The sequence below is a fragment of the Meleagris gallopavo genome, chromosome 2 (assembly GCF_000146605.3).
Source record: "Meleagris gallopavo isolate NT-WF06-2002-E0010 breed Aviagen turkey brand Nicholas breeding stock chromosome 2, Turkey_5.1, whole genome shotgun sequence".
Classification (NCBI taxonomy): Eukaryota; Metazoa; Chordata; class Aves; order Galliformes; family Phasianidae; genus Meleagris; species Meleagris gallopavo.
Window position 1 is genome coordinate 93,347,571 of NC_015012.2, and position 51,954 is coordinate 93,399,524.

Genomic DNA, 51,954 nt, shown 5'->3' on the forward strand with positions numbered 1-51,954 from the left:
CGGCGGCGTTCCAGGCCCGGTGTCGGGGTTGGGGCCCGGCCTGAGCGCGGAGCTGCCCGGCACGCCCGTGGGGCTGTAGAAGCGCTTCCTTTCCTTCTGCTTCTGCGGGTTTCCCTCTTCTCTCCTCCCCCCTCAGATTTCCCCGGGCACGGCTCTCCGTGCGTTGCGCAGGCTTCTTCCACGTGTTTTGCGCTGTTCTGGAGATTTCGTTCTTTCATCTCCAGGCCTCTATTTCCCTTCCTATTTCTGATGGGTGGACTATTGGGGCACTGACTTAGTTACCAGCTTCCCGTTATACTGAAGTTCACGTGCTGGTGCTTGCCAGCTTGCACGTTGTTGTCTGGGACGAGCTAACAGCGAACACTGCCGCTACCCGTTGTCTGCATCAACTCACCTCAGGGACATGCCTTTTCTGTAGCTAATCCTGAAAGCTATGCAGTAGCCTGGCTGGGAGTTATCTGCTGTACTTGAGCCTGTGAAACTATTTGTTTTCTCCTTTCAGGGAGGTTTTGATGAGCGCTGTGCACAGTGTTCAGAAGTAAACTGGGGTCTTACTGATGGAGGCAGATTTTATTGCAGAACTTGTCACAATGTTATTGAGGTAAAAATAGGCCTATAGACTGCTTTATTTTGATAATGTCCTGGTTTTAGGTTATAAAAATGCTATGTGGTGTGACCTGGGTGCCCTAACACCACTGCCTGGATATTGCTGTGCTGCAGCACGGCACCGCTGTGACACACTGACATGTGACAGCTGTATGTCCAGGACAGTAATAATCTATTTTTGCTAATTTTGAATAAAATATTTGTCTGTTTTAAGAGAACAGAACAAGTAATTCCATTACGTTTTATGATGGGGGCGATTGATGCAAATTAGGTCTGGCATTTTCCTTGCTAAGATGTGTTATTATTTTGCAGAGAACTCGAGAAGTTGTAAGCACCGATGTTATTCCTAATGCAAGAATCCAGACAATCTCCAAAGGCTCTAGAAGTCAGAAAAAAACTGGTACGTACATAAAACTCTCTATTCTGCGTAAGAGTGGATGCACTGATTTGCTGAGCACATTGTATTCAACTGTGGCTGAAAGCAGATAGCTAAAAAGGACCAAGAACAGGAATGTAATGCATCTCCACACAATGCCAGAGCCTTGAGCAGCCTCAGTGAGTTCCAGAGGCACAGGTGGCTTCCATGAAGTTGGTGGATGTTGTGCTTGGTTAGGCTTGGTGTTTCTGCCACTTGGATTTATGCAGGCTGCTGCTCACTGAAGATGGTGCATGGTGTTCATTCAGATGTGGTGATCCCTCTGTTCCTTCCTTGTGATGAATGTCACAAAAGAGCAATGTGTGTGTGTAAGTGAAATGTGGCAATGGTCCCACTCTGAAAATGTGCGTCCAGCTTGTCCTATGGGGCAAGCTACGCAGAGATTTAAGGGGATGGGATTTTGTGCAATTAAAGTAGCTAGTCTGAGATAGCTTGGTGATACATATTTTATCCCAAGTCACTCTGCATTAATTTCATGATTCAAAAGAGCAGTGGTCATTATATATGGTGATATGCTTTGCATGTTATAGTAGAGTTGCTGCTGGAGCTGTGTATGTGTACTGATGGCTGGAGAGTTGTTTTGCTATTGTGGCCACTTTCAAAAAGCAAAAATGCATTACAGTGCTACATGAAGCACAGGGCTATCTTCATCTCTGAGGAGCTGACCTATCTTCACTGTACTGCAGTGGCAGGAGATGACTACATTCCTTTGAAAAGAACAATTGTGGGAAGTTGAAGGGAGGAGTGAAGAAAGGCCTTAACACCTCCACCTGCCTTTCTCCTGCATTGCTTCAAAAGTCAGTGCTGGGACTTTGTGCCTTTTACTTCTCACGTTGAGCTTGTTATTAGCAATCCCCCATGCTTCTTAGCTTCATACAGTCCCCTCTGCAAGTGCAGTTGCACGAGGCTATGACAGTTTATTTTCATACATGTGCAGGATTAAGCTGTATCTGTGGTTAACAGGTAAAGCCAGCATCCTTAATGCACAGGAGTAACTTGGGGCAGATAACTTCCAATCACACCTTGCATCTCATCATCTTAGAAGGAAAAATAATAACAGCTATGAGTGAATGCAGAGAGAGTTGGGAGCTACAGACACATTTTTTTAGACCAAGAGCATGTGGAAAGGATTTATAAATATGGAGAGGTATGGTGGAAAATAAATAAAATGGAGTCTGAGGAAACAGTGAATAGATTGGAGCAGGCCTTAGGAAATTCATCTTATGCTGAGGTATGATAAGAGCTCTGAATGTCTGAGAAACTTTCAGTTAAACCTGTATGATTCCATGAGAGACAGTGGTGAAGAACACGGTGATTTATATATATATATTTTAATATCTGCCTGATGAAGTACTGCAGTGTAATGTGTTCCAGTTTTTCATGCTCAAGATAGGGAAGAAAAGACATCTCATTTTTTCAACAACAGGTCCTACTTTAAAACCGGTCACTAGGCAACTCTCTCCTCATTTACAAATGCCGTGTTAGAAATGATAGTGAAATATATTAGTATTTGGAAATGTGGTTAGAACATCACTTCTTCAGTAATATTTCTTCTTTCTTAAGCCTGTAAGTGGAAGTTAATGGAATATTCAATGTAATGGTCTTTGTTCTCGTATCTGAAGTTATTTCATAGAGATATGTCTCTGTCCTGGTACAAGATAACAGAATATTAAGTGAAAATACCTTGCTTAAGGTTTAAAAAACACTCTCTTTTTAATAGATGAAGGCTGGGAGTGGTATGTTTGTGAAGGCTTTCAGCTGGTACTAAAGCAACAAGCTGAAGCTTTGGAAGCATTAGGAGTGTGTCCACAAATGAAGGTATGTAGAAATCGGTTTGAATCCTACAAACTGTGAGTTGTGCACACTGTGAGTGTGCAGCAGGGGTGTTATTTAATGATACTATAATTTTTTGGGTCAATCAAATCCCTCTCTTAAAAAAAAATATATATATTGAGCGCACCTGAACAAACTTAATTTTCCTCATAGTTATAAAACATGAATTAAAAACTGAAAGTATTGAAATCAGAGCTAGAATATTATGTAGGTTCCTGAGTTAGCAATTACATTCTGTTTTCTCAGAAATGAATGGTTTTCTAAACCTTGTACTAATTGCTGTCCATTTGTATTTACCAGGATGAAATTCTATGCAACTTTTGGAGGCGTTACCTTCAGAAGAGCCAACAGGCATATTGCAACAGACCAGCTGGTGAAACTATCAAGGCATTATCAGTAAGTGAAAAGCTCAGATCCTATGAGATGTTAGTTATCTTTTTTAAAGAGTAACAACAAAAAACTTTCTTTAAGCTGCCTACCTAACTCACATTAATCTCACTCCAATGAGAATATCTTCTAAATGGAATACCACATGCCCAGTCTCCTGAAGTTACTTATTTCATTAAACTTTGCTTCTATAAATTACCTCCTCTCTGGTCATTGTAGGTGATTGAGATGTAACAGAATCACAAAGAAAATTTTTTTTCAAGGTTTCTTTACGTGCTGGTGATTCATAGAGCAGGTAAATATGTGAACAGCTTGGGTTTCAACTTAGTGTACTAGATCTTCTATCTGTTATGCTCTATTTGGTTTTATTCAGATTAAAAGAGTAACTAACAGTAGATAATACTGTGTCTTATTTACAAAAAACAGGTATGTGATAGCAGTACAGATATGGACAGTGAACCAGAGCAACCTAGCCTGCTTCATTTTTTATCTGTCTCTGAAAGTGATGGGGATCTACAGACAGATTGCAGCTATGCCTCATCAGTTGGCAAGGTCTCAGGTAGGAGCAATGAAGTGAGGTATCTGGAAAACATTCTTGTACACGACTTGGGTGTATTTGTGTAGAATTATTTGGAAGGACTTTTTGATACGTAGCTGGAAAGTGTAGAGTTTTCAATCCTATTTGCCACAGAGGTATTTTATATTCTATCTGTAGCAGAAAACTTCTTTTTTTTTTCCCTCTAAAGTTGAACATGTCCTGGAAATGCAGAGAGAAGTTATATCTTATAGCCATTTGCCCCATGCATCCTGTTTGAAATGAGGAAAGAAAAAGCTATTTTATCTGCAAAGCTACATGTTCCTAACAAGTCCTAACTTCTATTTTAAAAACAAGAGTTGATTCTCTCGTTTCCTTTTTGTTCTTCACGTTGTGGTTTTTTTTTCTGTCCTATATGTATTTTTCTATTTTTTTTCTTAACAGTGTTTTTGGTACTTCTGTTTCTCTTGTCCTGCATTATGTTTACTATCCTTATAGCCTTTTTCATGCAAAATCTTGTATCATTCCTTCAGCTTCTCCTTTCTGTTCAGAAATGAGCTTGAAAACATTGACAGAATTCTAAACATTTTAATTAAAACATTACAGAAAATTGGAATCTTTGGTGTTAGTGGGCAAGTATAATTTCAGGCAGTGCTGTGATGTCTGACAATGGAAATACAACTCAAAGCATATTTGAACGTTTTTGCTTGCACTTCGAGTTTCTGATTGTTCTTATATGCTTGATTCTTTGTCTTTTCCTTCTTTGTCAGTTTCAGTGTTTGCTATTCCATGTTATGAGGTCCTCTTTATGTTCTACTTCTGTTCTTCTATGATATTGTCTGTCTATCATCCAAATAATATAATCTTGTCCTTCTGTATTTTTCTCTTTATTTCATACAATCCAGAAATGAAAACAGAATGAGAAACTTGAGCTACAGCAGTTAGAAATATTAAGAAACTTCAAAACTCTTGAACAGGATTAGAGAGGGGAAAACGGGGCAAGATTAGCGACACAAACTTTTGAGAACATAATGCAAGCACTTTTCATTCTAATATACTAAAATGTTAAGATTTGCAGGTAAAAAGTCTCTGTATGGTCATACACAGCAGATTCAGGGTGTTTTACAAATAAGTCTTAAGCAGGAAAGAACACAGTGAAAAAATTCTAGTGAAAATACTTAGTTGAATTCTTTCCTTTCAGATGTCTAAAGGAACTCCTTTCTTTTTTAGGAGTTGTGCCTCCTATATGTTTAAAAGTCAGCATTAAGATAGGACATAATTTAATGTGTTCTCCTTGGTCTGTTGTTTTGGAGAACAGATTAAGTAGTCATACCTATTTCACTAAAAGCCTTTGAAGTAGATAAGAGCTCAGTGACAGTAAAAGCATATTCTGGAGCAGTCAAAGAAGCACAGCAATTATTTACTATATTGAAATTTGATACAAGTAATACTAGATGTGCTCTAGTAAGACCATAAATTGTGGTGAAGATTGATTCATTTCCTCTTAGTGCCATTTCTACTGAGTTATTGCTACAGACTGGAAACCTCAACGCTCTCCTAAAAGGCTGCTCCAACATGCAATTGTTGTGGGGTTTTTTTTGTTTTATTATTTTTTGGTTATTTTTTGTATAGGGATAATAGCAAATTCCACTGAGTATAGTGCTGAGATATTACCAGGGAAGCCTATTAAACTCTTAAATTATTAGATGTGTGTAATTGTATGTTGTCATGTCTTGCGTAAGCTACAAGAAATAAAAGGAAATTGTGCTATCATTAAAGCCACAAATATAATGAGGATTATTCTAAATTGAGTTGAATGTGAAATTAATAATGAAGCTGCAGTCGTGAAGCTGCCTAAGCACATGTATCCATGCAAAAGGTGAAACTGTTGATTGAAAAGATTAACTGAAGGCTGCTGCCTTTATTCTCCAGCACACCTATACGCAACAGTCATCTTAGGATCCTCTCATCTAGTCTGTCCCCTGCGTGCTGTCCCTCTTTTGAGGAGCCAGTAGGTGGCATCAAAGACTAATTCTGACTCAGAAACACAATACCTGCGGTTCTGCCTTCCAGTGTGACAGTGGGTGCCAGACCTCTGCCTGCTGCCACCTCACAAACCTGGCTTTCACCTACCAACTTAACCACGGGGCTGCCCAGCTCCCTGCTCAGGCTGCTCGCTGTGACCCAGCAGCTCCCAGCTGTGCATCAGACTTCACACTTTCTGCCCAGGCTGGGAAACTGTGGGATAGTCACTACAGAGTCAGAGTTGATGTTTTGTGTTGGTGTGCTTTAGAAACGAAACATTTTCGTTTATCCTGGCATATTCATGATGTAGGGAAGAAGAGCTTTTCAGGTTTTGTTCCTCCTTCCCTGATCTCCCAGGTTTCACTGCTGAAAAGGTTCCTAACTCAAAGTCAATCCCATAAATTAAGTTTCTCATTGCTCTTCTCTCTGTTTAGTGATTCATCTCAGTAAGAATATAGGAAGGTTTGGTTGTTTTGTGGTTCGTTTTGGTTTTCTTTAACCTTCTTTACCATTTGATACTTCTGTGTTCTCAAGTTTTTTGTTTTTTTTTTTAATTGAATTTAAATTAAAAAAACCCAACAACCTACTTTATGGCAGATGGATACACACCTTAACTTCAGTAAAGTCTTTGCAGTGTAGATTGTGTTCTTGTTAAAGCTGTGACAATGCAGAAGCTTAAAACTGTGTTCTAATCCCCATCTCCAAGGTGTTGGTTTAAGCACATAGAATTTTTCCTCATTTCTCCACTGCTCCCTTATCTGTCAAATGGAAAATAGTATTTCCAGCTCATGACTGTGGTTAAACTCAGACTTCTGAAAAGCTGTAAGTGTCAATCCCACCAAAAGGTCCAGAGACGAAAAGGTTCTGTTTTTATGGGTTTCTGAATGAGGTCTCTTTTCATGTGATCCAGTATTTCAACTGAGATGGCTGTTTAGGGGACAGGTTGTTGTCTCATATAATGGCAAATGAATAAATTAGAATGAAGCTGTTTAGCAGTAAAAGTACCTTGACTATCAGACAACTGCAGAGTAATGATTTGGAAATGTTATTAGTTGCTGAACAATAGTACCTGTATGTTCCTTTGTCTTGTTTTCTGTACCCTATGGATTGTGTGTATGTTGTATCAATTACTTTTTTTCTCTTCTGTTTTTAACATATACCAAAGAAAGCACCTCTGTATGCTCTGGGTCAGTAGATGGTAGCTTGTACGTAAGGAAGAACCGAAAGGAGAAATTGAGGATGTCAATGCCAATGACCCTTTCGTTTTGTTACATGGCATTACTGTGGCTGAAAGAACCAATGACGTTATCTGAGCTCTTAAGGTATGAATGGTCTCTGCTGAGATGGTTGTTGCTTTTATAACTAATATTTTTTTTTAATGGGACCTTTACTGTTACCTTGTTACTAATTTGTTCAGTGAGGAGTCCCTTATGTTTGGTATCCATAACTATGCTCCGACAGAAGAATTTGTGCAGCTGTTTCATGAGAACATTCTCTTCCGTTGTTTGCTCTGAAGCTCAAAGACCTGCCAAGAAGGTTTAGGAGCTAAAGAAGCTTTTAGTCCTTCTCCTTTGAAATTTCTTTAGATTCACTGGAGTGGTAGGCATGGTCGCATTTTTGCTATTTTTGCTGTTGTCAGCATGCCAAAACTAAATGAGTAAATGTTCCCTGGGACTTGCGTCAGTGTCATCATGCAAACAATGCCAGCAGTATACAGAGATCTGGAAGGTAACTAAGTAGCTTCACGTAAAGGAGTGGGGCTCGGAAATTAATATAGTGAGTTCTTCTTTGTCTTTATATCTTTGTATCTGTAATCATCAGAGTTCAGAATAAAGAGCTTTTAATACTGTAGATATAAAACAACATAATGCTATAGTTTGATGCTAAATATGGGGATTGTCAAGCTATTACTGACAATGTAGTTTTCTCCCCCCTAGGATGTGGGTAGGAATATATTCCTTGTTTTCTTAAAGGATTAAGCTGTCAATTTTTTTCTGTTGGTAGCAATAAATATTTTAAATCAGACCAAAGCAGCTTACATTCAGAAATTCTTAGCGCTGCTCTGTAAGACCTTTTGTATGCTGATTATTTTTTTTTTTTTTAACCGTTGTTGAAATAGTATCCATTTCTGGAAATATGGGGAAAATGTCTTTTTCTTTTTGCCAAAATGATCAAGAAACTGTAGGCGGGCAGATCAAATTGCACTTGGACAGAAAAAGGAAAAAGTGATTCAAGATTCAGTTGATAAGATGGGCTTCAGTTGTTGAATTTTATTTATTTTTTTTCAAGTATATAACCTGTGGACTAAAAGGCAAGGCAATACTTGTGATGGATATAACTAGTATTGCTGCTGAAGGTTTAATGCAAGGTGAGTTTATCCCAGTGCCTGATATGCCTCTCTGGATGCCAAAGCCCTGCGCTTTGCTAGCTTTGTACAAGCTTTCTGAGAGCGATGAAAAGTACTTTTGTGGCAAGAGAGGTTTGTAGGTCTTGAACTATAGCAATTAATACTGGGTACACTAAACTGATTAAACTGATGTTTAATCCTTTGATTTAAGTTCAGGAGATGGCTGTTGCCTTCATCAATCACAATCACACAAACTGTTGCATGTTTGCATAACTGGATATGCTGTTGTATAAAAGATGCTTTTAAAATGTTCAGCAACATGCACGCCATTCAGAATTCAGAGTAAGTACCCTGCAGTACAGAAGTAAATACTGAGTAGGTTAATAAACAGCAGAAATCAAAACCAACCTTCAGTAAGAAGGCAAAAACAAAAAGCTATGAATGTCAATTTAAGTCAGAATTGAATGCAGTAGTTTAGATGGACTGTGTTGATTCCATATTAATGGTGTATTGTTGTGTTTGAGCCTTCAAAATCTGGAGACTGCAGAAAAGATCCAAGAAAATTCAGAACCTGGAGAGCATCCTTTGTCTTTGTAAAAAAATAAAAATAAATAAATAAAAATCAGGTACCAAATACAGCAGAGAAAAGCATAATCAGAAACTAATAACTGGAAACTGAATTCAGATGATTTGAAAGAATGTATCATTTAATTAGGGACATCGTATGGGTTTAATAGACTCTATATAAGGCCATGAATCTAGTGGGGGATCAGAATGATTCGGTGACTTTAAATGCACTGAACATAAGAAGTGAATTAAATGCAAAAAGTGATGTTTAAAAGAATGCTGTTTGTATTGCAAAGTTTTCAATAGTTGTAGGAGACTGTAATTACATTATCATGTTTCCCTCCCTACCCTTAAAGTCTTTGCCTTTCACAGGCTTGATGAAGAAGGGGAGAGAATTCTAAACTGCATGAACTATCATCAAACTCTTGTTTTCTGACGGCTGAATATTTAAGCTCAAAATTCAGACAACGCTAACATTTTTGCATGTGCTGAGATACAGATCAAAATAGCAACAGAGCAGAGATGAAAACATGAAATATTCAGCATTACCTTTAAAGTCTCTGTAAGCAAATTGTGTTATTTAAACCATCTGAATTACAGTTGTGCTGCCTTGTTTTTTGTCCTCAGTTTGGTTTTCTCCCTGCCTGCAGTCAGCTGACTCCCGCTCCTCCCTTGTGACACATGCTTAGGCACCACACTGCGGCAACCTGCCAAGTTTTAAAGGATTTACTACACCAAAAATACACTCCTCCTTGCTACTTGACACACTTAGCAGAAAAACACTACAATTACCTCCTCTGGAAGGGACATTTTTGGTTTAAAAATAACATTTTAACAACCTTCTGCTCTAGTCCGCATAATAGTAAATCCTTTTCCACTGTGAGTAATCTCACAACGCTCTCTCTACATGCAGTGTATTCTTTAACTAATTAATAAAATGGGGATTTTGTGGAGGGAGAAGAAAATCAAGGTGCTAGGCTTCGAGAGGCTGAGAACTATTGCTTCTCAAATGAGGTTATACCTGGCTACTCCGGCAAGACTGAACTTGTAATCAGTTTGTGGCATTGCTGTGTGGCTTTAACAGATGCATCGTTTCCTTGTAGTATGCAGGATTTTCTTTGCACTTAGCCCTGACTAATGTATGCTGCTGTAATTAAAAGCACATGTGCTGTGCGCTGTATGGGCCATTCAGGCACTTCACTGATACAACTTTGTGTTTTGATCACCCATCTGTTAAATGACAGGGCTGGAAGAACAGCAGGCAGTTAAACTACTCTCAATTCCGTTTCAAATCCAGGCTTTTACAATAAGTGTTAAAATCCTGAATCATTGGCATGTTGCATTCACAGCAGAGTATTTATGCTGTTTCAGGGATTTTTGAAAAATAGAAACAGCTTTCCACCTGAGAGAAGAGCATGTTTTTTGCACAGAGACAGTAATTTCAGGCTAGGATAGGTGTCGTCATTGTTTTTTCAGCAGTTGCAGTGCTTTGACGTGGTAAAGCCAAGTTAGTGAGAACTTTTAAGAGTAAAAAACCAAAAACACACAACCACCACTTTTGTAGGCGTTGTTTGTCTCTTGTATTGCCTCATCATAGATACTGCTTGTTTTCTCTTGTGCTGGGTGCTAGCATTCACCCAGCTGTTGATACATTAGCTGAAAGCAGATCAGAAAACTAATTTTGCAGAAGAAAGTTTCAGTGGGCGTTTTAGTGCCGTGTAATTTGCTTCAACACGATCCCTTTCCACGTTGTGCTGGCAATAGTGTCAGCAGTCTGGAAATCTGTCTAAGTCAAACCCTAGAAAACAAAAGACTGTTTTCAGTCTAGTCCTCAGTAGAAGTGACACAAGTGCTTTTGTCAGCAGGGAGGAGGCAGGAGTGTGATGCAGAGGGCAGCAGGGAGGGTGGGATTTCCCATTTGGGAGGCAGCAAGCTGTTACGGGTGGCTTAGCTGAAATCGAGGCCACACCACACCCTGTGCCTTGATTGTTTGTCCTCCAGCTGGTGCTGTGCTTGCTCAGGAGTTGCTGCTCTCAGTTTCTTGGAGCCACCTCTCAGATCTGGCAGCTAATTTTGTGAGTGCTCCTTACCAGGTGTCGGTGCTTGCAGTCAGCTGAGCCGCTTGTGTGCTTCCCTCCTCCTGGCACTGCAAAGCCAGTTGTGGCACTTGTGGGAGCTGCCTGTTAGTCTCTGATTGTTAGATGACAGCCTTCTTTCCTTCTGATAGTAGGGTCACAGGGACGTTTTTGCTGCTCCTGTGAGTTAAATTTGTGGAAGATAATGGTAAGCTCCAGGAGCACACAGCTGGAACAGGAGGAGGGAAGTACAACTAGTCATGGTTTTGGTTGTTTCAGTCCATTTTGTCAAACCATTCCTCAGGCTGAAGTTGTTCGGTTTATTGCAGTTTGACTGCACAGAGCCACAGAGCTGCCGGGCAGCTGCCCAGCACATGAGGCATGGTGGCAAGCACACAGCGGGTGCTGGGTCTGGGTGGTAACCTCAGCAAGCACGTGGGGCAGCACACATTGCCAGTTGTAGTAACTGGCTCTTAACACAGAATTTTAATCAGTTTCCCTACATGTACTTTGTAATATCCAGCAAGGAGTGATGAAGATGCTGTAGTGGAAAAGAAAAGGTGGGTTTGTGCCCTGCCGTGCGTGAGGGGAGAGGTGAGCGCTCTGTCAGGGAGGACATTGTTCTGCCTTGGTCTTGTTTTGTTCTCCAGACACAATGTGAGTGGCAGTGACAGATGGCTGTGCGCTATGAGGAACTTGGTCAGCTGCTGGGAGGGGACTCTGGTGATCAGGGTGTGCAGGTCCTGTCCTCTGCTGGGAGCAGATGCAGAGCCTGGCTTTACCAATACTGTAGGAGTTTGTAGACCTTGCCAGTCTGTGTAGCAAGATCAGAGGGATGTTGTGCAGAAAGAAGGCACAGCTGGTGCAGGGTAGAAAATTGTTTTCAGATCTGATACCATTTAAAGAACGGTCTGGTCTGTTTGAAGCGTTAACTTAGTCTGATCTAAATTATTACTCAAATTCTGAAGAAAAGTAATCCAGGAAGGCAGTTCTGAGCCCTATGAAGGGTTGTCAGTAGGCTTTAATCTGGAACGAGAGCAGTGCCCGTTCTGTCATGAAGCTCCAGGCTTGAGCAGTGCTTGCTTTGCCTGTTGTGAGCATCAGTATTGGATAAGCACAGGGTTTGGAGGTGCTGGTGTCTTGTTATTTGTTGCTGAATCCCACAATAAGGATCTGGGGGAAAAAAAAAATCCAAAATACTACTGTAAACTACATGTCAGTTTTTAGTGAAAAATGCATTATTTGGGTGCAAATGCGAAATAAATGAATTTGGATTTTATTAGCATGCAAAATAATTTCTCACTGAAATTATATTTTTTTTCTTAATCAGATTACAGAATGTAATTATCAGAGTTGTGGTTCTGGGTGTGTGTCCATAATTCTCTGACTCCCCCCCCCCACTGTTGCCTCACTCACAGCAGAAAGTGTTTCATCTTCATTTTGTAAAATTTACCTACAGCATTAACGTTTTGAAAGAAAGACAAGAAAGAAAGAAAGCAGTTTCAAAAACACAGGAGCTGAAGAATGTGCAGAACAAACTGTATGTGAGGCTGCTGATTGTAAGCTTGCTGTGGTGACATCACCATTTGTCAGTCATAGCTGAGCTTGAATTTAAAGGCCTGTTAAAGGATGGAGCTGATGTTCATCCTGTGGAGCATTTAGGGGTGTGGAATTCAGATAGTATTGCTTAGGCAGTATAATACAGACGTTGTTTTGAACCAGAAATTGATACATGGATTAACTGTAGGACAAACATGCTTTTGTTGTGCTAACTGCTATTTGTGTTCGCTTTTTTACGCAGGTTTGTTGTTGAAGGTCATATTCCATATTTCAATGCTTATCAGCACTTTCCAGAGAAGATGAAGTTATACGGCCTTGATCTTAGGATCTTTTGTGTTGAGGTATTTTTTTTTTTTTTCTTTAAATAATAGATTAAAAACAAACAACCAGTTAATTTATCTTGTGGTATTTTAATTTTTGAATAATGTACTAATAAATTGATTAAGTCTATTCTTACATTGTAGAGTTCAGGTTTCACATTCTTGGAGTCTGTGCAGAATGCAGTGCAATCAGAGACCCTCTGCGCTTTAATTGTTAACCAGTCTAATTAGGCTAATTACCTAAGTTAAAACAAATTCAGTAAATATTTGTTGGGAATACCTTTTTTCTCAACTTCTGTTGGAAAGTTCAGAAATAGGATTTGGTTTCATGTCTGAGGGCTACGTGGTATTTGTGTAAAACTACCAAAAAACCTTCGTCTTCATCCTTTGCGTTTGTGCCTCTCAAAGTGGTTACATAGAACTTGAGTTTTGGCCCCAACTAAATCAAAAACAAACAAAAATCCCAGTTGAAGTTTTTGCGTGAGCTGTAGCATAGGAGTTGTACCACACCTCAGAATGGGAGGTCTGGTTTGCAGAAAGGAGATCCCAGTTGCCCAGGGAGGATCCCAGACATTTTTGACTACGTGATTGGGCTGAAAATTGCAGAAGAAAACATCAAGGTGTTTCCTAGATCTTATGTTTCAGAACCGATCTTACTGCTCATTACAACACAGAGATTACCAATCGTTTATCCACCTGTATCCAGTTTTGACATCTGAGTTTTGAGATATTCAGGAGACCAGGTGTCTTGGAGCAGGAAGTCAGATTGTGCAGTATTCTATCCTCAAAGCACGGCCTATGTTCTTTTCTCCTTGGTATTCTGTATATGATATTCTGTAGACAGTTATCCTCAAAATCTTCTCTGATAGTGACAGGACAAGAGAGAATGGCTTTAAACTAACAAGAGGGAGATTTAGGTTAGATGTTAGGAGGAAGTAATCTACTCAGGGCAGTGAGGCCCTGGCACAGCTGCCCAGAGAGCTGTGGGTGCCCCATCCCTGCAGCTGCTCAAGGCCGGCTTGGGTGGGTCCTGGGCAGCCTGAGCTGGTGGGGGGCAGCCAGCCCATGGCAGGGGTTGGGTGGGTGGGCTGTGAGGTCCCTTCCAACCCAACCATTCTCTGATTCTGTGGAAAAACGTTTTATCAAATTATGGTCATTAAAGCATCTTACATGCCTTGTTATTCATGTCATTATTTGTTGCATTTCAAGTCTGGTGAATGCAAACTGAGAATATTTTCAAAAACATAGCTGTTTCACAAGGTTATTCAATAGTTGTTTGGGGTTTTTTTGTTATTTTCTTAACCATTTTTTTAGTAAATTTAATTGTGTCCTGTGCTGGCTGACTGCAACCCAAATTTTAATCAAGTAGTAGTTACATGGTTGCTTAAGATACAAAATCATAATAAGCTGCCATCTTATCAGTTAAACATAGATGAATTATAACTCAGTAAGAGTCACCATAGGTATAAGTGCTCTCAGTGGCTTAAAAACCTGTTTTCAGTAACAATTTTCCAGGTATCCAGCATACACTAAATTTGTGGAAGGTTGAAGTTATTAGAGCTTTAAAAAAATAAATGCAGTAGTTACTACAAGGTGAGTTGCATCTGCTTTCTATCTACATAGTTGTGTGTGTATGTCCAACATTTTTTACTCTCATTGTCATTCAGTTGTTGGAACTGAATGCATGGAACATAGCTTGTCTTAGCATTTCCAGTCAGTGAGTTCAGTGCTGCGTGTAATACAGGGATGGAGTCTATATCACTGATGGTATTTCGTTGTCTTGCTTGCAATTTAGGAGTTGGAGGTGGTGAAAAAACATTATATCTGGGAAGAGAGGCTGAGGGGGCAGAGGTTTTTTATCCCTGAGCAGGGGCTTCATTGCAGTAAAATGAGTAAGTGCTCAATAGAAAGGAGTGCAGATGGAATCAGACTCCTTTTGCTGAACATCAGAAACAATGGGCAAGACTCAGTGGGCACGTTTTGGAAAAACAGGAGCTTTAATTTAAACATAAGATTTTCTAATTTATTTATATATATATATTTTTTTTAACATAGTGTAAGGGTGACTGAACACTGGAACAGGCTGCCCAAAACTACTGTGAAGCCTCCATCTTTGGAAATGCTCAAAGCCTGAGTGAGTGGACACGGTCCTGAGCAACCTACTGTAGTTGGCCCTGCTTTGAGCAGGGGATGGGCTCAGTGATCTCCAGGGATTCCTTTTGATCTCCAGTGTGCTGTGATCTTAATGGTGTAGCATGCCTTGTATTCTCTGTCACATCTTCAGTGTAGGTGGCAAATAAATTATGCAGGATTTAGTAATGGAACAGATAATAAGAAGGGTGTTTTCTGTATTTTTGCATTCAGCACAGGGTGAGCTTTGCTTAAAACCATCCACAAAGGTTTCTGTTTCTGGACACCTGTCTGGACACAAATGTGTCAGGCCATAACAGGAGATAAGCACTATCTCACAAGTATTTTATGAAGGATAAAAGTTCTTTATTCATGAGCTTTGTGTAAAATGGGAAATGAGTTAGTTATCTTCCATACGTATTCATTTTTGCCATTGCTCTCCTTTTTAAGCCTTCATTTCATTACACATCCACTGTGCTTATCCCTTCCTCTATTAAAATCATGTGTGTTAAAAGTTAGCATTTGAGAAGTGGGTTTTATCTAAAAGTATGTTCATGGGGCAAACAGCAGCAGTAGCAGGATGCTCCTGCTTAGTTCTTAATTCGGAATTTCTAACTTCCCAAGACAGCAGAAGAAAAGGAAATGTTCATCTTCTGCTGTGGGGGGGGAAAAAAAAGCTTTTTGCTAAAGCAGACTCATAGCAGTCTCCACAATATTTGGGTTTTTTCTTTCTTGGTGACTTTTTTTATGGAGGAGATCAAGGTTTCTTCTTCCTATTTGCAATTCAGTTAACTATAGTTAATCGCTCATAATCTGAAGGCATTTGCCAGTAGTTAACGCATCTTTGATGAACAGTCATCTCTTTTAGGTGGAAATCATTTTTGTTTCCTTATTGCAGAGGTTATTTACCTTTAAAAGCCTACTAGTGTTGGACTTAAAACTAGCTTGTGTATCAGTAGTAGTATATATAAAGCTCTGTGGCTAATTTGATTTCTAGCTTTTTTTTTTTTTTTGTATAGCATTTGTCCTCTGGTGAAGCACCTACACCTAATTCTTTTTTTTTTTTTAATTCCTTCTTGATTGCAGGTTGATATTTCATTATTATTTTATGTGCCTGGGAATAATTTTTGGTTTGATTCTCAAGTTATTGACACACACGCAAACTTACATGTCTATAGGTAAGCAGATGATTCCCATGCCTCTTGTGCAACTTGATTTACCGAAGTATTGAAGATAACAGACACGTCAGTTTGGAGTGTGTGCTGTGTGGAACAGGATAGGTGTAGCCTCATAAATAGCTTTCAGATCCGGTTGTTCTGAAGAGCTCCTGGAATGGCCTTCATTTTAGACGCACGAGTATCCAGGCTTGGCGAGGAGCCAGATGTGTGTGTGACTTTGGTGAAGTTACCTTCGTTCAATCTCACCTATGGCATTCAAATAGCTCTTTTCTTCCTAAACCTGTTAATAGGTTTTTTTTCTAAGGGATGAAGGACTAGGAGAGAATGGATGGTCAGTGAACATTGGTCCTGGTGGACGACAGGTTGGCCATGAGCCAGCAGTGTGCCCTTGTGGCCAAGAAGGCCAATGGCATTCTGGAGTGCATTAAAAAGAGTATGGCCAGCAGGTCGAGGGAGATGATCCTCCCCCTCTACTCTGCCCTGGTAAGGCCTCATCTGGAGTACTGTGTCCAGTTCTGGGCTCCCCAGTACAAAAAAGACAGGGATCTCTTGGAAAGAGTCCAGAGGAGGGCCACAAAGATGGTGAAGGGCCTGGAGCATCTCCCCTATGAAGAAAGGCTAAGTGAACTGGGTCTGTTTAGCCTTGAGAAAAGATGACTGAGGGGGGACCTGATCCAGGTTTATAAATATCTGAGGTGTGGTGGCCATAGTGGTGAGGCCAGTCTCTTTTCAGTGGTACGTGGAGACAGGACGAGGGGAAACGGACATAAGCTGCAGCATAGGAAGTTTCGCACGAATGTGCGTAAGAACTTCTTCACGGTGAGGGTGACGGAGCACTGGAACAGGCTGCCCAGGGAGGTTGTGGAGTCTCCTTCTCTGGAGATATTCAAGTCTCGCCTGGACGCCTACCTGTGCGACCTGGTGTAGGGAACCTGCTTTGGCAGGGGGGTTGGTCTCGATGATCTCTGGAGGTCCCTTCCAACCCCTACAATTCTGTGATACTGTGGTCAGTCCTGTTCAGAGAGGACCACTGAACACTTCACTTTACAGAATAGTATTGATATGCTTTGTGGCCTAGGACTCTTCAAATCAGTTTATTTTCTGGTTTGTTTTAATTTTGATCTTAAATGTCTTCACCTACTTTCATCCTTTATTTCTTCATCATTGCTTCCTGATACTGAGTTGCCGTGATTTGCTCTGCCTTCACCAGATTTTTCCCTATACATTTAAACTTTTTCCCTTATTATGTATTTCATTCCTGTAAGTGTTTTTATGGTGTCTTCTCCTTCATTTTTTCCATTCTTATTTTTCAGCCTCGCTGAAAGGCCTTTTGTTATCTCTTTCTTCTCCCTGACACTGTCTTTCTTTCACACTTAATAGCTCATCATTCAGCATTAAAATGATATCTGTTGTCTGTATCAGTAATTGTGGGCAGTTCTCCATTGTGTTCAGTTTAATAAAAATTTTCATTTGTATTTATGATCTGATGTTGGGTTTGATAGGAAAAAGAGGAGCTTGAAAAGCAGTGCATATATTTGGTGCCCTAAGAAAAGGTGTAATTCATCTGAGTCTTCCTTTCCCTCAAGTAAGGAGTGCTAGGTGTTGGAATAGGCATCACAGTGTAATTCTCAAGTAGGATGGAAGACTCCTCAGCTCTTCTCAAAATGTTCTTCTTCAGTGCTGAGTTTTATTCTGTGATTCTATGATTTTTTGAGTTGGAGGAGTATATATCTTGCACGCATGCATGCGTACATCTTCTCTAGCTTTCATTATTATGTTTCTTTCTGCTTTTGATTGTGAAAGGCTTGCTGCAAGCATTGGCAGATGAACTTCTCTACAGTGAAACTCTTCGAGTCTTTGCTCTCTTCTTTTATAGCAGTCTATAGACTGTATTTTCTTCCTGTTCTTATGATTTTATTTACTTTTATTTTTATTTTTCTTAATTCTTAGCAGTACTTTTGTATCTATGTGTATCCATTGTATTAAAGGCAGTTGTGTTTTACTTCTTTGTTCTGCATGCCTTTTTTTTTTTTCCAGTGGAGCAGCTGTTTTTGTGTTTGAGGTGTGGATTTCTGCTGCCTTTTTATTTATTTGCTCCCCTTATATCAGCTAGCTTTCATAAATAAGGAGAATGCTCTTTTCAGAGAAGCAGCACCTGTAGATCTCCTTGTTGGAGCTGAAGCTTCCGCTGGCTCTCTCCTCTTATGACCTTATGAAAGTTGTTTGACTGACAGGGTATTTTTAGCTCCCATTTTTCCCATTGTCATTGTACTATTTTCTTCAGAATCCATGCCAGGCTAATCATTGTAGAGTTCCTGCATCTCCCCGTTTACATTTTTTAATATTAATTTTGTGTGTCCTTTGATCTTCAGAATTTCTTAAGATATTTTAAAAAAACAACATTTGTGTTTCAGAGAACTCCTGAGCTCCTCAGTTATTTCCTTGAAGCTTCTTGTGTGTAAATTTCCTAGGCCTATCCTTTGTGAAATACTTCATTTTATCAGATACTGCTTTACTTTTTTACAGGCATAAATTTTCTCTGCCTTCCGTATTATTTTAACAAGATGGATTCTTGTTCTTCTTCCAGATACAGAACGAACTTTATTCTTATTCCTATTTATTTCATGGCTTGCCTATTTACCTTGAAATTAAAGGTTCTTTTGGTGATGGTGGATTTTTTTTTTTGGTCTACTTTCTTTGCTGTGTACGGCTGAGTTGCCTTCACCTTTGATTTCATTGCAGAGTATCTACAATGCTGTTTCTTGCCTCTTTTATCCAGGAGATTGTTGTTGAGTTGTGCGCCTCCTGTTGTGTTCTCCCATTATCTCAAAAAAACAAGAGCTGTCAGGCAATACTAGTGACCAACCGATACTGTGTTTGGAGAGGCCTAACGTGCATCCTTTTAAGTCAGGAGCTGGGGATTTTTGTATATTTTACTGTCATAACTGAGAACAAGGTTTAAATTTGGAATTTGTATTCTTGTGCTGTTCAATGTTGGACGCCTTTGCTTCCAGGTTTGCAATGATTCTATAATGATAATCTCTTGTCTTACAGTGTAGCTACGTGTTGCTGAATTTTACCATGATGGCAGATGTCAAACCTCAGATTTTGCCCTTATTTCTAATTATTGTGATTATAGGCAAAATTATAATGGGAATACAGTTGTTAATACTTGTAACCTATAGACATTTTTTGCCTTGTGACCGTCTAATAATTTAGCTGCTCAGTAAGAGCTGTTTTGAATAAAATAGGGTTGCTCCACACATGCATATTTGAATCAACTCAGCATTGTTCAAGCATAGTAAAATCAGTTTTGTTTTGTAAATTTAGCTGATGAGTTTAAGAAGTTTAATACACCTCCTGGTTTTGATTTCCCTGTGAATATTGGGGGCAGAAGAACTGACGTTTAGCCTGGAGGAAATTATAAATGGGAGGATTTCTCATGGGTTAAGAAAAGAAATTTGCTAAAAACTTTGATGTTACCTACTGTATACAACAAAAACTAGAATTTGGCTGTAGTCTTGAGGCTTCAAGGTTAATGGCTCAATCTTAGAACTAATTTAACATTCATTCCTCATTAATTTCTAATAATCTTTGTCAAAGTGTAAAGGAGTTAGTGTAATTTATGCTAATAGGATTGATTGAATAAAGAAGGTATGCTATGACCAGAGGTAGAATCAGTATCGTAGGTTTCTTGAAAACTAGTTCTTCGCATTTATGGTACTGAATGGAGAATGTTCATCACTTAGATGTCTAACTTAGTCTATTGCCCAGCTTATTCATGCTGGAAACAGCTGTTTGCATTGTCTTGTAATGTACTTTGAGCTCCTTCTGTTTTCTTTCTCGAAGTTGGGAGCATATCACACATTGGTGAAATATTTTCCTGTGTTTGAAGTGCCTAAACCTAGACAGGATAGCATCTGCCTTTGGAAACTTTGGAAAGCAGGTACCTCTCTCACTTACATTCTTATTAGATATCTTAAATGTTTCTTGATGTACATCACATGGGACATAGGAGAGAAACTGTTGCTAGAGCATTCATGCTTCTCTCTTTGCAGACACTCAGCCCATCTCCTCAAGGGCTGGACAAGCTTGTGGAGCTGGTGCGCTGATTTTGCTCATGTAGGTCGTTCTTCCCACGTGTGCTGAGAACAAAGGTCTAGTTATTTTTCATTGTTCTTTTAAATACAGTAAAAAGAAATGGGTTTCTTCTCACATAGCAAAGTAGCTGGGCAGTATTGTCACACGGGAGATGAGGTCTGTACTCAAACCCCAAGAGCACGGAGAATGATGGGTTGTCCGTGGGACAACCCATCTTAGTGGGAACGGCTGCAGAGCACAGTGCTGCACCTGCCGTGCTTGGAGCCAAGGGGTTGATGTTCTGAGTGAACTGTAATGGTGGTGTAACCTCATACACAGTCAAGCTGACCACTGAAGAGCCTTAGAAATCTCATGGTGATCATTTTTAATATCATTAAAAACTATGGGTATTTATCCAGCCTTTCGGGCTAATTCCTCCACGCTCATTTTGTTCCTTGATTTGTACCCTAAGCTGGATGTAGCATAACTGAGCAAATTATATTTCATACTTTGGGATTGTTTGATATCAAAGATGCTATTTCTGGATCTATAATTTCATCATCTTAAAAGCAGATGGATTAACATTTGCTTCATTACAGAGTTTGTATATGTTAATAGAAGTTTATAAACTTGATAGTGTTTCTTAAGTGCTTGTGTTTCTTTAGTTGTGGGTGTAGATTGAGTCTCCTAATTATAGTACTCTTCTAGAAGGGGTAGATGAAGTGAATCAGTGTTTTAGGGCTTTATGATTTTTGTCCCAACGTCTAAGGAGGAGTGAAATTCCTCTGTCTACTTCTGTATTCTGAGTATTTTATGAAGTCACTCAACTGAAATTCTTGCTGAGGAAACCACAGGGGTTGGAAGGGGCCTCTGGAGATCTAATCCAACCCCCTGCTAAAGCAGATATCCTGCAGTAGGTTACACAGAAAAGCATCCAGACAAGTTTTTACTATCTCCAGAGAATGAGACTCCACAATTTCTCTGGGCAGCCTGTTCTGGTGCTTCGCTACCCTTATCATCCTCAGGCATCTCTCCCATTCCCCAAGACCTTTCAAAGGTGATAGAAAGCTTCTTGGCAGCTCCCTCAGTACTTTTGGGTTCATGCCATTGGGACCCATGGATATGTGTGTCTCAGATTTGCCTAGATGATCTCTGATCGGATCCTCCTTGATGAAGGAGAAATCTTCCTTTCCACAGACTAGCTCTTATCTCCAGGGTCTGGGATTCCTCAAGGGCAGTCCTAACAGCAAAGACAGAAGCAGAGAAGGCATTCAGTAACTGTGCCTTCTCAGTGTCCTCTGTTAACAAGACACCCACCTCATTCAGCAGCAGACCAACAATTTTCATAGTCTTCCTTTTGCTATTGACATACTTAAAGAAGCCTTCCTTATTGTCCTTGACCTTCCCAGTCAGATTTATTTCCAAGTGGGCCTTAGCCTTGCTCACTGCATCCCTGCATGCCTTGACAACCTTCCTATGTTCCTTCCAAGAGACCAGACCGCTTTTCTGCTGTCCATGGACTTTCTTCTTCCATATGAATTTTTCCATGAGCTGCTAGCTCATTCATGTGGATCTCCTCCCACCCTTACCTGATTTCTTACTCTTAGGAATGCACCGATCTTGAGCTTGGAGGAAGTGATGCTTGGATGTCAGCCAACTCTCTTGGGCCCCATTACCTTCCAATGCTCAAACCCATGGGATGCCTCCAAGTATGTCCTTGAAGTCATGGTTGGCTCTCCTGAAGTCTTGGTTGGCAGTGCTATGTATTGCCTTGTTTCTTCCACATAAGATCACAGAATCACAGAATGACCAGGGTTGGAAGGGACCTCAAGGATCATCAAGCTCCAACTCCCTGCCACATGCAGGGCCACCAACCTCCATATTTAATACTAGACCAGGCTGCCCAGGGCCCCACGCAACCTGGCCTTGAACACCTCCAGGGACAGGCATCCACAACCTCTCTGGGCAGCCTGTTCCAGCACCTCACCACTCTCTCTGTAAAGAACTTTCCCCTAACATCCAATCTAAATCTTCCCTCCCTCAACTGAAAACCATTTCCCCTTGTCCTGCAGTTATCTACCCTTTCAAAGTGTTGACTCCCCTCTTGTTTATAGGCTCTCTTTAGATACTGAAAGGCTGCAATGAGGTCACCCTGCAACCTTCTATTCTCCAGGCTGAACAAGCCCAGCTCCCTCAGCCTGTCCTTATAGGGAAGGTGCTCCAATCCCCTGATCATCTTTGTGGCCCTCCTCTGGACCCTCTCCAACAGCTCCCTGTCTTTTTTGTACTGGGGGCTCCAGACCTGGACGCAGTACTCCAGATGGGACCTCACAAGAGCAGAGAGGGACGATCGCCTCCCTGTCCCTGCTGGCCCCCATTCTTCTGCTGGAGCCCAGGATACTGTTTGCTTTCTGAGCTGCAGGAGCACACTGCTGGCTCATGTTAAGCTTTTCATTCATCAGGACCCCCAGTCCTTCTCCACAGGGCTGCTCTCAAGGACCGCTCCTTTCAGTCTGTATGGATGCCTGGGATTCCTCCGGCCCAAGTGCAAAACCTTGCACTTTGCTGTGTTGAACCTCATCAGGTTCACCCAGGCCCACCTTTCTAGCTTGTCAAGGTCCCTCTGAATGGCATCCCTTCTTTCCCCCGTGTCAACTGCACCACTCAGCTTGGTATCATCAATAAACTTGCTGAGGGTGCACTCGATTCCATCATCGATGTCATTGATAAAGATCCTGAATTCCACTGTCTCATAGTCACTGCATCCAAGGATACCCTCAGCCTTCACATACCCAACCAGACCTTTCCTGTTTTTAAGAAGGTCCAGCAGCACTTCTTTCCACCACCTGTATCAGAAGGTTACCTTCCATGCACTGCAGGAAACTCCAGGACCATGTATGCCTGATAATGTTGCTATTCTGGTAAATATCAAGCTGATTGAAGTCCCCCATGAGAACGAGACCCTGCGATTGTGAGCCTACTTTCTTCTGTCTGTAGTCGGCCTACCATTTGGTGACTGATTTGGCATTGCTAATTTGATAGGTGATAAAATGCATTTTCTAAATTGACATTGACATCTAAATTGCCATTTGGAAGTTTATTGATTAAAATGAATATGTTGATAAATTAAGCCATTGTCTACTCTGAAGATGGTTTTTAAAATAAAATGGTCTGCTGACCATTTTTGGAGAGTTAGCCTTGTAGAAAAAGTGAATGGTGTTATGGAGACAAGTAACCTCTTCTGTGTTACAAACAGCTTTGAATGAGTTGGGAAAAAAAAACACGCTACCACCTTAACCAGATTTCTCATGCAAGAAAACTACTCCTTTCTGCATCTACTGAAATGCATAATCTCTCAGCTTGATTGTTATGGGAATATAGAGAAAGCAAATACAGTTTGAAACTTCTGAGGTTTTCATCCTATCCAGCAGTTGACTGATGTTATTTTGAGACAAGTGGGAGAGAAGAGTAGGAAACAAAGACATTGTGTGGGAAGGAGAAAAACTTTACAAGCTTTGTTTTTTTGTATGGCATCATTATAGTGGGTAAAGATTACAGTGGGCAAGCATTGCATTTAATTTTTACTGTTCTTTAAGAAAAGACTCTGATTCATTGACCACAAGCTTCAATTAAATAGAAATATATTTTTTCACTGATATCTGCTTTGTGTCCAGGTACACCCATGAGGTGTATCCGAATCAGCGGAAATGCACATTAAGTCTGTCTAGTAGGAAGTGATTATTTTTTTTTCAAGTAGAAATGTTTTAATGTTCTCTGAAAGCTGATATGATCAATGTTATGTTCATGTACCAACCTTAATTTAAATATCTGCATGATCTTAATTATACGGGTTTCTACAATTCCTTGATGATGTTTTCAAACATGCAGCTGTTTGAGTTCAGCTATATTAGAATTATTTTCTAGTAATTCCTGACTTCTAATAAGGAATAGGGAATGAAACATAGTTAATGTATAAATCCATCTTACTCCTTAAGCTATGAAATTCTGGTTGGATTGGTTTTTTTTTGTTTTGTTTTGTTTTTGCTGCTGTTGGTTTTGGGGTGAACTAGAAGATTTGTGGAGTGACAAGAATGATCAAAAGCAGATGCAGGTTTCCTAGGCAAGAAACAATTAAGTGTGTCTACTTACCTTTCAGGTTAAAGAAGAGATGACTGGGAGGAAGTTATGGTGATAGTTTATTTTGATCAAATGGCAGCCATTCTGAATCTCTCCCAGTATCGCTTCTTGGGAAGCGTCAGACAAAATTTGCTAGTCTGTTGGTTCAGAATCAAACAGCAGAGAATTTTTCTTTGTGTATCTTGTGGGTAATTGTTGGAACTTGTTGCTATCAGACATTCTGGATGCTAGTAGGGTCAGAGAATGACTGGACAAAGCCCACAGAAGAAAAGGCATGCAGAACTAGTAAGTGTTGGCTCAGCCACAGACCATGTGAAGCTGGACAAAAATTTGGGAAAGTGTCCTTGTGGCTTATTTGGCTCTTAAATTCCTTCCCACTCATCTCTCTTGCTCGCTGCTGGACACAAGGCTAAGTAGATCTTCTTGAATAGATGTGGTACAGCCACTTTTTGTTGCTGTTCTGGAATTAAAGTTAGGGTTTCAATTTGTGGGTTTTGTGCTCTGGAGAAACTTTTTTGAGATGGTAAAACTTTGTGAGATAACTAATAAAAACCAGCTACTTTTCTTCCCAACGCTAGGAGGAGGAAAGAAAAATGGCACAAACTCTGGCCTAAAAATGTGGCAAGAGGAGATAAGTGAAAAGCCAAGTGAGGGTAAATAGTGGGTCTTGTAGGGGACAGTTGTTTTTACATGTTACTGGTAATACTTCTAAACAACCTTCTGTTCTTTTCTTTTTGGCTTTTAAGTTAGGCATAGATCTTAGATTTGTGAACAGATTACACTAATACAGTCTTATTTTCATGTCTTTCAATTGTGACTAAGATTATAAAGTTAAGTGTGCAGATTTTAGGAATTACTGAAGGAATTTGCAAAGTGTGCTAGGGTGTAGCTATTAATCATTTAATCTCTTACTGTTTCTACAACAAGGTAGTGTTGCAGTTTAACACACAGAAAGTACTGAGCTGCTCGTCTATCTTTTCCTTTTCTTCATCTAACGTGGGAGTTTAAGCCTGCTTTAGCAGATGCTAGCTAAAGCCAGCACAGCTGCAGAACATTTGCTTCTTTTTGTCCTTGGGTGCCCATCAGGTGCTGTGGTGGCTGTTCTGCTCATACTGGGGGTGATGGGGCACTGCTGCTCCCTTGCTGCTGGGACATCAGGACGGAGAGACTTGCCCAAGGCAACACTGTGCGTCTGGGGTACTGCCATGAATAACCCTCAAGATTTCCTAAACCTAGTGGAGTTGTCACCTTGTTTAATAAGTTTTTCTTTCACACTGCCTATTCAAAAGGATTTTGTACCACTTCATAATCTGATCCTGGCTAATACCCATGTCTTCAAGTCATCAAACATCTCTGAGGAAACCACTGCCCTTGGGATTGTTTCGCAGCTGGATTTTGGTGCACTGTGTGTTTATATTTTAGTTTGAGTCTGAGTCAAACTAAGGAATTGCTAATGAAATCGATGAATTAACTCATGAATGCAGGTCAGTACGTTCGTTCTGTTTTCTTCCAGAGCGTTCAGTCCATAATGACAGCAGCTTTCTGCTTCCCTGGGATGTGCACCCCCTAGGCTGGTTTGTAGCTGAGCTACAAACTATTTACTAAGGTCCTTTTGCAAAATCCCATTTTGTCTGATGTGGAAGGATCCCCATTCTCCCAGTTGAAATTTGAATGAGCCCTCTGATTTTTGTTTCTAATGGCAGCTCTTTAAGGAATTCAAATTGACACGGAAGCCAGTCATTCTTGTTTATTTTTAAAAATCTTCTAAGAGGTGGAGAATTCCAGCCATACAAATTCTGCTAATCAGCCGTGCTGCTTTTACTTTCCAAAGCAAGCAGCAATTCCTGCTTTGGTCTGCAGCGTTTTTGCCATACTCTGTAATTTTTATTTGGGGGAGTTCCTTTTCTCTGTTATTTGTTTTCTTTCTTTCTTTCTTTGTAATTTTGTATTCTTGTTCACTTTTAGCAGGTGCATGTACTACTCGTTCACAATAAAAAGAATAGTGCAGAATGAAAGGAATCAAGGGTGAGGCTTTTATTAAAAAAAAAAAAAAAACTGAGGAGGAAGTTCACTGCTGAAAGGGTTATTGTAATCAAGTTTATCACGGGAGCTTGCTGTTGTGTAACAGAAACTCTAGCTTGTCCATACCTGCCTTCAAGCATTACTTAATGAAGACAGAAAACAAACCTACCAAAATATTTATGAAATTCAATAAAATCTGTTCCCGAACTCCTGTAGCTCAATATGTTTATGACAGTTCAGTTCCTTGCTGGATTGCTCTCTCCATTTATAGAAAAACCACATTTTTTAGAAAAGTATTTGTTGCTCAGACTTAACTTGAGCATGAGCAGAGCAACGTTCATGCACGTCTCCCTGTTGGTTTAATAATATTGAAACTCATTTATTCAAAAACCACTTTAGCCAGGAACTGCCTAATGAGCAAGGCAAAAGTAGGATATTAAAAAGCCTGCAATAGAGCCAAACAACTTTTTTTTTCCAGTACAGGTACACTGTTGGGGGTTAGACCAGATGATCTCCAGCCCCTATGATTGTGTGGTTTTGTGATCTGTGCTGAATGCTCACTTAGCTCTTTCTCTTGCATGTAGGTTGCTGGCTCATCATCCACGTACCATTCCTTGATTAAAAACTGCCTGCGTCAATCCCATGCAGTCAAATATCCTAGCACGCCTAGAATTAATTCTCTCAATGTGTAAACATTGTTTATTGAGCCCTCTTCTAAAATGAATCTTTTCTCTACAACAATCCTCAGTACCAACTTCAAGCGTATGCTGTGTCTGTCTTTTCTAGCAGAACTCTTACATGCAGTATATTTTTCAGCAGTTGTATGAATAGAGCTGTAGCAGTTTCACCTGTCTTTGTTCTTCCTGTCATTTGGTTCCCTTTTAATAATTCCAGGCACACCCTTTGCTGTTACATCAGCATCTGTATATGATTCATGGATATCAGTGTTTGAAGAACTGCATCTGCTCCTTTCATCCACACTGAAATGGTGGTACCGGGTCATCTCAGTGCCCATTGAACCTGGTCCTCTGCTTCTGATGATGACCTAGGGAGGGATGGAAGAGCAGGGAGCGGTGGTTCTCCCCAGAATCCTTTCACATGCACCAGCAATTTGAGACTGAGACAGTTTTGTACAGCAGTGGTAATGGTACCCATTCTCTACATGGCCTTTGTCTCTGGTATATACCCTGTACTCCAGCAAAGAAATTGTTCACACAGAATTTAGCTTCGCTCTGCACGGAGTCTAACTGCAACCTACCTTAGTTTGGCCATCTCACTTAGGTGGGAAAAGAATGTTATCTATTTCTGAAGGTTTTATTAGTGGTAAAACATTAAAGTGCACTTTGTCTGTGATGGTTCTTGCAATAATTTCATGCCGCTGCAGGTGGGGTGATGATGAGGCAGATAGGTGTTATGCAGAGGGGGAAAAAAAAGAGATGAAAAATATCTATCAGTAAGATTTGTTGGTATGTATTTGAATGGAGTAGCCAGATTAGTAGAAGTGCACAAAAATAGTGGATTGGTGAGGGCAGGACCCCTGCATGGAGAAATAAACTTCACTCATCTTAGGAGTTTGGGCTTTCCAATCACGTTAGGTATCACATAACAATTAGGTCACAAGGTCAGTCAGCATTAAATACTAGTTTGGGTGTACATTTCACAGCTGATTTGTTTATTGCCTTTATTGGCAGTTCTTTGTGCAGCATGGTGGGCTGTATCCCATCCAAGGAGGGCAGGACAGCTTTCTGCTGCAGAGAACAGATGTTGCTCAGCTGAAATAGCTGAGTAGCAGAAGCAAAGCACAATGTACCAGGCTCTGCAGAGCACTTGCTTGACTGCTGTGATAGCTCATTTTACCTTAGCTAGTTCTAAAGCTAGCTAGGGTTCCTGGCAATGTATGTCTCAACGCAGGCTTCATTCAGAGGTGTTTACACACTTAGAGTACCCACTTGGAGTACCCATTTGTGGTACTCTGATGGGCTTTATTAACTTCAGACTAAATATCTTCTGATTTATGGACATGCCTTGCTTTAATGAACCAGCTTCTGGGTTCTATTGCATACACTCTTCTCCAAGCTTCATAACTGGCTGTTTTCCAGATCTTCAGGTTAAACTCCTTTCTTAGTCCATTTCTTGAGAAATTTGACAACGTTTTTCAAATTCAGGCTAGGCTGATTTGGTCTTCTGGAAAGTGATGAGGTTTGCTGGTATTCAGATAGTTCTAAGCATATCTAGACTCCAAATTTCAAAGATCTCCAACAACCTATAAAAAGCCAATAATAAAAAAGGGAAGTAGATTCCAGAATTAAATGGCTGTTAAAGGAATCTCATAGAAGGATGTCTGCTACTGAATGCAAGCAGAACAGGAGAAGGTAGAGCCTTAGAAAACATGCAGGTATAGGAAGAAAACAATCTTCGGGAAATTTGTGATTAAATGAATGATAAAGGGAACTGTACTAGGGAAAAGTACTGGAAAGGAGTACGATAGGGAAAAAGAAAAGAGAAAAGATTTAAAACAACTCTTCAATTCTTTTCAGAAAGATAGAACATAATCACAATAATATAAACAGAAGTGTGAATATGTAAGTAATTACTCCTGGTTTCTTGTCGTGATACAGGAGGTGAAAACTGTCTATACAGTCATCTAAGAAGAGAGTCAGTTAGACCACATTTGAAACAAGAAGCTGTGAAGCCTGCAAGTGAATCTAGAAAGCCAGCCAATTGTATACTGTTTTCTACTTGTTGATCAGCAACATTCTGATACTGTCCAAACAAGTAGGAGAGGCTGCAATCTTGGCTCACCCAAAACAATTACCTGCTGCTGTGATCTGATTATCATGTTAATAGTTTGGCTCACCTGCTTCTGAAAACCAGGTGGTTCTTTTCTAACACAGGTGAAAAATTTCATGTAATTTCGAACGATAAAGGCAACTAATTTAAATAGTGTAATGAGTATATGTTATAATGAAAATCTTATACTAGATGCATCTTTACCAACTAAACATTATATATTCTTTTTCCTATGCAAAGCTGGAGTTGGGGAGAGAGAAAAAAGAAAAGCATTAAGTAGTAGTAATCTTCCACGCTGCTTTCTGTAGAAGACCTGAAGTTAGCTTGTTTGTCATATGTGAGAATGAGGCACAAAAGATTTCCAAGACAAAGCTGTTAAGAAAAGTTCTCAGTAACCTCTGTACCCATTCTGGACGAGTTATGGGCTCTGTCAGCATTGTTGATCAGTCTTGAAGAAATTCCAGCTTGCGAAACACCTGAAAGGGCTATCAGATGGCATGACTTTAAAAGGGTTTTCTGTCAGTCTTCCTGAAATTATTAAGTGCCCTCAAGGGTTTGTAACTGAGTTTTATATGTGGAGTGTTTCCCAGGTTCTCGAAACAAAGTGAGAGCTCAGTAACTCCATGTGCTGATGGACTGGGGAGTTGTCCTAATATTTAACACAGAAACACAACTGCAAATAAGTAATGCAAAATCTTTTAATTTGTGATTGGATAAGTGAAAGTTGTACTTGGATAATGTGTTGTGTGTGGTCTAATCCCCTCTTGTCCAAGGACTCCTACCCTGGGGTTTAATCATGAGGTGCTGGAGGCTTTGCTTTCATTGGAAGGAAGCCCCAGCTCTGAAACTTGCTTTTCTAGTTGATTTGTTGTTTTGGGTAGTCTTTTTTTTTTTTTTTTTTTGCAACTTGCTTATCACTTCATTTGTTTGTTTTGCTGGAAGAGATGCATAGCTAGGTAGAAAGTGATAAAATTTATCAATTTGGAGGTATTCAGAAGCTACCTGGATGTAGGCCTGGGCGACCTGCTCTAGGTTGGACCCAGTTGGTCCGTGATTGAACCAGGTGACTTCCATGGATCCCTTTGAGCCTCAGCCATGGTGTGGGTCTCTGACTTTGAAGGCTGCTGCTTTGCTGTATTTTGCTTTTTTCTAGTATCGTTCTGGCATTTACTGTGCTTGTTGTGTGGAATTTGGGTGTTCTGTTTGTTTTAACCCTCCCAGTTAGTATAAGATTTTGCAGCATAAGAGATTTTCTGTATGAAATCAGACCTCCTTCAGAATTAGGCAGGTGTACGTGGTGACAGATAAGAATTTCCAGGGCTAGAAATGCTCTCTGGTCTCTTCAGTCCTCAACCTTCAAGCCTTCCAGCTCCTTGCTGTGATGTGTCTTGCTGAGATGTCATCTGTTAGGTTCAGCTTACACCTACAGCCCAAAGCTCAGGCGATGGCTGTGTATTCCTGGAAGCACAGGGTTCCATTCATCTTACCTTGTTGTAACTCAGCTCTGCATTGTAGAGGCACGAGTTGTGCAGTCGATGTGGAGTTCGAGAGTTAAGCCTTGGGAAGCAGTAATTGATTTGGTTGGTCTCTGTGGTGGATTAGTGTGTCCTTTTAGAGCCACGTGTCCCAGTTGTGTTCACATCTGTTTATGAACGTAAATTGACTAATAACTGTGTCTGTTTGTTTATACCCTTTTAAAATGAGTCCAATGATAGCTCTTGGTGTTCCTGGGACCTAGAACCTAGGGCTGCCTCCTTAGCCTGATGTGGTGAGAAAAGCTCATATAAAAAGTGATAGGACCCTCAAATTAAAAGCTATGCACCTTAAAGCAGCTCTTGGTTAAATTAGGCTTCAGATAACTTCACTGGTGATAGTTTATTGTTTGAGAATGGGAATGCTTCAAATGACTGAATTCTCGGTGTCTTTATTGTCATCTTTGCTGTGCTATTAAGAAGCTACTAATTCAGCTGCTGTTCATCCAACACATTTCCTTTGTATCTAACTAGGAACATTACTTATGCGATGCTTTTATTTGAATCATCTGGGACTTTCATTTTTTTCCCAAATACACTGGAGAAAAGTGAAATCTGATTCAGGTTTTGTTTTGGTATTCAGTTAACGGCTGCTCTCTTAAGAGGAAGGGAAGCACGGTGAGCCTGAGCTTTTGCAGAGGTCCGGCAATGCGTGTTTTTCTTGTTTCTCAAGATAGTCATGTAGAAGCCTAAGCCACTTTTTAACACCGTTTAGAAAATCTAATGAACAACTTCCTAACTGTTACAAGAAGTTGGCATGTGTAATAGTGACAGTAGGGTTATTTGTTTACTTAAGCATTTATTAATGCTATTAAGCTAGTCTTAACTGTAGTCTGGGGGGAGTGCACTTTAAAAAAAAAAAAGCGGTAACACTCCAAAACTATAAAATGTGAACATTGGCTACATAGCTTATATTAAAAGAAAGGAAACCAAATGATTGGATGAAAAGACATTACTTCAGTCTCACTGTTGTCATAAACATGATTGCTCTGTTCTCAGTTTGGTCTATAAAAACCAGAACCCTGAATTCATTATTGATCAAGGAAGTTCTGAATCTGTGCACAAAGTGTAAACCTCTGCTAAATTCCAATTAAAGAAAAGTTCTTAGGTTGCTCTGAAAGTAATGCCTCCTACTTATTTCTGTGGAAATTGCAGTGGAGCATAGTAACACAAAGTAACTGCTCAGCTACAAAACACTATCTTTCAACAGTCACCACATTAGCTATTTAATTCCATTTAATCATAAGAAATATTTTTTTTTTCTGCAGTGCAGGTAGTGAACCACTGGAACAGCAGGTTGACCATGCAGTTGTAGGTAGTTGTCATCTTTGGAGATGCTCAGAATCCAACTGGACACAGTCCTGGCCAACCTGCTGTAGCTGACCTGAGCAGGGCGCTGGGATCAGATGGTCTCCCTCCCAGCCTCACCCATTCTGATTCTGTTATCTCTTACCTCTTGAGATATTTCACCTTCTATTTAATTACTGTTTTTAAATGCAGTTTCAGTCTTGGAGCATCTGGAAATGTACTGATCCCTTCACTAAGAGGGCAGTGGCTTGGCAGCATGTCTGAACAGCAGTGTTTTATTGGCATTATATGCACTTTATGGGCTTTAAAAGTAGCCAGTGTTTCTCTTTGCAGTACTGCAGCCTGGCTCCATTCTCGCACGTGTGTTCAGTCATGCAGAGTGCTGAAAGAATGCAGTGTTTCTGTAATAAAATAGCAAATTCATTATTAAAATTAATAACAAATACACCAACACAAATACATAACACGCTCTTAACTCTGTTTTGCAGTCGTGGCCTGTATATGAAGAAGTCTACAACAAAATGGTTGAACTTGCAGCATTTTTAGACCTGCCTCGTTTTCCAGATATAACAGACAACTGCTTTCTGCATCCAGATGTATTGTGCATGAAGTACTTGATGGAAGCTAATTTACCTGGTAAATATTTTCCCTAACCTGAACCAATAATGTTTTTCTTCGGTTTATTAAACCCCAGCAAAAAGACTTAAATTACTACTCTTAAAAGTGCCTCCTCTTTTCCTTTTATTTTATACATGCTTAAGCTTGAATTGAAAGCTAATTTCTATAGGAAGTGCCTCCATCAAACATCCAAGCAGGTACTTGAAGGCCCAGATATGCAGTGCTCTGTGGTGCTGACTCTCTGAGGCTGTTGAGTGGATGCTTTGTTTCACATCTTTCAGTAGTGATGTGAACTGAGACTTCCTAGTGGAAGTCACCTGGTTTAGTAACTCTAGGTCAGGGGTTCATGAAGTTCAGCACTGAACGGAAGCATAATATGCAATACTGAACATGTGTTCTATGATACTGTGTATCGGCAATAATTTTAGCACTAAGGAGTGATGCTGTGTGAGAAAACAGCTTGTTTCGCTTGGTTGTTGGTCTGGTTTAGATTTGACAGAACGTACTGCATAAATATGAAGAATTTTTCTTTATTCTAAAATGAAGTCTTGAATATTGACCTACCAAAGAAAGACTGATGACTGCCAGTCTGTGAGCAGTGTGCAGAACTGCCCTGCTGCTGTCACATGCTGCTGTCTCTGGAGATGACTTCTGCAGACAAATAGCCTGTAAATTGAGATTTTTTTCCTAAAAAACATTCTAACAATTAATAGTTTGGGGGTTTCATTTTATTATTTAGCAATTTGTTACACTAAATAAAGCAACTTGGCTTTTCCATCTGCTGACAGCTAGTGAAGAGAAGACAATCACCCCATCAGATGTAGGACTGAAACGCTGGAGTAGGAGCACTATTTTCGTTGCTTTACACCAGTGCTGCAGTAGAGCCTATAGAAAAGCATTTATTTTTCACATTCTGAAGTGCCAATAGAATCAAAGAGAGGCTAAAAATTTCGCATTTCCAGGTAAATTACAGAGAAATAAGGTTCTGAATACGCTTTGGAAGTTAGTAGAAGAGAAGAATCTATTGTCCTTTACTCTTTCCTTGCTTAATAAACTTTTTGTCATATAGAAGTATCTTTTTTTTTTGGTTGTTACTTTCTGTGTGTGAATGGTTTGTATTTTTCTTTTGTAAATGGAAAAAAAGATGATTGTTGTCGTTTCAACTCCTAAAATGAATTGGCGTTGCTTCTCAGGACAGTGAATAACAATGGAAGTGTAGGCTAAATGACCGAAAGTACAAGAAAGTGTATCAGCAGCTGTCACAAGAAGGTTTGTTTTGGAAGTGCTTTTATACTTTTCAGATTTTATTTAACTTCCACTGTTATGTATGAGAGGATTAAATACTGGTTTGTAGAGAGCTCTTTGTAAGCAGCGAGAGAATACAGAGTAGAGATGGATTAAGATTGTACTTAGTCATACGTTGCTAACCTTTGTGGAATCCGATGGTGATGTAATCACCACCTGTATTTCTTGCTGAACAGGAACAGTGAGAAATTTGGGGGATTTGTATCTGTGAAAAATAAGCGTGGAGTAATACAGGGCTGTACGGATAGCGTGCTGCTGCTTTTGGAGCCGCAGCTGTGTAGTTTGGTACAAACCATGGCAGCAGGTGCAATTAGCTCTTACAGGTCAGCTCCAGGTTGAACCTTAGCAGGGAACGTCTGCTTTGTGCCCAGTGCTGCAGTGCCCGGCGTGCTGGGCTCCGTGCCCAGACAGCTTCTTTAAGCAGCCCTGGTTCTCTTAGTGCTGCTATGGCCTGGCTCCGATCCCACATTTGTTTTAAGCTGACAGACAGAAAAAAAAGGGGATTGACAGATTTTTGGCTTTGGGTTTGTTGGCTTTTTTAAAAATCAGTGTTTAACTGTTATTAGGTGTATAGATTTAAGATTTACTTTCCCGGAGCAAAGTTCAGGATGACATAATGCCGTCTTTTGAATAACATTAAGACAATACTAAAAAACTTTATTCTTTTTTTCTATGAATGTATGTCAGTCGTTTTTATTATAACTACAGCAAAGATCACCTACCATCTATGAAAACATCTAGAAATGCTTTTCAGCCTGAGAAAAATGGCTAATTGTTCCAAAAGACAGGAGCGGTGTTTTCCTCTAATGACCACTGTTTTGCACTGCAGAAGTATTTTTAGCTTCTTTCAACTACTCCTTTTATACTCTGCTTTGTATTGACTAGATGAGTTGCACAACTGGACTTATCGTGTGGTCAAAAAGACTTCTATGGGAGAAGCGGATTTCCTGACTCTCACGCCTGGAAATAAATCAGCAAGGAAAGTGAAATACGATGTCCTTGCAGCAGCAGTTATTGTGGTGGTTCTAAAGTTACTGTTTTTATTAGATGATCACTACGAGTGGTAAGTATGTAGGCAGCTCTCTAACAAAGCCCAAACTTTTGTGTAGTGTAAATGACTCTTTGATGACCCTTTCTTCAGTAATGTTGAAATTGTAGTATTTTGTTCAGTAGCATAAAACGTGAACTTGAGGGCATTTTAGACTTCGAATGTTACTTATTTTTACAAATCAGCAGTTTGAAATTGAAACCTGGAAGGAGAATTAGGGTGTATTTTTATCAGCCCCATTTGAAATTCATGTGAAAATTGCAGCATTTGGGTCTACAAAAGGGTCTGAGTTTTCTTTCCTCCTTCCTTTCTTCCAGGTTGCTCTCAGACTTCTCCTCAGAAAGAAAGAAAAATAACAAAGAAGGTGAAGGTACAAAAATACTGTAGTAGAAGCAGCCTTATGATTTTCTAAACCAAATAACTTTGTAATCAGGCTTAGAAAGTCTTAATCCTACTGACTGTTAAAGAGTGATTTTGTCATTTATTCTTTTCAGGCAGTTCTTTAAAGACAATGGGATTTTATTCACATAAAATTTTTTTGGCTTACTTGCTTAATTCTGATAGTGATACCTAAGAATAATACAAGGATAGGGAAGTTTGTACATACTTTACTGGATATGTTTCTGCTTTTCTCTGCTCTCCTCTCCTTTTTGTGCATGTTAGGTGAAGGTGAATGGTTACCTCGTAAAGTGGGAATGCACTTTGATCGTAAATAGCAGATACTTATTAGGGGCATCCAACCACATTTATGATAAAATCCAAACTTGTTTAGTCTTGTTAAATAAAATGTCTTAGTGTGTAACATATTTGAGATGTAATCTATTTTCTTCTTCCAAATAATCCTGAGAGAGTGTGGAAAAGCTAGCAGCAATTAAGATAGAAAAGATAATGGTGTGAACGTAGTTCTTTGAGGGCAGAAAGACTAAATCAAAGATTAGAAATCCTCAGGAAGATCCTCTATGACCTTATCCAGATCACAGCTGAAGACAAGATCAAAGATGTGTTGCAGTGATTTATGTTTTAAGCTTCACATCCTTTTTTTGGTTCATTTTTACCCTTCTGTTACATTTATGTCAATAAAAAAATGACCATTAGTCATACATGAATGCATCATCACCTCTGTATCTAGAGACAGTCCCCACTGTCAACTAAAACCTGTAATTCTCATTTTAAGTGGATATTCCACCTTACTTCAGATCTTATTATTTCACTTTTGTTTCCCTTGAAAACTTCAGGCAGCAGTGACCCGAGTAGAAGTTGCACAACTGCTTGCAAGCTGAGGCTCAAAGCCATTAATGTCTTAATAGGGTTTCTCTCTTATTAACAAGTCTCGTTGCCTTTAGGAATTAACAGCTCACTCTTTGCCCACTTTTTTTCCTTTGAAATCTGCTGGTGCAAAACAATTCATGTGCTGTGTTCTGTTGTCCCCGTTCTTCAGCTGTTGGAGTGGCAGCAGGCAGCTGATGTGAGTGTTCTGTTTGGGCGCTGATCAGTGCCAGAGCTCAGCGCTGCCCCTGGCACTTTTCCAAGCTTAGTGTGCTCAGAGAAATAATGGCGTTTGTAAAGAACCAGTGTATGCTAACTGTACTTTCAATACAGCTATCCTCTCTCCAGTCTTTTTTTATTTTCTCCACTATGCAAAATAGTTCAGCTCCTACAGTTTTTCAAGACAGCCTGGAAGCTGTGCAGTAGGTAGTTGTAGCTTCCTTGTGTGTGTGTGTGTGTGTGTGTGTGTGTGAATATATGTTCTGCAGACTGCACACATACACAGTGCTGTTTATGGTCAAATAAAATGTGATTGAGGCATGTGTGTATGTGTGAGTGCATCGCAGAGCTGTGCGTTTGCCAGTTGACTCAGCCATGTGAATGCAGGACTAGCAGTACCAGCCAGGTGAACAGTTAGTGTCGTGTCCCTGACAGCAGGCTTCCTTGTGACAGATGTTGAATAATTTGTATTAAGGTAAATATAAAAATTCTTTTCTTCCCATGGACCAGCCTCCCAGCACCCTCTGTGTAGGGAGTTCAAAACAGAATTTTATCCATACCATTGCATTTTAATAACTACTGAAGGATCTTTCTTTCCTTTGTTTGTCCATTTGAGGCCACCTATAGTTCTAGTTTGTAAGGCCTCTCGTGGCAGGATAACTTGAATAGCAAAAGCATAGAAAACGTACAGAACTTTGCTTATAAGAACAATATATTCACCATCAGAACAGTTTGCCAGCTAGCTCTTTAGAAATGAGCATGATGCAAGCATCCGTGCAGTGCAGCTGGGGTGATGGGGAAATGCAAAGCCTGGTTAATTCACGATGCAGATAATACACCCACGGATAATAAAAGTTGGTTATTTAAATGTACCCTGTGCCATAGTTCTGTTTGCAGTTCTTAGACTTATTGTACCCTGTTGATCTACTTCAATCCTACACCTCTTTGGAGTATCAATGGTAAACACACTGCTGGAAGGCCTCATGCCATTTTTGCATGCACTGGTATGTATTTGTTCGCATATCAATGAGTGAGAATCCTGTGCTCAAAATATGTGGGACACTGATACGCAGTGAATACAATTGTCTGAATAATCCTTCTTGCCTTGCATCATCTCATGGGCAGCAGGATGGATGGTGGGGGATTGACAGTTTCACCTCCTACATCTGAGCTTCAGAACCTGTTTAAAACTAAGCTTCTACAGTTTCATTAATTCCTTGAAGTCAGATTTCAAACAGAGGAAGGCCAGTTAGTGTTGTGGAGATTTAGTTCAGGTAGTAGTTACACTTAACTTTCAGAAAGGAAGGAGAAGGACTGACTTGTCAAAAGCTAGGAAACATTCTGAGCAGAGGCGTTTCTTCCCACCTGTTATGCTGTTCCTTTCCTGCATTTCTGCTTTTCATTTTCATTTCTACAGAAATGTTGGATTAAGAATGTTTTCTGTAAGCAGATGGAATTTAAGATTTGCCTGCAGGTGGGAGATGCAGAGTCCAACTGCATGATGACCACATTCTGTGTATCACATTTCTTTCACTGCTTCACAACCTAAAACTAAAACATGAATGTTTTATTCAGGTGGTCCATATTTCGAGTTCAAAAAGTGGTACAAGGTTATAAAATGTACCTTGGATGTGGAGCAAAAAAAACTGGATGAAGAAAAAGCCAAGTAAGAGATTTTTAAGTACTTGATAATAATAATATTAAGGTAGATGATTTTAAGTGAAATCCTGACCCCCACAGAAGATGAAAAAGTTTGGAATTTGCTCCATTCAGCACTCTTAGGTGAACAAAGCGATTCCATCCATATCTTAATTTTCTATTTATAGACATGATATTTATCCAACATATTAATTAAACACTTTCTGTGACGAAGTAGCTTATACAACTGAACAATTAACCGATTACAGTAAATCTGGGCTTATGTGCCTCCACTTATCTATGCAGAAAGAGACTGCTGTATGTGTTGGAGGAGGTGGCTTTTAACGGTGTTAACAACAGATGATTTTGTTCTATTTTAATAGCTCCACTTAATTAAGAAATTATTATTTTACATGTTTTCTCCAGCTCTTTTTCCGAACAGTTTTTATTTCTCTTACTTGTAGGTATCTGTGGAAATGTGAGAAGCCATTGTTTTATTCAGTCAAGAAGAAATCTAAAATCCTTAGGAGAAGACGTGAGTATACTCCACCTCTTTCTGCCAGCACAGAAGTCTGCTCCAACTTTTCCCATCATAGAAATTCTGACTGTAATAATATTTACATCTTAAAATACTTTCCCTTCAGTCTTTCATCTCTGGGCACAATGAGTGTAGTACTATTTTACAACCCATGGCTGGAATTCTTCAATGAGCCATTTTCCTCCTGCTTAACTGAAATTGCACCCTTCGTAGCGACCTATTTAACGCAATCTCAGAATTGGCACTTTGTCCTCATCTCACTCATCTGTCAGCTGCCTTTGTATAACTGTGCTCTTCATCATTTTTTGTTGTTCTCCCATGGCTTTTCAACTCTTCTCTCATTCCACACATACATCCCCTGGTTTGTCCTTGGGTAGATCCTTCTGTCCCTCTTCTCTCCTAGTTACTCTTGCAGTCTTCTACAGAAAGTGAGAGGGATTTCTCTGAACGTGGTTTTGCATGAACAGCTGGCTGTTCGTGGTCAGAGTGAAGGTCTGTCCATTTTAATACATATGGAAGTACCTGTAAGAAATCAGGGAATGACTTGGTTTGGAAGGGACTTTAAAGATCATCTAATCCAAACTCATTGCCATGGGCAGGGCTGCACCCACCAGATCAGGCTGCCCAGTGATTAGGTTTTACTTTTTTTTTAAAACAAAGAAGCAAAAATCCACCAAACAGAAACAAACAAAACCAATAGAAACTGCAACACGAAAACAGAAATTTTATTTGCCTAAATAAAAGCCGAGGTTCTTCGTTCAGTATGTGATAGTAATAAGTGACAGGTAGTGGGGGAGAGATGTTAATGTGGCAAGTGATGTTTTTCTCCTTATATACTCTTCCAGTTTCTGGAAGTGACTGATACAGGAGCTTCTAAGCTCACTGTTTAGTTTTAATAACTCATGTTAGACTTACTGTGCAAGAGTGCACTGGGTTTTTAGTCATGTTTTTATGCTTCAAAATTCTGTAGGGGTGATGCTGCAGTTAAGTCACATTTTGTGTAAAAACATGCTTAGGTCTGTTTTTCATTCTGAAATGGTTTCCGCAGGAGCCCTTTAGTTACCTTGTCAATAAGAAAAATGAAAAATCATTTGTTGTTCATCAATTCTGTGCCACTTTAGATTCTCCTTCTGGATCTTCTTCTCTTTGAGATAGGAAAGGACTAACTGGATTACTGAGGCAAGAATCTCACATCATGTCATTTCAACAAGGCAAGATTCATCTAAAAACACATTTCAAATAGTAGAGACAAAGAATGCCTATACAAAGAGTGCCCTAAACCACTCTTGTTCTGGTGTTAATGCAGTTTGTACTTTTGGCTTGTTATTTCTGGACAGTTTTCCTGTTCTTGTTCTTTGCCTGTAATAGCTTTTTGCGCTTTCTATCATTTAGCAAATGCGTACATTTAAGACTCAGGTTACAAAAGCCTTCCTCAGCTTTGATCTTTATGGTTGATTTTAGTGAAACCATCGTCTTTACTCTTGAAAGATAGGCATCCCTCTCCTTGGATCACTTCAAGATATCTTCCTTACCTTTTTTCCATTTTATGAATGAGTTTGTTAGATACAGGTCATAAAAAGAAGCTGGAGCTCTAGCAAGGCTGTTTTCTACCTGGCTTTTTATCCTGGGGAAGGAAGGCTTGGTGGCCTTGTGTGTGGCTTGGTGTTGTGTGTGCTGATCTGTCACTGCACCGCCTTTCCCTTCTGTCCATCAGCATCAATGAAGTATGAAAGTTTGTCATTCTCACTCGCATTTGACATGGGGGGGGTTAGGAGTCCAAGGGTGTTCCCATGGGCTTCTGAAAGGGTGGGAATGGAAAATAGAGAAACCCTATAAAATTCTTACTAAGAAGAAGAAAATCTTTGATTTTTTTTCCTTAAATCATATATTATGATTTTTTTTTTAGTATTTCTCTAATTGTGGAAAAAGGTGGTGTGGCTTTTGGTTTGTTCTGTCTGTTTTTAAATTCTGTTTCCAATTGAAATCTGCACTACTAAAAGCTTCAACTTAAGTCTGTACTTGAAACTTTGTGAATGCTGATACATGAGGAACTACTCATTGTATCTGGGCTGGGTGATAGCACATGGCCAGATAAATACAGCAGAAGGCATCCAGGCATATATGTTCTGCAGGAACAAAATTATCAGCAATATCAGATGGATTTTTCTGCCTGGACTCAGGGAATGCTTTTGTGGCACTCCAATACTATTCTCATTGGGTACTGTGGCATTTTGAATGGTTTTTCAAAATTTTCTTCAAAAACATATGACAAAAATGAACGTTATGTACAGTGGAAGAAAGACAGAACTTTAAGCTTTCTCAGGATTCCTTGCAGGGGATTAAAAAAAAAAATGTGAAGGACACAAATACCATATTATTTCTTTGCAAATTAGCTCAGAACAATGTTCCAAAACTTAATATTTCTGCCTTGTGGGATTATTATCTTTTTCGTCTCATTTCTATTTGTACAGAAATGGTTGAGAACTTGCAAAATCAGTTTGGCAAGTTGTCTGGTTCGGTGCGACCTGCAGGAAGGCCAAATCCATCAAGTTTTCAGTTAAGCTGGTCTGAAGAAAACACAGATGGGTCTTGTTTCCATGGGCACAGCCTGAAGGGAATTTTGCAAGAAAAACATGGTTTACTTACAGCCATCAACACTGACTATTGGCTTTGTACAGATAAACTATGTAATGAGAAGTAAGTATTAAATTTCTGTTAATTGCATTTCGTAAAATCCTCTCGATGGTAAAGCACAGTGTGTTATGTACGTAGATCTCTCTTTTTTCCTTCACAAATGACATGTGGGGTGTGTACACAGCTATGTGTTCACGTACAGTTGAAGTCATTTGTAGAAGGGGGTGTGTGCAGAGTGCTTGGGCTTGGATTGGGAGTAGGCATTGTAATATAAAGAGTGATTAAAGCGAGCTTTTGAGAAGAGAGGAGATGAGACTGTCAGCAACTAAAGTCACATGGCAAGAGCAGCAGCTAGGTAGAAATATTCACTCTACTTCCTTCTTCATAGTACTTCAGAAGCGATTGCATTTAAGAGAATGAGAAAACATCCATTCCTCTCTCCTGTAAGTCACAAAAAAGTGTTGAAAATTTATTTTTAAATCACCGTGCTGCTTTTTTCGTGGCTTTAATCCACATTAGCAGTTAGATTTCAAGTTAGCAGTTAATGCCTCCAAAATGTACTTCAGAATGAAGTAATTGGGTGAGAAAAGGGCTCAAGCACTATTACATCTGAGCTATCTTTGCAAGCAGCCTGGAAAAGCAACATAAGAAATCTGGGAAAAGGAAAGCTCTTGTGCTCTTGAAGTTGTTTAGTGGCTTTCTGTACTAGAGAAATGTGCCCAAATCCTGACTTCACAGGTGTAAAAGAATTTATTTTCACCTACGCGTTTATCAGAACAATCGTGCCATTTCTTAGTGCAGTTATTTACTTCCAAGGACCTAAACAGCAAGGACAGTGATAGGCCAGGTGATGTAGCCTTCCTTCTGCAGGTTGAGGTACCTTAATGTGAAATGAGTTTTCATTTGTGTGCTGTTGAATAAGTGCTGAATGACATCTTAAGTCTTTATCTGAACATGTGTCTGAATGTCACGCTTAAGAGAGCAGTAGTCCCTACAAAATCTCAGTGATACATTCCTGATTTTTAAAAGATTAAATATTACCCTTGAAAATAACTGCCTTTTACATGTGTGCAGCCTTTTGTTGTTTTTTAGTGGATTTATTTGCTTATCTTTATTTTCCTTTTCACATTGCCTTTCACATATCCACCGTGACAGAAATGGGTTGGAATAATGTAAACATAGTGTTGTATTACAAGAGCCTTGGTTGTATGGATTCATTCTTTTGTATGAATAAGAAGCTTTTTCTGCCTTTTTTTTTTTTTAAGGGAGGGGATGTAATAATCCTTTTACCACAAATTTGTGTAAATCTTATATACCCACTGAATGAGAGGGTATTTCGGTGTGTGTTTGCGTGAATAATCTTTTCATGCAAAGTCTGTTTTTAAGCCTGCATTTTCATATGTAATGTATTAAAATGATTGTGGCAAACTGTCTTAGCCTTCATGAAACAAGATTTGAATTTAAACTTTTACCGACTAAATTTCCCATTATATCATTTGCAATGCACGTAATTAGTTATACATCTGACACCTACTTAACTTTGGAGAATGACATCTACTCCCTCAGATATGAGGTTCTGTCCCATGCAAGTGTATGTATGTATAACAGAACTAAAAACAAACTTACAGGTTCTCTAAAAATCAGCGTGGTTTAACTGGGACTGCTGGAGTGCTTCAGTAGTCGGACTGAAGTATTTCAGTGGGCAAAACTGAGAGCGGTTAACTGATTGGTAAAATGTTTCTACGTTTTCTTTTACTTTAAAACTTTTATTTTTAAGCTGAGTTCTAAATTAATTGGGTATATAACTGTGTATGATGCCCCAAAAGTAACACCTCCTATTTATTTCTGTGGAAACTACAAGAGATACAAAGAGCCCAGTAACGCTATTGGAACTGATTCTCAGCTCCAAAACACTGCTTTTCAAAATAGTCACCACCACTAGCCATGTATTTTCACCAGCAAAGAACAAGAGTCTACATGCCACGTTCATAAAACTCTACGCCAGCGGAGCTGACTCACTGTTTCATGGCTGCTATGACAGCATCGTTACTAGGAGAATGTTGCCCATGCGGTCCATCTTCATTGGCCCAAACAGATGGTCACTGGTAGCAGTCCAACAAAGACTGGTAATGTGCTTCATGGTCTTCAAACTGGTAGGAGGCCTGGAGTTACTGTGTTGCAAGAAAAAAGTTGCCCTCTCTGCTCAGTCAGCCTTGCAGTGTAGCAGAGAGGTGATGGTTTGTCCAAGTTCCAGGAAATCCAGAAGGATCACCCCTTTCCTATTCCAATAGACAGTGCACATCACTTGACCTGCTGAGAGCTGTGTCTTTAACTTTTTCCTCGTATGGAAAATTCATATTGCCACTCCACAGATTGCCATTTTGACTCTGGCACATTGTGGTGACACCACATCTCATCACTAGTAATTGTGTGAGGCAGGAAACTGTCAACTTCAGCCTCGTATTGGTGCCATAGGTCCTGAGAAACTTTCATACTGCGTTCTTTGTTTTCCTGTGTGAGCACTTGTACCCTCTTGGTGTAAATTCTGCAATATTCCATCATTGCCACTTACTGTTTCCAGAGCACTGAAGCCAATGTTAAGCTTGGAACACATTTCTCTGGTCAGAATCCACCAGTTCACACAGATGAGCTGTTTGTCTCATGGTGTGACAGCTGTTCATGGCCATCCAGAGCAGGGCTTGTCTTTCTTGTCACTGCTGAAACATACCACCGTCTCGCTGTATTCGCATCCAGTGTTTGATCTCCCTTGTTATTTTGAGATGATAAACTACTACGTGTGAGGAATGTTAAGAAAACAGATGAATCTTTCCCTTACTTTCCACAGATGAAAATGTATTGGAAATTTTGTAGCTCTTTAGAGATGCTCGTAGTGTAAATAGCACAAAATGGGACAGTGGTGTGCTTATGGTTGTGTTTTGGGATTCTTGTGAAAAGTATAACTCCAGTTAATCAGATAGGTGCTCTATAATGTTGATGTAATTACACGTTGCCTAAAAACATTCAGTATAATTTCCCTGCCCTCCCAGTGAAAACTGAGCTCTGACAACTAGACTGCTGTAAGAGTTGTAGTTGCTGAAACTCAGGATTAAGACTGGAGCGTCACAAAAGGTTTTAATTCCTGTTAGCCAAAAAATGCACTGCTGAAATGAGCAGCTTAACTTGGTTTTGTAAGCTGGTGGCTTTCAGGCAGTGTGAGGGCTGTGCAGGACAGGTTTTGGTGTGAGAGACCTCGATTCAGATTTCTAATCTGCCAGGCTTCAGGAGGATTTAAACAGTGACTTTGCTCCCTGAAGTGTGACTCCCATGGCTTTCGTGGCACTCCAGAATAGTGGATCTGATCCTCCAGTTTGAGGTAAAATGTAAATGGGTGTTGGGCCAGAGGGAGCGAGCAAATGACTCTATAGTCTAGTAATTAGCACACTTGCCCATAAATTGGGAAAGACAGGTTCCAGTCCTTGTTCTGGTGAATATTTAAGACCGCTGCTCTGAATCAGACAGAGGGGAAATGAAAGTTCTGCTTCTCCACATCCCTGGGCAACACCTTGTAAGTGAGAGGATGCATAGGGTTTAGGCAGGGAATAGCACCTGAGTCTTCATATGAATATAAAGGGTTTTTTAATTGAAACAGCTGGGTTTTTTTAGGACAGAACTGACATGGTAGATCAGAATTGTGGTTTACACAGCTGATAAAATGTTGGTATTTTCCTCTAATTACAATTGTGTATGTAAATGTTTGCAAAATACTAACTAAATACACTTGTAATTCGGGGCTTTCTTTTTTCCCTTCTTTCTTTTCAGATTGTGTGGTCATCTGGCTCACTACAGAGAAGAGGACTTTCCCAAGAGTTACCATTTTGTACTGAGACTTTTCTCCTTTCTTCTGAGGATACAGCCTTCCTCCATCCACGAAGAGGTGTGTGTGATAGAACACAAACTTTTTAATAAAAAACTCTATAAAAAGCCAAAATACAACAGGAGCCTAAGAAAGAAAAAGACCTAAATATTATAGTATTAAAGCTGTGTGAATTGGTTTGATCCCAAACCGTGCTATTCAAACTGATACTGATGCTTTTGCCTGCATAGAAATCTTCTGTTAAGGTTCTAGTGCTGACATCTACTACTGCAGTTAAGCTGTAGTGTCATGTTATCCATCATTTAAGTTGCCGGTTTTCAGCTGTGAGCTACCCAGGAAACTGTTTACCAAGATTTATTTCCTCACGTTGTAGCAGGGCCGACAGGAAGCTATGAAATTACCATTTTTTCATATAATTGTACATGCTTTGAATGTATTGCATGGCACATTGGCATCTAATTGCAATGCAAGGCTTTGCAATTAAAATGCTTTTTATTTTTTTACTGACTTGTACGACAGCAACTTCATTTCTAGAAAGTAATGTTTACTTTGTTTTGAAAGAGTGTGTTAATAAATAAAAGGAGCAGGTGGACAATGTTCTCTGTGCAGTGAGTTGTTCAGCTTTTCTTTCTTAACTGCCTGATGTGGCGGTTCTGGCACTGCTTTCAATGTTTCTCTGCATCCCGAGTATCTCCTTGTCTCTTCTTAAGCCTGAGCCTCTCATTCAAGTGTACACAAATTGGGTCCGTGTTCCACTCCAGGCTCCACAGCTTTTGTAGCTTCTTTTATACCTGGAACCCTCCCTCCTGTTTCTTACACAACAGTGCCTGCCAGGTCCTCCTGGAGTGACAGGAGGACCTTCTTTCACAGCACTGCTCTCTTTTGAGTTGTACTTCATTTCTTCTGATCACTTTGTATCATAGCACCTTCACCACTTGTGCCTCAGCCATTCTCCCAGTTTCTCATGCTTAATCTTATTTATGCACCATGTTTTTATTCTATCCCAGACAACAAGTAAATGAAGTTGGGTGCTACCACTACATGAAAGACACCATAACATATGCGTATGTTGAACAGAGATGTTGAGTAGATATACAGATGAGTAATACTGCTTTCAGTTGAATGAAATAGAATTCAGTAGCTCCGTCTGTCAGTACGAAGTACAGAAGATGCCAAATGCACTTGATCAATAACACAATCAGCAGCGGTTTCTAGATGGTGTTATAGAGAAAAATGTCTGTGGACTATTTAAGTAATAGCTTCCTTCCTGAAGGAGGCTTGGGCTGTGGTGAGGTGCAATCTGAGAAGGCAATCTGTTCAGAGGACTGAGTATGGTGGAAGGGGTTTCAGATCTCTAGCAGTGGAGCTGTTGTCTAAAAATCGGGAACAAGCGAAAGAATGATAGGATGTACCACCCTACCTGTCTGAAAGTAAGTGGTAAAGCAGTATTTCAAGCACAGGTGGAGCAGGCGGGGATGTGTAGGAGGGAGGGAGGGGGGCAGGCTATCAGAGGTAAGCTTTAATAGCTATTTGGCAATACTGACTAGCAGGGGGGCTTCACGAGCTCCGTAGAGGCAGGGAGTGGGACACTGTGTACTGATTTAAGGTTTGGGGGAAAGTTTTTACTTTTCTTAACATTTTAAATAGTTCTTGGAGAACAGGGATTTAGAGCAGCGGTCCTTTAATGTGGTTGTGATGCTCAGATGGGAAAGTACTGTTTTAGCAATACAGAGGCAAACTGTGTTTTGTGATGGAAAGAGCAGAGTGAGCTGTTACTTGTGTGAAGTGTTTCCTAAGTGTATGGTCAGTGTGTCTAACCACATAGCCATGCTGTGCTGCATACCTCCAGACTTCTGATGCCGTGAGCTGGTGATTGCATTAATGGAATGTACCAACTGAACTGAACATTGTGTCTGGTGTCTGTATTTTAGAATTAGCTATTTGTTGTTATGTTTGACCTCACCTGAGTGAATTGCTGAAGTCTGTCAATATTGAGAAAAGCCATCTTTTGTTCTTGTTCTCTGTAAGTATTTCTATCAGTCAGAAACCTACAGTAGCATTAATGCTTTCAACGGTGCTTGCTCCAACTACTGAACATATCTCATGTGCTTTACTGTAGTATTGTTAAAGTTTGGAATTAGCTATCTAAAAGACACTTTATTTTACATAAAGGATTAATTTAATTCAGAACTCGTTATTTGAAAGACTTACACACTTAATTATAGGTACATACTTCTTCTAAAACTACTGTAGTAGTAAAATCTCAGCTTCATAAATTAAAAATCCTGTACTCGTTACACTGTTACAAATGTAACAAAGCTCGCTTAGATGTTAGAATAAATTAAAGTTGTACTTTAATAAACTGGAATAAAGCTTCCAATTAAGCATCAAGAGCTGTGTGCCTCCTGGACACATAGGTTAAGAGTCAGATTTAAAAATAAAGGGCGTGCCTCTCAAATACTGAATGTTAGTTCTACCCAGTTTAATCAATCGGCGCTTACGCCGGAATAATGGTGTTTAAGAAGCTGATGAGCCACAGGAGTGCCTTATCTTCAGCAGAGTGTAGCTGAGCTCTCTTGGGACAACTGCTTTGAGTCCACTGAGTGTAACCCTGGGGAGGAGGCGTTGGTTGAGCAGCTGCAGGCAGTGGCTGCAGGGCAGGGTGGCTGCCACAGCCCATTCCAGCCGCCTCTTCCTCCTGCCTGGAAGTACGGCTCCTTTCTGTAGCTCTTTGCTGAGGGTTCTCCCTGAGCTTTCTGAGATGTATGTTTTTGTATTTCTTCCTTTGGAATTTCAGGTCTCCAAATGAGGAACCTGGGTTTGGTTTTTTGTTTTTTTTTTTAACACTAGATGTCAAATGTTCTTATATAGATTAAAGCTAAGTAGGTTTTTTTAAGCTTAGATTAAATGCTATTTTCTATTATTCAGACTACAAATGCAACCATACTTTTAGATTTTTCTTAAATAAAGCAACCTTTCTATTGGTTCTGTGAAGAACTATGAGACGTAATTTTCTTTGGAAGTTAGTGCCAACAGTATTGGAATTTTACCTCACTAGTTTTTCACTGCCTCTCTGTGTTTGCATTCTTGAGACCAACTTAATCTGTCACGTACTTTTTTCGTTCTCAAGTTGTACCATTCTCCAAACACGAAGCAGAGATGTTTGGCTTTCTTCTCTTTTGCTGATGGCCCTGAACTTGATTTAACAAGAGAGTGAGTATCAGCAAAGTCCCGTGCCTGTAGGCAGCACTAGTCTAATTTATTGTCAATAATGTGTTGTACGGGCTCTGCTGTAATTACATCTTTCCTAACCTATTTGTAGCACGTCCCTTGAAACAGCTGTGTTTGGAAGATTTGGCAAAGCTTCATGCAGTGTTGCAGGCAACACAATGAGTAACTCACTTCCTTGTAACTTCCTGGGAAGCTTAGTGTTCCTTCTCCTGAATGCTTAATGCAGAATTTTCTTCCTGGATGGATAAATAAGACTCTTGCTGAAATGTTATTTTAGACTATTTATGGGATGTTGTCAGAAGGATGCTTTTGCAGGGCCAGAAGCAGAAGGTCCTGGACCCACAGGCTTTTGGGAAAGGTTAAGACTTATAAACGTGAAGTCCTGGATAGATGTCTGCTTCATGGCTAATCCGTCCCTTTCCTATTCAGGCTGAGATGTTTTGTGCTGCATCAGAGGTATGGAAGAGTCAGAATAACTTTCTTTGAGGAATTTCACATTTTGGTCCAAAAGGAAATGGGCTTTTGGCCAAAAGATTGGCCAAAACAGCACGTCTCAGTGCTCTGTCTTTGCACTAAGAGCAGAATGCTTACTTTCACCATCTTCTCCAGGGTTATTGGTCTCATTGCTTGAAGCTGCTTTGCTCCTGGCCTGGTTGTGTGCGGGAAGACATGAAGGGGATGCCGAGGTGTGGGAGCAGGCATAGATGAAAGAGCTTTCCTCAGCACTGCATGTGCTAAACAAGAGACTGAGTAAGGTTTGGCAGAACGCGGGATGATGAGTGCTCGTGTCCTCACAAGAGGTTACAGCTGTGCTTGTACAACTGCTACTGGCGGTACTTTGAGTGCTCCTCCCCGCTGCCCAGCAGCTGCAGCCTGCCTCCAGCAGTACCTCAGGTGCTTTGGAAAGAAAATACAAGCCAGTTCTCCTGATCATCTCACATGGCTGCTCTGTACTGGGAAAGCATTCCTTATCTGCTCAGAGACCTCCTTGCTTTGCTAGTGGTGGCTTTGCTCATCAGTAGCAGATGCTGCCATTGCCTAGTGAGAACATCAGCAAGTGCCTTTGTGTCTATGTTGTGACCCAAAAATCAGACCGGGGAATGCTTTTGTGCTGCCTTTTCCTGGAGGACATCTGCATGGGCCGTGTGCTTGAGCACTGCCTGCCTCCAATAGGACTCCTGAGGGCTGTGGGTAGGGGCTGCAGAGAGGCTGGTTGCTGAGGTTCTCAACAGGACTCTGCATCTCATCAGCTCAGTGAGGTGTGCCATTTCAATACAAGACTGCAATAAAACACTTTGTTTACTGAAGGGTGGCTCATCTCTGCGATCTGTGGTGTTTGTAACTTCTGCCTGTGCAGCTGAGTGCTTTCTGTGCTGTGGAGCAAAGCAGATTAGGCAGAGAACAGCACGCAGGGAAAGAACTGCACGCGCTGTTCTGTTGCTACAGCACTGTCACCCCACGTACAAGGAACCCTAATCCAAAGGAAGTGCTTTATAGAAATGAAAAATGTTCAGTGAGGCTGATTATCATGGTAAAGATGTTATTGATACAAAGTTTTAGACTTTGGGTTCACTTCTTTTTATATGTAGGCTATGATAAAATTGATTGATTTTTGTCACTGTCAAAGGAGTAACATCTGTCCCTGAACAGTCTGCGGTCTCTGAACAGTTTCTACATTATCTTTAGGGCTAAATACAGAATGAAAAGGAGAAATCTGATTTTTAAAGAGTGCTTGCAAGATGTAACTGAAAAGCAATCCGATTCACTTTCTTCTTTATTGCACACAATGCATCTTCATTAATTTCATTATATTTTTCTCAACTTTTTTCCTAGAAGGCATTCCAGCATCCTTTGCCACTGTCACTTGTCTGCTTCTTTCTTCCCATTGTGTCTGCTTTTACCTCACTTCCTAGTGAGCTCCTGAGCTTCTGCCTGGGCTTTTCTCCTTTTTTCAGCCCTTTGGTGCCTTCAGGTTAATGCTACAGGAGTCAGTCTGATCACTTGAGGCTTACTTTTCTGGCTCTATTGTCGGAAACCACCCGGCCTAATGCAGATGTACTGTGTAATGAAGTACAGAAAATTCGATATTCATTACAGCCAGTTCTGCAGCTTGGCCCTAACATCGTAGCGGTTCAAATTAAATACAAAAAGATCTTGTTTTGACCACTTGTTTCAAAAATACTGTTACAAATTTGATGCAACTTGTTTGTTACACAGGTGTGAACGGCTGGTGCACGTAGATGGTAATTATCTTGTGTGAAATTTTAAAACCTCGTTGGGTAAGTCATAACAGTAGTTAATCCTCATGCAGAATAATTCCCAGTTTCTCTAGATGATGATGTCAAAGACAGAATAGGAAAAGAAATAAGTGCGCTGAGACAGTGCTTGGCCAGGTGGTGGCAAACAGTATGTGGCTCCTGATGGGTTCTTTATGTGTTCTGAGTGGGATTCACTTAAAAGGAAATGGATGTGTGAAGAAGGGAAGGAGAACAACAGAGGCAGGACTGAGGAAGAGTTGTAAAGGAAAGGGATAAGAGTGGAGGAGAGCAGTGACGTTGAGTGACGCTGAAAGGCCTGAGTGAGGGAAGAAGTTGAAGTGAACACCAACCAGCAACCAGCACACGGCAAGGAAAGTCCTGCCAGTGTGCTGCTGCATCACGCCGAGATGGCTTTGTGCCCAAGCCAAAGCTCTCCTAAATCCCTTTGTGCTGCTTGCCTGATTTTATCCAGTGATGATGCAATCAGGTGAATGACATCACAGAAATACACCTACCCGTGGTGTTACAGTCTAGATTGTGACCGGCAGGTTAGTCAGTGGTGTCACAATCCATGTTTGTATCATTGTCTCCTGAATGTGGAAGTGATTGCTGCATCGACAGCTGAAGTTTTCATCAGTGAATCAGGCAGTTAGGAAGAGCAGTCCTTTCGCAGAGGCAACAGCTTTGACTTATCTGGAATAGAACCTCGGTGTATTTTAGTAAAGCACAAGTGCCAAGTGTGGTATGCTACTGAGATGTCAGCAATTCGGGTGTGATGTGAAGAGGTGACTGAGCTTCAACACGTGCAGCACCTGGCTTGCTGGGAGCTGTGTGCTGTGTTTGGTTGTTCATGAAAAGTGCGCACGTGTGCCAGATGATGGTGCGCACACCTCCCAGAGCTCCAAGAACAGAAGTGGAGAGTATAAGGAATAAACGGCACCGGAGGAAGTTGGCAGTGCTTTCCAACAGTTCTGCCAGAGAGCCACCAAGCTGAGTTCATTTCAGTTCAGAGCACGATCCTCCATCGATCTGCCTTTTGCCGTGCCGATGGCGACGTGTGCAGATCCAAGCAAAGCCTTCTGCTTCTTGGACGCCAGCGGTAATCCGGTCCGAGGATGTTACCCAAGCTCCACGATTAGCCCCCGAGTGAAAGTTTGTTCCCTCTGTTCTGCGTGTCCCGGGGCTGCTGAAAGCCCTTCTGTTGCTTTGCGTGCCCTGTACCGAGAGGGAAGCGCTGCTGACCCAGGAGAGCTCTGTTACTGTGCCTGCTTTTCAGTTACGGCCGTTATCTGCAGCATCCGGGCATGTGACAGACGGCACTGCCGCTGCTCGGGGTTCGATTCAACTCGTTACCCGAACAGCAGCCTCCCACCCGTATTTCCCAGGGAGAGACCCACATTCTTCCGATTGCTGCGCGTGGCGTCGCCCCTCCACGCTCCGTGCCCCGCAGCAGGTGC

General features: G+C 40.4%; 1 protein-coding gene across 1 annotated transcript; it reads left to right on the forward strand.

The window, feature by feature from the left end:
• The first annotated feature begins 971 nt into the window (after positions 1 to 971).
• On the forward strand, positions 972 to 45,605 carry TAF1B (TATA-box binding protein associated factor, RNA polymerase I subunit B). Its single transcript, XM_019613276.2, has 13 exons — positions 972 to 1,006; positions 2,763 to 2,860; positions 3,176 to 3,271; positions 3,689 to 3,821; positions 6,988 to 7,144; positions 12,613 to 12,712; positions 32,357 to 32,504; positions 34,677 to 34,854; positions 35,157 to 35,203; positions 37,900 to 37,990; positions 38,427 to 38,497; positions 40,972 to 41,197; positions 44,954 to 45,605. Exons 2-13 carry the CDS (start codon positions 2,855 to 2,857, stop codon positions 45,153 to 45,155), a joined length of 1,455 nt encoding a protein of 484 aa, XP_019468821.1. The 5' UTR covers positions 972 to 1,006; positions 2,763 to 2,854; the 3' UTR covers positions 45,156 to 45,605.
• Positions 45,606 to 51,954: the final 6,349 nt, after the last annotated feature.

Excerpts from the sequence above, each read along its gene's own strand:
- TAF1B (XM_019613276.2), top strand. Across the intron at positions 3,272-3,688 it reads AAACTATCAAGGCATTATCA|GTATGTGATAGCAGTACAGA; the intron begins GTAAGTGAAAAG and ends TACAAAAAACAG. Across the intron at positions 32,505-34,676 it reads GATGGAAGCTAATTTACCTG|ATGAGTTGCACAACTGGACT; the intron begins GTAAATATTTTC and ends TGTATTGACTAG.